General features: G+C 36.2%; 3 protein-coding genes and 1 non-coding gene across 4 annotated transcripts; 1 reads left to right on the top strand and 3 right to left on the bottom strand.

Moving 5' to 3' along the window:
* The first annotated feature begins 724 nt into the window (after positions 1-724).
* Positions 725-1,393, top strand: LOC115986150. Its single transcript, XM_031109006.1, has one exon. The coding sequence runs from the start codon at positions 725-727 to the stop codon at positions 1,391-1,393; it is 669 nt and encodes a 222-aa protein (XP_030964866.1).
* Positions 1,394-12,482: 11,089 nt separating this feature from the next.
* Positions 12,483-21,263, bottom strand: LOC115988067 (putative cyclin-B3-1). Its single transcript, XM_031111699.1, has 25 exons — positions 21,178-21,263; positions 20,920-20,974; positions 20,776-20,833; positions 20,609-20,672; positions 20,070-20,121; positions 19,896-19,941; positions 19,712-19,805; positions 19,458-19,490; positions 19,114-19,171; positions 17,904-17,961; positions 17,739-17,796; positions 17,539-17,571; positions 17,394-17,448; positions 17,165-17,213; positions 16,784-16,871; positions 16,005-16,053; positions 15,447-15,791; positions 15,239-15,361; positions 14,351-14,440; positions 14,061-14,222; positions 13,891-13,950; positions 13,520-13,618; positions 13,198-13,376; positions 12,915-13,120; positions 12,483-12,824 (listed from the first exon to the last, which is right to left on the bottom strand). Exons 1-24 carry the CDS (start codon positions 21,216-21,218, stop codon positions 12,985-12,987), a joined length of 2,085 nt encoding a protein of 694 aa, XP_030967559.1. The 5' UTR covers positions 21,219-21,263; the 3' UTR covers positions 12,483-12,824; positions 12,915-12,984.
* A 347-nt stretch (positions 21,264-21,610) lies between these two features.
* TRNAI-AAU lies at positions 21,611-21,684 on the bottom strand. The gene has a single exon. It is a non-coding gene; the product is annotated as a tRNA-Ile (tRNA).
* Positions 21,685-35,908: 14,224 nt separating this feature from the next.
* On the bottom strand, positions 35,909-48,566 carry LOC115987202 (2-dehydro-3-deoxyphosphooctonate aldolase-like). Its single transcript, XM_031110706.1, has 15 exons — positions 47,963-48,566; positions 47,802-47,862; positions 47,574-47,671; positions 46,609-46,705; positions 45,565-45,630; positions 45,122-45,181; positions 44,923-44,997; positions 44,727-44,811; positions 44,315-44,373; positions 42,857-42,901; positions 42,158-42,256; positions 41,773-41,820; positions 41,598-41,645; positions 36,513-36,590; positions 35,909-36,305 (listed from the first exon to the last, which is right to left on the bottom strand). Exons 2-14 carry the CDS (start codon positions 47,835-47,837, stop codon positions 36,534-36,536), a joined length of 873 nt encoding a protein of 290 aa, XP_030966566.1. The 5' UTR covers positions 47,838-47,862; positions 47,963-48,566; the 3' UTR covers positions 35,909-36,305; positions 36,513-36,533.
* Between the last annotated feature and the right edge of the window lie 23,523 nt (positions 48,567-72,089).

A 72,089-nucleotide genomic window follows, 5' to 3' on the forward strand; every position in this document is an offset into this window, starting at 1 on the left:
CGACCTCGTCAACTGGACTGACTAGCCATTTACCACCACCGTCAACTCCTTCCCCCTGCCAAGTAAGTTCCGCATGCCACATATGGATAGTTATGACGGGGTCAAGGACCCTCTAAATCACCTAGAGACCTTCAAGACCCTGATGCACCTTTAGGGAGTGGCAAACGCAATTATGTGCAGGGCCTTTCCTATAACCCTAAAGGGCGCGGCAAGGATTTGGTTCAGCCGACTAACACCCAACTCAATCAGCACCTTCAAGGAGCTAAGTGCTCAATTTACTACGCACTTCATCGGAGGACATTGGTATAAGAAGTCCATAACTTGCTTAATGAATATCAAGCAGCGAGAGGAGGAAACGTTAAGGGCCTACATATCCCGCTTCAATAAAGAGGCGCTCTCGATCGACGAAGCCAACGACAAGATACTTGTGGCGGCATTCACGAATGGGCTGAAGGGGGGTAAGTTTTTGTTCTCCCTATACAAAAACGACCCAAAGACCATGCCAGAGGTGCTTTACAGGGCCACCAAATATATGAACACTGAAGATGCGTTGTTGGCCCGAGGAGAGAGGCCCAAGAAAAGAGAGAGGCAAGAAGACACCCAACAGGACCAGGGGCGGAAGAGAGGAAGGGTAGGAAACCAAAGGGAGGAGAGACGCCCTAAACCCATGGGGGGGAGATTCACAAGTTTCACCCCATTAACCGCCCCGATAGACTAAGTCCTAATGAAAATTAAGGACGAAGGGGCCCTGACGTTCCCTGGAAAGCTGAAGAGTGATCCCAACAAACGATCTAGGGACAAATATTGCCGCTTCCACCGTGACCATGGTCACGACACAGGCGATTGCTACGATTTGAAGCAGCAGATTGAAACCCTTATCCGACAAGGAAAGCTGCAAAAGTTCATCAGCAAGGAGAGAACAGATCCACCCCCACAAGAACAGTACCCCCGGCGAGAGAACGAGCGACCAAGAGCCCCAATAGGGGACATAAGGATGATAGTCGGAGGAACAGTTATAATCGGGTCTTCAAAAAAGGCTCGTAAAACGTACCTTCGGATGGTACAGAGCATTCAGCGAACGGGCACCGTGTCGAAGATAGCAAAAAGAGAAGGCCCCATTATCAGGTTCTCAGAAGAAGATGCACGACGCCTACACCATCCACATGACGATGCTCTCGTCATCAGCATGCGGGTAGGAGACTACAACATGCACTGGGTGTTGGTCGACAACGGCAGCTCAACCGATATCTTGTATTATCCGGCGTTCCAGCAAATGAGGATTGACAATGAGCGATTAGTACCGACGAACGCCCCACTCATTGGTTTCGGAGGAAGCCGGTTATTCCCTTTAGGCGCGGTCACGTTATCCATGACGGTAGGCGATTACCCCTAGCAAATCACCAATGACGTAACATTCCTAGTGGTCGATTGCTCGTCTGCCTACAACGCTATCCTCGGACAACCCACGCTCAACTCATGGAAGGCGGTAACCTCAACTTACCACCTGATGATCGAATTCCCTACGGATTATAGAGTAGGAGAGCTGCGTGGATGTCAAATGGCTGCACGGGAATGCTATGTGGCCATGATGGAGATGGAAGACCAAGTCCAGGCCTTGAACATAGAAGAGCACCGAACGGTGACGGAACCAACAGAGAAACTAGAGGAGATAACTCTTGACAGCTCCAATCCGGATCGAACAACCAAGATCGGAACGCTCGTTAACCCTACAATCCGTCAAGAGCTCATAACTTTCTTGAGGAACAATCAAGACGTGTTCGCCTAGAGTCATGACGACATGCCAGGAATAGATCCCTCGGTCATAGTACACAAATTGAATGTGTTGCCCTCCTTTTCACCCGTCCGACAGAAGAAGAGAGTATTCGCCCCAGAACGAGACCAAGCAATAGCGGAAGAAGTCCGCAAACTACAAGAGGCAAGCTTCATTAGGGAAGTCTACTATCCCGATTGGCTGGCAAACGTAGTAATGGTTAAAAAAGCGAACGGCAAGTGGCGGATGTGCGTGGACTTCACCGATCTTAACAAAGCGTGTCCCAAAGATAGCTATGCCCTTCCAAGGGTAGATGTCCTAGTAGACTCGACGGCTCACCACCAGTTACTAAGCTTCATGGACGCTTTCTCAGGTTATAACCAGATCCGCATGCACGAAGCTGATCAGGAGAAGACTTCATTCGTTACCAATCAAGGCCTCTTCTGCTACAAAGTAATGCCATTCGGCCTAAAAAATGTGGGCGCAACGTACCAAAGGCTGATGAACAAGATGTTCGCACAGCAAATCGGGAGAAATGTCCAGGTCTATGTCAATGACATGCTAGTGAAAAGCCGAAAGGAAGAAGATCACCTGGAAGACCTAAGAGAAACATTCGGCACGCTTCAATCTTATAACATGAAGCTCAATCCGGGAAAGTGCGCCTTCGGTGTGACAGCAAGAAAATTCCTAGGATTCATGGTATCTCAAAGGCGGATTGAGGCCAACCCTGACAAGATCCGAGCCATAATAGAGATGGCTCCCCTGAGAAATGTGAAGAAAGTACAAAGTCTCAACGACAAGATAGCGGCATTAAATAGATTCGTGTCGAGAGCCACAGACAAGTGTCTGCCCTTCTTTCACACGTTAAAGAAGTCTTTTGAGTGGACGGACGAGTGTCAGCGAGCATTCGAAGAGTTAAAAGCCTATCTATCTTCCCTACCGCTACTGAGCCCCTCGCAACCAGGTGAAGAACTCTTCCTCTACCTGGCTGTTTCCCCTGTCGCAGTCAGCGCGGCCTTAATTAGAGAAGAGGACAGGGTACAGAAGCCCGTATACTACACCAGCCGGGCGCCTCACGGTGCCGAAGAAAGATACCCACCTATGGAGAAACTTGCCTTTGCATTAGTCACGGCAGCACGCAAGCTCAAGCCATACTTTCAAGCCCATACGGTGAACGTAATGACCGACAAGCCCTTGCGAAGGGCGACGAGCAATCCTGAAGCTGCAAGTCGACTGACGTTGTGGGCTATAGAGTTGAGCGAATTTGATATCAAGTACCGCCCATGCACAGCCATTAAAGTACAGATCGTAGCCGACTTCATAGCAGAGTTTACTCATGATGAAGACAAGGGGGCAGAAGAGTTCCCTCAGTGAAGCATATATACTGACGGATCATCCAATAGACAAGCCGAAGGAGCCGGCATCGTATTGCTATCACCTGAAGGAGACAGGATTGAATGTATGGTATGTCTTGACTTCCCCACCACCAACAAATGAAGCAGAATACGAAGCAGTAGTAGCAGGCCTCGACCTCGCCAAAGTCGCAGGAGCCGCGAGCGTAGTCATTTACTGCGACTCTCAGGTCGTGACCAATCAAGTGAACGGAGATTATGAATGCAAGGGTGAAAGGATGAAGAGATACCTTGATCAAGTAAGGGCAAGAATCGACGACCTAGAAGCCAAGATCATCCAAATCCCTAGGGGAGAAAATGAGCTCGCCGACCGCCTAGCCAAAATTGCTTCAACAGAGCATATGATAACCCCGGGTAATGTACTCTCTTTTGTTCAACTTTCTCCACTAATAGATCCCGGCAACATGCAAGAGATATGCTCCGAAAGCACCTGGACCACACCGATAGTTTCATACTTAAAGAACGGAGTATTGCCAGACGGAAAGGAGGCAGCAAGAAAACTGAAGGTTTAGGCGGCAAGGTTCGTCTTGATAAAAGACATCCTGTACAAAAGAGGTTTCTCCCATCCATATCTAAGATGCCTGGGTGCCGAAGAGGCAGACTACGTGATGAGGGAGGTACACGAAGGAATCTGCGGGAACCATTCTGGGTGGAGGTCATTGGTGCACAAGTTGGTGCAAGCTGGGTATTACTGGCCGACCATGCAAAAGGATGCCGAGGCTTATGTTAAAAGCTGTGAAAAATGCCAAAAATTCAGCAATATTATCAGGCAACCAACCGAAAAACTGACCCCGATGATGGCTCCATGGCCGTTCGCTCAGTGGGGACTAGACATTATGGGACCTTTCCCAACAGTGGTACGACAGCTGAAGTTCCTGGTAGTGGGTATTGACTACTTTACAAAATGGGTAGAAGCGAAAGTTTTGGCCACCATTACGGAGGAGAACATAAGAAGTTTTGTCTAGAGGTGCATCATATGCAGGTTTGGTATTCCTAGAGTCCTTGTCTCGGATAACGGGAGGCAGTTCGATAACGACTACTTCCGGGATTTTTGCTCACAGCTAGGGATAAAGAACCACTACTCATCCCCCGCCTATCCTCAGGCTAATGGCCAGGTTGAAGTCACGAACCGATCCTTGCTTAAAATTATCAAGACTCAGCTCGAGGGGGCAAAGGGCATATGGTCTGAAGAATTTCCAAGCATATTATGGGCATACAGGATGACGGCAAGGACCCCAACAGGAGAGACACCATTCCGACTTACGTACGGGAGCGAGGCAGTCATCCCGGCAAAAGTTGGGCTCACAAGTTACAGGGTTCACAACCATGACGAGAGCAAGAATGACGAAGCAATGCGGCTACAGCTAGACCTAGTAGACGAGATTAGGTCGGCGGCGGAACAAAGGCTCGCCAAATACCAGGATCGCATGGCCAGACACTACAACACTCGGGTCCGACACAGAGACTTCCAAATTAGAGACCTCGTACTCAGAAAAGTCATGGGTGCCACTAGAGACCCTACACAGGGAAAGCTCGGCCCCAATTGGGAAGGACCTTACCGAGTTACGTCATGGCAAAGGAAAGGCACCTGCCACCTGGAAACAATAAACGGAGAGAAGCTGCACATCCATGGAATGCCGAGCACTTGAGAAAGTACTACCAGTAGTAGTAACACGGCGAACAGCAACGATCCCCCAATTGACCAGTTAATTTAAGCTTTTTAATTATTAGTTTTTCTTCAACTATTTTTGCTACAATCATTTTTGTGCCTTTTTAAGCCCAAGGGGGCAAGTACTTTTCCCTACGCATTTCTTTTAAGAATAATCAGATACATTTTTGATTTTCTACATGGATTTTTTATTAGTGTCCACAAAGTGGACGGATCATCCTACGAGGATGGTGATTTGAAGTCCGAAATAGATGGATACAAAACAAGTCCACAAAGTGGACGGATCATCCTACGAGGATAACGATTTGAAGTCCAAAATGGACGGATACAAAACATGTCCACAAAGTGGACGGATCATCCCAAGAGGATGAAAAATTAAAGTCCAAAGTGGACAGATAAAAAGCAAGTTCACAAAGTGGACGGATAAAAAGCAAGTCCACAAAGTGGACGGATCATCCCAAGAGGATGAAAAATTAAAGTCCAACGTGGACGGATACAAAACATGTCCACAAAGTGGACGGATCATCCCAAGAGGATGAAAAATTAAAGTCCAACGTGGACGGATACAAAACAAGTCCACAAAGTGGACGGATCATCTGAGGAGGATGAAAAATTAAAGTCCAACGTGGACGGATACAAAATAAGTCCACAAAGTGGACGGATCATCCTACAAGGATAACAATTTGAAGTCCAAAATGGACGGATACAAAACATGTCCACAAAGTGGATGGGATCATCCCAAGAGGATGAAAAATTAAAGTCCAAAGTGGACGGATAAAAAGCAAGTTCACAAAGTGGACAGATAAAAAGCAAGTCCACAAAGTGGACGGATCATCCCAAGAGGATGAAAAATTAAAGTCCAATGTGGACGGATACAAAACATGTCCACAAAGTGGACGGATCATCCCAAGAGGATGAAAAATTAAAGTCCAACATGGACGGATACAAAACAAGTCCGCAAAGTGGACGGAACGGATCATCCCAAGAGGATGAAAAATTAAAGTCCAACGTGGACGGATACAAAACAAGTCCACAAAAGTGGACGGATCATCCAAGGAGGATGAAAAATTAAAGTCCAACGTGGACGGATACAAAACAAGTCCACAAAAGTGGACAGATCATCCCAGGAGAATGAAAATTTAAAGTCCAAAGTGGACGTGTACAAAAACATGTCCACAAAGTGGACGGATCATCCCAGGAGGATGAAAATTTAAAATCTAACATGGGCGGATACGAAACATGCCCACAAACTGGACGGATTATCCCAAGAACATGCCCAAAAGGTGGACGGATCGTCCCAAGAGGATGGAAATTTCATGTCCGGAATAGACGAACTTGAAACTATTCCATAAGGGGGACGGGTCTCCCAAAAGTAAATTCTTCTGACGGAGACCATCTCCAATCATGACGGATCCAATAGAAACAATAAGGAGACGGGTGTAAGTAGGTTCAACGATAGCAGAATTTAAGTGCAAAATTAAAAAGTTTGAAAAATTAAAACATTCAGCATATAAAACAGAGTGAACGGATGCATTCGACAAAAAATAAGCCCTTAAAACTCAATGTTTACATATCGTCAGCAACGGATGAAAATTGTTCACCAAGTACATTAATTTAAAAAAAAAAAAAAAAAAAAAAAAAAACCTAGCTACTAAACTTGGTCCTCATTAACGACGGACTGAGGGACCGTCTCCGTATTAGGCTGAACTTGTCCAACTTTTGCTGGTGCTGACTCCCCGTCACCAAGGGCATCGTCATCAACAAAGAGGTCATCTGTGTTATCTGAAGCCGCAGGCATGACGGATGTCTGAACTGGGTCTTCAACCTTGAACTTTGAAATGTCCAAGTCCGGATAAGCTTGCTTGACTTGACGGATGGCATCCTCGAAGCCCTGAAGGAAAGAGTCACCTAGTTCAGAAATCAGGGCGTCAGAGTCACGATACTCACGAACCGCGACGTCCTTAGCCTGACGAACCTCATTTTTCAGGACTTGTATCTCCTTGTCCTTGTTCTCAAGAGTCTTCTTTGCCTCTTCCGTCACCTGTTCAAGATTTTTCCTTGCCTTCTCTGAAAGTTCAAGCTTCCTCTCCATCTTGGGTTTCCAATTCCGCAACTGATTAAGCTCGTCCTCCGTCTGCTCCGCTTTCGCCCGTACACGATCCAAGGCCGTCTTATGACTGAGGCACCATCCCATCAACCCCTTCATCATGACCATTGCCTAAAAAAAATGATAATAGTGGTAGTTATGAAATGAAGTGGGACAAAAAAGAAAGGTAATTAAGTAGACGGACTGTCTTACCTATGTAATCGCAAAAAGACCCGTCTCACCCATGGCCTCTGTCGAATGGTTGTCAAGGTCTTCATAATCCTCCGCCGACATAGTGGAGGAAATCTGTTCTAAGGCATGCTTAGAATCCTCCCGAAGAAGGACAGGTGGCTTCTCTTGATCCTTCGACGGCCCTTTCATGAGGCCCTTGCCGACCCCATGCTTAATTGGAGTGGTCGTCTTCGCTGGCTCGGCCATAAGTCCCACGACGGGTTCCAAGGACACTTTGGCCTTCTTGGCCTGACGATCCCCTTTGGGCTGCAGTTTCCTCTTGATGGACAGATTGCTTGGGCCCGTCCCAGCTGGAGCAACATCGCCGATATTCTTTGCAGCTTTGGATCTTATCAAGGCTCTCCTCTTTGGCGTCGTCCATTTTTGAAAAGTGGTTGGCACTGTTAGCTATCAAAATATAATACGGAACTTATCAAGAATAGGATGACGGACTTACGCCTCCTAATCTGTTCCTTGTACTTGACGGCGGCTGCTGTTGGTTCTGGTCCGTCACAATACCAATGGATGGTTTTAAGTGACACCAATTTCGCCCAAGTCCTTTCCTCCGGCTGGGTCTTTGAGAAAAATTTTTCGAGGAAGGCGAACTCTTTAATGTCCACTTGGGGGCATCGTCTAACTGCAAAGGAGGAAGGACGGTTAAATTGGCTAAAAACAGATACTAAAATGAAGTTAAATTTTTAGGACGGTCCATACTAAACGGGTGTAATATGCCCCAAGTCGTGTCGACGAGCATGTAATCCCTGTCCCCTAGACGACACATCCAACCGTCACCCTCTAGAAAGAAGTAATGGCTCTTCCAATCCCTATTCGAGTCCGGCTTGTCATAGATGACCTTCAGTAGCGGACTCCTGGGGACGAAGCTATATATTCCCCTGGACCTATCAATTTCGTCCGGACGGTAGCAATGAAGGAACTCCCTAACCGTCAGCCTTTTAGCACTGTCGGACATTGCGCCGTACAGAATCTCCATCGCTATGAAGACCCTCCAGGCGTTAGGGGAGATCTGGTTCACGGATAGTTCCGAATATCGGAGGAGCTCATGGCGAAGCGAACTTAATGGGAACCTGAGTCCAGCCTTTAACATTTGCTCATACACCCCGACACCCTCTACCCCTTCATAATATCATCTCTCTGATTTATGTGGTAGACGGATGGAAATATTGTCTGGAATTTGATAGTTATCTCTAAATGTTTTGAAGTGCTTTTCTTTGATGACAGATGTGAAGTAATTCACCGTCCACTCTGGTAACATGACGAACTCCCTGAGCCCATCAGCACCGACGACTGATCTAACAATCTGTTCCTCACCGTCATCAACGCCCTCTTCTTGTTCAACCACCTCCGTGTCCTCATATGTTGAGGACGAGGAGGAGGAAGACGGATTCCTATCATCATCTGGACTCTCTTGTTCTTTGTGACCGGACGGATATACTTGCTTGTAATCTAGCCCGTCACGAACAACCGACTGATTACTGGACGCACTAGACATTTCCTACATGAAACGACAAAAACCTAAGACTCTGACGGGTCTATATATTCATGACGGATGTGGATAGTAAGGTGAATTAAAACAAAATTGGTCTTGGGAAAAAGAGCACTTACCAAGTTTGTGAGCGAATGGAGGAAGTAAGATGCCGACGATCGAAGCAACTAGATGATTCTGCCTCTTACAGTATGACAGATGGGTTCTGACAGGTGTGACGAGTGAGCTCTGACAGGTGAATTTTTGCTGAAAGTGGAGAAATGAGAAGGAAGAATCTCTTATTTATAAGGAAGATGCACGGAAGCCGAAGCGACGCTTCGATCCGAGATAAAACCCAATCGAATTACGACACGTGTCATCCCCATTAATGACTTTCTTACAGCCTGTCAGTAATTGGTATGGTCGACGGTTTCCTCGCTTGCACCGTCATCTTAACTTGCATGAGTCCGTCAACTCGTTGTGGCTGTAACTTTAAATCCTTCGCTTTAGTACTCGTTTGTCTCATTCCGTCATGAAAAATATTCGTCACGCCCTTAACTTAGGATCGTCACCCCATGGTTCCTTTGTTCCAAACTGACGGACCCTTGGGGTGAAGGGGGCAACTGAAGAGGATAAAATATGAGCCTGATGGGCCTATGAAAATGGGCCTGACGGATTGGAATTGTTGGGCCAATATAGAGGTGGTCCAACGCCCGTTAAAGCCCATCGCTGAAAGATACAGTAAGGGCCCTTGATCTAAGGTCTCTATCACTCATCGCATAATCACCCTAGAGTCCCAAAATGGAAATCCTAGCATGAGGGGGATTCTAGAAGATACGCACGCTAAAAGTAGATCTCCTCTATAAGGAAAAACTTTGCTCACCACGCTCGGAAATATTCAAGTAGAGTTCTATAAGGAAAAGACTTCCAGACCAAGGAGGAGTAGCTGATCACCTACTACTATAAAATCCCCAATACCCTCACAAGAGAAGGTACGCATAATTTACCCTCTCTAGCACTCTAGAGTTGTGAGAATAATTCTAACTTGACCTTCGGAGGGTATTTGGCCGGCACCACACCGGTGCTCTCTAAGGTCTTCAGTTATTTTGTTGTGCAGGTTCACGTTGAGTCGCGAGTACTGTGTGACCTATTGGTGATATTTTCGGCATCATCAAAAGCCAATGTGTATTTGTTAGAATCAAGCATTATTTAGTAGCCACACTTTCAAGCAATATCATTATTTTTTAATTAAATCTCCCATGTTTAGTTATTTCTTTAAGTACTATAATGAATATTATATTTTGAATCTCAACTAACTATATATTGAAAAACAATTTAAAACTTAAAAAAGAAAACCTAGTTCCAAATATTTTCTACTTTTATATTTACACATCTATAACTCAAATTTATTGATCACTGTTAAAATTAAAGGTGCAAGAGGAAGAAACTAAAAAGAACTTATTCTAACATTACTCTTTAATTTATTTAGTTTCGCTATGTTAGATTTGAGAAGCTTATGAATGTTGAATAAGAAATAGTAGTGCCGTACGAGTATAGCATTTTTTTTTTTTTGGAGGAACAGCATAAATGAGCTTATGCAGTTTTAACTCCATCATCGACAAATTTAAGGGCAGACATAATATTCCACCATATTTTGGTTGAAGTAGCTTTATGTGTCCTAGAGGCATTCGTTGCAAGTAATGTGTACACAGCACATCAGTCCATTAAAAGAAGGTATAAAATTCAATTCTACAATTACAGTTTAAAACAGCATTTCCCTACAATATCACCACTTTCAAAGTAGAACCTACAGTAGGATGGTACAGAATTCAACACTAAAAGGATCTATAAAGCCATTGTTGCCACTTGCCCAGCCATGAAGACATGCCAGTTAAAAGGGGTGGTATGGTGGTTCATGATTGAGCAATGGTCACATAAAAGTGATAAAACCCAGAGAAAGTCAGGCAGTAAATGAAACTTGTACAACAACAGTTTGGCTCATGTCTGATGGCATAATTTGGGACTTTCGAAAAACTGAAAGATAAAACCATGTATGTTTTGAACACACATCCAGCACAATTATCATTATATTACATGACTAGTCAAGAATTTACTGATACTAAAATTGGAGTGCATGCGAATTTGTAAAATAATAAGTTAGTCAAATTCTAACATGATACAGCAACATTAGCAAGTTTTGAAAATTATAACATGATCGGCATATAGGATATAGTTACGACACGGGGACAGCATCCCAAATAAAGTGTTTGTGCAACCTAGATCATTATATTACATGAATAGCTACGAATTTACTAATACTAAAATTAGAGCGCATTTACGTATCCATCTCAATTGAATGAGACTGCTCCGACTTCCAACCCTCCTGCCATTTACAAAATGAAGCTGAAGTGCTATTGAAATTGATATTTAATCACGGTAAATACCATTTATACCCCTCTTTATTACAGTTTTTAAGTTTTATATGAAATTTTGTATTCTATAATTTTTTACAAGAAATAAAAGAAAGAATAAAGTGAAAAGCTTGACAAGTATTTTCTTTATATAACATAAAATAAAATGGATAATTTGCTTTAGGTTTTGTTTGGTTTGTGTTGGTATTGAGTGGAACTTGATATTAACAATTTAACGTGTCAATTATGCTCACAAAGTTTAAGTAAGGAGTATCGTTCATTCAACTCTCGGCGAAGGGGAATGTCATTTCATTATCATTAATAATTTAGGTAAAAATATTTTATTAAAAATAAAGTATTTCATTAGTAAAATTGAGATTCAAGGGCATTAACTTAATTTATGCAATTTATTATGAGTTTTTTTTTTATAATATTTTGAGACATTTTAATAAATAACTAAATCAATGAATAAACTAATTTAAGAGAACCTTTTTCTTCTTTTTTTTTCCTTTTTTTCTTTTGAAAATCTAAGGGCACTTGAAGACTAGTTTTGCTCTCATAGTTTAAATGACAAGTCTCAAACCCATTACTTCTCAACCGTTCTTTTTAATTATTATTTTATCCTGTAGGCTATACATTGGGGCTTCTTGGCAAAAATAACATTATTTTATTAACAATTAATAAAGATATTGTTGCAAACAAATTATTTGGGAGAATAACCTATTCACAAAACCATGTTTTAAAAGCACCATTTCTAATGGTGAAATCATGTTTTAAAAACAAAATTTTACAAATATATATGAATTGAATTCAAGTTACACCTAATGAAAATCCCACCGTTGAATTACATGTTTTATATGTACTTAACATTCATACCAATTTTTATGTCAATTGGATGTTATTTACCATTCAATCTGTAAACTCATTTTTTATGCATTATTTTAAACTACAAAAACTTGAATTTAAACAAGTGATTGATGACATTGAGAATATACAAAAATAATGTAATCTAACGGTAAATTTGTCAAAATTTACATCCAATTAAAAAATATTGAGTGGTTTAATATTACTTAGAGTTACACTAGGTGTAACTTAAACCTAACCCTATATATATATTTGTTTAGTCAAAAGTTGATGGGACTTAACGTACAATTGAAAATACAATTTTAGTATTATCACATTTTGCACTAAAATTGCATTCTGAACACAATTTCTTTAAGTGCTACGTCCACAATATTTTCACAATAAATTTTAAATGATAGGTTGGTATTGACTATTATGAGTAGGAAAAAATTAATTGAAGTGATAAATTCAAATTAAAACTAATAACAACTTACCACATATGATTTTTTGTAAAAAATGTTGTGTAGGCAGAACTTTTAAAAGGAATTCATTAAAAAAAATGGCAGTACTAAAAAGGAACTGAAATGCATAACGCATCATTGATTAGCAATGGTGATAATGCTAGAGTACAACATGCAAAGTTACAAGTAACTTGGCTAGAGCACAAGATGCAAACTTACAACAAGTATCTTGATATGTGAACTATAATGAAAATCAACACCAATTTTACCATGAACACAAAATAGAAATATCAACCACAATACATGGGCGGCGGCAGCTGGCAAATCAAGGCGCTTCCAAGAAATAATTTGGAGAATGTCCAAGATTAACAACCAGCGGAGGTCTATTTCCTCAATTTTGTAAAATTGCTATGAGATAATACTTCAAGGATGAAATTAAGTAGATCTTCCTGCATAACTTTCAGAACAAAAACACTTTTTGAGATGTGCGGAAGTGATAAAAAGAGGTATGTCATGCAAAAGATTCAAATTGAGCCGAAAATCTCACCTGCATATTTTCCAGTATCATTAGGTTTTGCTGATCTAATTACAGAGAGAAGCTATCCACACAAGTCAAATCAAAGAGGAAGCCTATCTAAAGGTTTTATTGCTGCAGCACCACTGAGATCAGGCCTCATGTACTTCTCATATGAGACTCTCAACTGTCCTTTTCCAGCAGCTTTATGGGATCTTATGATCATCTGTGCGCAATCCCTGCAGCAATCAAATAAACATAATTGAGATTCTAAGGAGAGTCAAAAGTGAAGAAGGTGCTGAATCTTACAAAGTACCTGAGTTGGGACTCTTCATAGCGTGCATGTTTGCAAATCAGAGGGGTCCAAGCTGGAGTCATGTGCAGGGTACACCTTGCAACATAGAGAGCTGATGCACATAGCAATGAGGGCTTAAACTTAAGAGATTCATGTTCAACTAAGCAGAGCTCAATGAGGTAGAATGCCAGGTGTTCAAGCTGTGAGCAATTTCCACAAGGAGTAACAAACAATCAGCAAACAAATTGAGGATTGCAATCATATCTAGTCCACATATTAAACAAAATCTGAGCATTTACTAACTACAATTAGTAGAGTGGACTTTTAAATGCTACTAAAATACCTTTGAGTCTGACTGAGCAGCCTTAAGAAACCTTAACATGAACACATAAGGAGTAGCCACATTAAGACGAAACTTCAATTGCTTAAGAATGAGCCTCTCCTGGAGAGCAAAGTCAAGGTGCTTAGTTAGAATCAATAAAAAGTGCTACTATAAATGGCTTTTTGACAAATCATCCATATCAATGGTTTGTATACAAAAAGTAAAAAATCAGCAAAGTAACCAGCAACATTTTATATATATTCCCAGAAAAGCAGGATCATTTGGACATATGAACTCTGTAAACATATTCATCCTCGTTGTATACTCCACAATCTAAAGAAAAGAGGAAAAAGAACTTGAAAAAGAATGCTCATGAGTGGACGCTAACATACCATTGCAAGCATTTGATCTCTTGTGTACGACTCGGCTGAGATGCTGATTAAATCCTTGACCTGTATTGAAAGGAGCACACAAATCAGGTAAGCATGTAAATTGGAAAAAACTCATGACATTAAAACAAGTTGTGATAAGAAGCACGTGAGTTGTACTCATTAATACTTACCCTTGGATGCCAAAAGTCTTCATATTTTGATGCTAGCAAGAGTGCAGTAAGACCAACCAACTGCATTTCATTCTTCTTTACTGAAGCTTGTGAGAGATATCTGTCTAACAATGTCACCATGAGATATAGAGTTTCTTGCATCAAATCAAATTTGAAGTGTACCTATAACAAGAGTGATAAAAATTTCAGTGAAGAATTGGGCAAATCATCAGAATGCATTGATAACCACTATGGGAAAAGCAAAAAGGAAAAACATGTAATCAGAATGCTTTGGAAGAAAAGATATGTACCTCAATTAACCAATTGATCAATATGCCCCGCATATGAGCTGTAATGTCTGTCTGAATTGACATGTAATTTTCCATTGATGGATTCTGTGCCTGCAGTCAAGCCAATTTAGCATATAGGCAGATCATCAAGCTGAACCGGTTTGGACAGTAGTGCTAGAATGCCAAACTCAGACAATAACATAGAGCTAAGAATTTCAGGTCCCATATGTCTTGACAGAAAATACAACTTAACAATCATTAACTAAACATAAACAAAGTGAATAATGTCATGTCAGTCAAGCACATTACTCCTGTTTGAGGCAACCATGAAAGTGTAAAGCTTCTCTTGATAAGATCTAGCAAAAGAAATTGTTTGAAAAGTCAACTCCTTTTCCATTTGTTTATTTTAGTTTATAATAAGAAGCATTATTTAGAAAATTGATAAATCTTTTAATTTTAGAGAAAATGTATTAAAAGCTGTCTCCTGAAATAGTTGGAATTTCTAAGGTGGACAAAACAAAATGCGACAGAGGGAGTACCAGTTACCATCTATTTTCTTCATAACTTTAAAAATATGAGTGATAAATCAAGTAATCTCTTATCAGACTGTCTTGTCATAAGATACAGATAATTAAAAACTAAAACTGAGAATATATGCCACCGGCATACTTAAAAAAAAAAAAAAAGGATTTGCTCTAGATACCCACAGATCCCTGGTAGATTGGGATCCCATTCCTTTGATTTCATTCCTCTTTCTACTTTATCAGTTCCCAAGCTATTGCATTACAACACTTGAGAAATATAATGTAAAAAGTTTGTTAAGCATACTATCCTGACCAGAATAAAAAATAAAAAAGTAAAAAATTGGTAGAAGAATAAAGTAATAGATAGGAAGACATTATACATCACCTCTGTAACCCAATAGTACTGATAGATCTCATCAACATATTCAGCAACTTCTAGTTGATTGCAATTGTCATCAATATTTGGTAGCTTTTCCAGCTTCATAACTTCACCGCAGTCCTCCAGTAACTGCAAGATAAGACCAATTGTAATTGAAATTTGCAAAAAAAAGGGTAAATACATTACATTAAAATATAATATAGTATGCCTCAACCTTTGATCCTGCCATCAATAAAGATGTATAAGATCTCCTCCGTTTCGATTTCTTGGGAATGACATCCGATACAGTACTTGGGTTGGCATTGCCATCAGATGGAAGCTGTCCTTGAGTAACTTCCTGTGGAACCACAACTGCAGCACCAGCAGATGGAAGCTTTCCTTGAGTAGCTTCATATGGAACCACAACTGCAGCATTCTCAGAAATAGAAGATGTCACTGCTTCCTCCTTGTTCTTAGAGGAGATTGCAGCAACAGATGTTGACTTGTTAATATTTAATATGTTCTTGGATTTTAAAGTCCTTTGAGCTAGGGTAGCCTGGAGTGTGGTCTTCACAGTTGGCTGTATCATTAATAATATTAGAAGGGAATCAAATTGCTGATACTAATAAAACATATTGACACATCTAGTAATGATAAACTGATTAATCTTGATACTATTGGTTTTTAAGAAACAAAAATTGGATTCTCTGGTAATTATTGATAAAGTTAATGTAAGCCCAATATCAAAACAACACGGAGCATCATTAAAATTTATAAAAAAAATGTCACATACCCTCACAGATTTTCTTGTCAATGCGTGAGCCTCTACATTAGTTTTGCCCCTGGCATCATACATGCAAATTAAATTAGTATGTAGAAATCTCAACCTTATCCAGTTAACCATCCTTGGAAACTGAAAAAGAAAAGGTGATATTAAATATCTTTGCTTACAATTACAAGTACAAAGTAGTAAAATGAGTTATTAAAGTTGAAAAGGCATGTAAAGTTTCTGCGTTCCTGTTTCTGAGAAAGGAAAAAGAAAACCAGAATCCAAACTCTACATAACAGCCTGACATTTCCTTTTCTCTAAAAATTTGGAAAGACACAAATTGCTTAAAGTCATATGTGACATCTACAAGAAAAAGAAAAAAAAATGATTCTGAGCACACGTCCATCAGTATAGGCAAAGAAAGAGAACAGTAGTCATTTAAGGTGAAATATTCACGGTGTAAAAATGCTCTATGCATATATTAACGCTATGCAGAATAGTTTTAGCTAAAGAGTATGACTGGGGAATCCAAAGTCAAGCTAGAATCACATTTTCTGCTTGTGTAAGGTCAAATATATAATTGCAGTAGATTTAAAGACTTTAATTAGCAGTATTAACATATAAATACACTCACATGCCATGTGCAAGCCTTACTGACTAGAACACTGAGGGCAAGTATACTGCCATTTCATTTATGCAGAAGCAGAATTGAATGAACAACTAGCAAGATTATTGGAAAGATTTTCAAGTACATCTAAACAGGCTGTGAGATAATAATGCTTGTATGTATCATTGTTACTCACATTATTAGGAAGCCATCACTCATTCGATTCTGCCAAAGATGGCTCCTATTGTTTATCCGGGATGCTACTTTCTTGCCAGCTTTAGGAACTGAACCCAGCAATAAAATTATTAACGACAAAAAAAAGAAAAAAGAAAAATCAATGCAGATTTAGTTGAGCATAAATGCATAAAATGATTACAGCAGGCCCATTTATGAACAATTTTCTAAAATTTAACATTTTAATTAATTTAAGAGAAGATATACATATGATGCACAGTAGACTGCATCATGTCTACAAGTTCTGGCCAACTAAAGGATTAACTAAAGCCAACAACACATTCTGATCAGTATAGCTCTTTGCCATTGCACGTAAAGAACTAGGCAAATCACCATAGCTAACCTGGATATCCACTTCTTTCTTTGCCCTTGTCAGAACTTTCAGCATTTTCCTGCAAGCAAAATAGATTAAATATAAAAAAGAAAAGGAAAAAATATTTAGCAACAAGAACCTAACTGGAAAAAGAAACAAATCATTAGGAAAAGCAGAAGAAAACTCTGCAATCCAGATCTTTAATTAAAATAGGAAAAGAAAAGAGAGAGAGAGAGAGAGAGAGGAGAATCACAACTACCTTTTGGATATTTGCCTGTGCCTGGGTCACCCTCTTTAGCACCGGTAAAGACTTCCTTCAAGCAGAGAGTGATAATAAAAATTGTGTCAACAGCAAATACAAGATTTATTCATGTCACATAGAACATAGAATATTTGAAGGATACCTATTTGATATAAGAGAAGTTCTTATGGTCCTCCTGATAAATAAAAGAAAGTGTCATGAAGAGAATGTCCACAAATATAAGTTCTAAAAGACATGAGCCACATACAAGTTTAAAAACACTCATCAGCAAAGAGCCTCCAAATGAGAGCGCCTATTCTAACAATATAAAGGGGGGAAAAGAAAAACCAGGGTTACAAATACCTGTCGTTGGTAACAACAGAATCACGGCTTTGACCCATGGTCTTGTTCCTGAAAGAATCTGAAGAGGGCTTCTAATGTTTAAAACTTAATATTTTTTAAACCAAGTAACTACCTATTGTAATACAAATCATAGAAATAACAATAGTAAAAAGGATAACAAATCACCTCTCTTGGAAGTGTGTACATCACCAACACCTTGACTTACATTTTCCTGCATTTTGCCCTCAATTAGAATAAAAAAAAAAAAAAAAAAAAAACAGCATCTCTTGCAGAAAAAAAAAAAAAAAGAATTCAAAAAAAAGTAATGTGAAGGGAGGAGAGATAAATATTTTTCTTAATATGTAAGTTTTGGCCCCAAGTGAAGGGAGGAGAGATTTGCACTAGTGACCTCTGCTTTATAAGGCATGGTCACTAGTTGATTGTGCTATCCCTTCGGGTTATTTACTAATATATACTAAGAAATGCTTATAACCAAGGCAGAAAAAGGAGTTTTTTGTAAACTTAGAAACATTATTCTTAAATAAGTCAACAAGTTGTGTTAGAAACAGAAAAACAACTGACTTTACCAAGCTATCATATTGACTTTAATTTCATGGGCATCCTTACAAATAATAGATTTTTGAAACTAAGTCCAAACCCATTATCTGGAAATTCCAAAGATTAAGAGAAATCATTCTTTTACTTTGCCCTTCCCAATTATGATATGCATTTTTTTTTTTTTTTGTAAGAGATACTTCCTACCCTCTTTGTTTCAAGATCATCACTTCTCATTATTTAATATGTGTGTGTGTGTACATGTGTGTGTGAGCGCCCACGCACGCTTCTAGCAATAGAAGAATTAACTAAAATCAGAATATGCTCCAATGTTAGTTTCATATATCAATTACCTTCTCTAAGTTTATCATTTCGAGATACTTGCAATTTTTTAAGAAGGGGACCTGATGCAGTTTTAAAACCATTTTTTCACCATTTAGAAATGAAGCAGTAATTAAGCAAGTTTTTTAATCGGATATTTTGTTCATCATTTTTTATTAGTACATTACACATGCACCAATGGGCTTTGAACCCGCACCCTCATACTTGGCCATTCTTGTGTGCAGCATAAGTTCCATTTGAGCTAGAACTCATTGGCCTATTCCATTCTTCATTTATTGAAATGGTATAGTAGCAACAAATCTTGATACTTTTTAGCAACATTTATTAAGTACAAATGCCATTAGAATAAATGAGTCAGCATCATCGATTAGAATGTTTTATACCTTTCTAACAAATATATTATAAAAGGAGACAAAAAATCAGAAGATCAATGCAATGAAACTGTAAAGGAAGCTAAGAATCAGTACAAAATTATTTCAATCGGTTTTGGTTTCTATACCGTAAAGGATTTCCTTGAGGATACATTTATAGTCCTTCCACCTGGACCCATGGAAACCCTAGAAAGAAACAAAACAAATGTTGTACTTGATCAAAAAAAAAAAAAAAAATTACTAGCATGGAGAAACTTAAAAAATAAACAAATAAATAAAATACGAAAGAAGATACAGAAAGACCCATCAAAACAAACTAAAGAATAGTACTAATATTTTCTTTTACTAAACCATTTTCATAGTCAAGACTGCTATGATACATAAATCCTGAATTACGAACACATTATTTTGACATGCATGTAGATGAAAAAGAATGATTACAAGCCTGCTAATCAAGGTTTAGAGTACATACCGTTGCAAAGATGTTCTTTCACTTTTACTTTTCCTGCAATGCAATAAATCATGTAGCTTTAGAACTCTACTAGTTTCAGGACCAAAAAGGCTAAAAACCTATAATAGCATTCTGTTCCCTATTCTTTGAATTTTTTTTTTTTTCAAAAAAAAAGGGCACTCTCTCCCCCCAACAACCCCTCTTCTCCCCCAAAAAAGGAAAGAACAATAATGGTAAATTAGAAGGTAATTTTTTCAAAATGAAAAGATACTCACGTAAGCTTAAGGCCAACCGGCATTGCCTTCCTTGAAGAGTTTCCCTGGGCATTGCTGACATCAGCAAGCGCTTTTCTTCTGACATTTGTACTTGCTGAAAAAGCCAGTCTAAAACTGTTGAAAATAGTTCTCAGAGTATAACTTGAGCTCCATTGACAAATATACTCTACTTAAGGAGCCTTACCAGAGCTAATTAGTTTGCCTTTGCTCTTCTCCATATTATTCACACCCTTCAGATAAGAAATAAGAATGAATGTTGAACTCCATACTCATAAAAGCATCAACATTGTCAATATTCTCTATATACTGCTGCTAAGAGCAACCAAAACTACCAAGGAAAGGACTGAAGAAGTATTACCCGCACACTAGTCAGATTAGCCCTTTTACTAGCAATTACAGATTTCCCCTCGCTGAAAAAACAACAAGAGTAGATAAATAAAAACGAAGTAAAGAAAATATAAGTTCCCCTTACCCCCAGGTTGGTCGCCAAGAAAACCAAACTAAGAGCAACTGAGTTTCATGCTACAAAACAAGAATAAGTAACTTTTATGCTTTATGCTGTTTTCTTATTCTAAAAGTGTGAAACTAACCTCATCTAAGAATGTACAACAAAACTATTAAAGTTTGATAAACCAAATTATGTCAGCAACAGCAGCCAATATGCATAGAAATGATAAATCTTACATTGTTGCCAACAGTGTCCACTCAAACAAAAACAAAGTACTGAACAGCTGCTAGACTTTCATAGTTTAATTAACCCTCTTGTTTTGTTGAATGGAAACCGCAGTAACATAAAACATAAAAATATTAAAAACCCATATTTTTTTTCTTTTATCTCCTCCCTTTCCTCAAATTACTAATAATCTAATAACAAATAGCATGCATACATAAACTTACTTGCCATCAGCATCAGCTTTAGCTGCTTCACTTTCCACATAAACCTTCAAATTTCTAACACCCACTACATTCAAAAAAATAGATTTAAAATTAAAATTCAAAGCAACTTAACATATCGCTAAGTTGAAGCGCGCCACACACAAAAGAGAATGTAATGAAAAATGTACCACTTTTGGAAGCGCGACTATCATCGCCAACACGGTTCAAACCGGCAGCGAATTTTCCCTAACATTGTCAAGAAAACAAGTCTTGTAAAAAAAAACATGAATGAGCAAAATAAGAATCCGATTACAGGGTTTAGTGTGCCGTACCTTCGCAGTCACCATTGCGATACTTCTTTTCTTGATTCCTTCAAATTCTCTAAACCTGATCGAAAATTTTTGAGTGAAATTTGCAAAAAATAAAAAATAAATAAAACAAAATTAAATAAATTAATAAAATTCGCTAAAACCTAAAATTACTATAAAAGTTCATAATTCGCTAAAATGAAAAAAAAAGATTAATGAAATTAGGGTTTGTACGAAAAAGAAATTAAAAAATAAAAATCGGGCAAAAAAGAAAATCTATACATGATTGTTATCCCAAACCCTAGATCTTTCAGTATTTTCATAAAGAAAGTGATTGAGTGAGAAGATACGAAAAATTAGGGTTTTTGGATTGTACCTAAAAAACTTGAGGAGATCTAATATTTTCTTCAGCCACAGAGAGAGAGAGAGCGAGAGAGAGAGAGAGAGCGAGAGAGAGAGAGAGACCGTTGAGTTTGAATCTGAAGTGAATTTTCAGAGAGCGCTTTGTTTGTTTTTTGAAAATAGTGTGATTTTACGTTAATACCCCGTCCTTGTTGGGGAATTATTTGAAAAATAATGTGATTTTGGGGAATTGCATGAAAATAATGTGGTTTTACATTAATGCCCCTAATATTGTTGCGGAATTAAAAAAGTAATGTGATTTTACGTTAATACCCTTGACGTTGATGGGGAACTAGGGAAAAATAAATTTTATTGGCCCATGCAGGTCTCGAACCTGCGACCTTCGCGTTATTAGCACGACGCTCTAACCAGCTGAGCTAATAGGCCAATTGTTGGAATTCGTTTTGTATATTAATATAATTATATGTTCTGTTTTGGATTTAGTGTGTCTAAATACTTTAATACTAAATTTTCCATTTCAAAATTAAATAATAAGACAAAATTTTCCTCCAAATTGATTTACTTCCAAAAAAAAAAAACCAATAAATCACTCACATTGAACTTGTAATACACCAACAAAAATGGATTTTAGCTATAGTGCCCAAAATTACAGAGCATTGTAGTTTAGGGAACATATCTTCTTTGCTGCTTCTCTTTCCTAATCTCTCTTCCCAAATTTCTCACACACACACACACTCTCTCTCTCTCTCTCTCTCTCTCTCTCTCATACTCAAAAGCAAAAAAAAAAAAAAAAAAAAAAGACACTCAAATACAACAACAACCAAAACCTTAGTCCTAAATCATAAGTCCTCATTCTTGAATGTACAAAGTTAAAATGAAAATGAAAAAAAAAAAAAAAAAGATTCATGTAATTAGGGTTTGTACCAACAAAATTAACAATAAAAACTAGTCCAAAAAAAAAAACTATACAAGATTCTTATTCCTAACCCTAGACCTTTTGGTCCTTTCATTCACATTGGAAACACATGGAAATAAATTTTTTTTTTTAAGTGGTTGAGTGAGAAAATACAAAAAATTAGGGTTTTCTCAATTGTACCTAAAAAACTTAAGGAAAAACACTCAGATCTCTTCATTCTGATATTTTCTTTGGCCACTTGAAAGGCCACCGCTCACTTTGCCTTTGAAAACGTAATTTTAGATTAATATTTATAAAAAAATAAAAATAAAAACACTTTGCCTTCCGCTCGCTTTGCCTATTGAAAAAAAAAATGTGATTTTACATTAATATATTTTTTTTAAAACACTTTTCCCTTTGAAAAAGAAGGGGTAATTTTACATTAATACTCTTATACTTGTTGGCGAATTAAAAAACAAAAGTGATTTTACATTAATATTTTTAAAAAATAATGTTAAATTAAAAAAAATGATTTTACATTAATATATATATATATATATATATAAATTTTTAAAGAGAGAGAAAAAAAGTACTATTGGCCCATGCAGGTCTTAAGCCTACAACCTTTGCATTTATTAGCACAATGGTTTAACCAACTGAGCTAATAGGCCATTTGATATCTATAATTTGTATTTTTGTATTAGATTGTTTTTTATGTATACTACTTGTATTTTATTATTTGATTGTTTTTTCATTACTATTACTCAAGTTATGAATATTGTTTGAATGGCTTTTTAGTCTGTAAATATTCAATACTAATTAGTGTCTATTTGGAAATGACTTTTTTCCGATAGCTTATTTATATAGTATTTATCAAAAGATGTAACTTTTAATAATATTTTTGTTAAATATGTAACAAAAAGATAAAAAAATCGATTATTTCATTAAAAAAAAACTAAAAAAACTAAAATCTTTCACCTTTACCCAAAAGCTCCCTAAATGTACCATCATGATATTACACGGATGGAGGACATTCCAACACTTGTGGAAATGGGAATTAATGCTTATCAATGAGATGTTTTAAGAGCTATATATATGATGATGCACAATATTGTTAGTGAGTTGATCGTCCACACACACGTCAATTGAAGTGTTGGAAAATCTGGTTTTGCATCTCATACAAAACACATAGTGGAAGTAACAAATACGGATCTACTTCATGAGTGAGTGATAACATGTAACCTTGAATTCTAGAACAAAAAATAGAAAGCGTACCTTGATGCAGTGAAATTCAAAACTAAGACTTAAGAATACCTCTAATCAACATCCCAATTCCACATATTGCCCAAGAAGAGTGGTCTCTCAATCAGTCTTTATGTACGTTGATTCTCAAAGAAAGTTCTTCTTCTTCATTGTAGAGAAAAACTGTTTTCTTTTTTTTTTTATCATACGTACATTCTAACTACCTTGGTAGTTAATTTATTTAATAACTCTTATTAAATAAAAACTGATTATCTAATTGGATTAGCCTTTTGGGCTTGCCGAATTGGGTTTTAGTTTGTGACTTGAGATAGGACCAAAGGGAACAAATAAAACTCTAACTCCAATGGACCTTGGGCTTATCTGTCAACTCTTGACAAGTCTAAAGTTACCATTAATAATATTTAATACTACTATATAAATATAATTGCACTCTAAACCGTATTAATAAATTATATCCCAAGACTCTGATGATATCATTTGACCCCTCCTTGAAATATCCATAATGAACAAAGTCATAATGAATTGTCACTTTGTAAACAACTATTTTATCCTTGAGTAGCCGGTTTAATCTTTTACTAAAGTGGACGCCCTGAATAACCAATTCCCATTAAACTTATCTTAAGGAGATATTTCGTGTCTCTATAAAAAGAGATTATGGATTTCATCTTGAGAATATGTGTTCCCTCAACACTACGTGTGGTTACCCAACATATTGAGGTTTTGACCGTGAATATTAGATCTCACTCCTGATATATCAAAGTAACCTACATTTCATGATCAAGTTCACTATCCTCTCAAGATTAAGAGTCTATGAAATTAGAAGTCGTGAGATTAATTATTCAGGTGACAGTTGTTGATTGAATAATTAATCTCACAGTGGTCCAGTTCAATATGTCTTAACTCTTAAGACACATCAACACATCAACTAGAAGTCTCCACTTCCATGATCAAGATAAATCATCTTAGTTAATGTGTTATAGTCTTCACAGATGAAACGCCCAATTTCATCACCGACTACGAACTACATTTTGAGTTTACAAGAAACTTATGATTTATATCTTCTGTGACTAAATCACATAAATCACATATAATGCATCTCAAGGACTATGATAATGTCTCATTAGTTCATTTATAAATAGTCTCATATAATAAAATAATTAATTATTTATGACATGCCAAAAAATTGGATTTTAGGGCATAAACCCCAACATGAAGTACCTAAAGAAAAAAAAAAAAAAAAAAAAAAAAAAAAAAAAAAAAAAAAAAAAAAAAAACAAAGAACCTATAGAAAGCACTGGTGGGATGTTAGCCAAAGACCCTTTGAAAGCTAAGTTAATAATAAAAGAATCTCCAAGAACTCAGTAGTGTGAAAGTTACGGATTTTCACGTACCTTAAGGAAAAGGGGGCTTGGTGTTTATATAGTGGTGTAGAGTTGGCCCAAGATCCCTTAAAGGTAGGGGTTTTCCTTGTAAAGAAGATCCGCAGTTATGGCTTCGAGATCTCAGGGCTCCTCTTTCCATACTAGGAAGATATGAACATGTAGTAGGGTTTTTAGGTGTGGTATGCAAGCTATTTTCATATAGGGATACATGAGTGGAGTGCACGAGAATGTTGGTGGGACCCAGCGTGCTTAACCGTTTGTATGTGATTTATCCATCAATATGGAGATGGAGGATAAGATGCAACTGTCCATTAGTACATATACTAACCATCTGTTAGGAGCAAACATGCAATACTTCACAGATCCTTGGAGACCGACGGGTGTTCTAGGAGAGTATGGTCATGAAGGGTGGTGCTCACATCGTCGGGTCTTGAGGAGGCGAGGTGTTCAATCCCAATAGATCACAGAATTAGAATTTCTCATGAGCAGAAAATAACCACATCAATATATATATATATAACAAAATTTTCCTCCAAATTGATTTACTTTAAAAATCTAATAAATCACTCACATTGAACTAGCAGCACGTTAACAAAAATGCATTTTACTACAGAGCTCATCCAAAATTACTTTGTTTAGGCAACATATCTTCTTGGTGGATTCTCATCAAAAAAAAAAAAAACACTCAAATATACACCAATAAATCACCAAATAATTGTTTTCTTTTTTAAGAAAAATAACAAAATTCAATTCAAATATCTTTTAGTATTGTTGATGGGTTGGTGATTTCAATTCTCAATTTCACAGTTACACCCACATTTAGATTTCTTCAATATACTCTTTGCTTTACTGGAATCTACACCACTGTTAAGATCGATAGCAAACCCTCATCTACGTTTTGGGGTATGGGAGGTTGTATGCATGGTTGTCAAATCCCAATCTGGATCCTACAATCCTATGATTTTACGATCCCACCCGCTCAAAACAATCCAAATCTTTCAAGGATCTTAGCAATTGTTCAAGATCATATGATTCTGACGATTCCAAATGATCCTACTTTCTTGTAATATTCTTTACCTTAACAGAAGACTCAGTTGAACCAAATGAAAAAAGGATAACGTTTAACTACGAAATTGGTTGTAGCTTAAGGTTACAAACGCACTTAATAAAATAAATATTACAATATATTTTGAATTGCATGTTCTTTATATTTATAATATACATATTAAATTTTGTGTTAATCAGATATTATTTACTATATGATCTATAAGCTTATATTTTGTGCATAGGTTTAAATTACAAAAACTTGTAATTTAAAATAGGATAAAATGCAAAATTAACCCTCAAAGTTTCTTCAGATTTCATTTCAATCTTCTAACTTTGCATTTGTTCATTTCAGTCCTCTAACTTTTAAGTTTATTCAATTAAGACTTTTTCATCAATTTTTGTTATATGTTGTGGTTAATTTCTCAATTTTATAAATTTTTCTTCAAATTTTTTCAATTAAAAAAATTCAATTAATGATTGAAAAATATTTTCCAGATTTTTTTTTCAAAAATTTTAACAAAAGTTAACGGAAATGCATTAATTAAATAAATCTGAAAATTAGAGGACTGAAATGAACGAAAGCAAAGTTAGAGGACTAAAATGAAATCTAAAGAAAGTTAGAGGATTAATTTGGCATTTTAGCCTTTAAAATATTTATTGATGACATAGCTATTAATTTTTAATTTTCTTGAAATTTTGCAAGCATAAAGAATATAAGAAGAAGATGTAATCCAATGGTGGATTTGTCAAAATTCATCTCTGATAAAAAGATATTAAGTAAGTTTGTAGTCTAAGACTACAACTAATTTCGTAACAAAACTTTATCCAATGAAAAATAACATCCCAATGGACCAAGTTTTGCTATTCTAATATAGAGAGATAGAGTGTTAGTTGAACCAAATGAAAAAAAGCATTCCAATAAAGTGTCACATTTTGATATTTTTGTCCTCTTTAAATGATGTTTACAAATGGATGTAATAATGTATGATAATTACATCAAATGGATGCAAATTTTTGGTTTTTTTATGAATGTATAATTTATGTGATTATTTAACATACCAATTTGTTTTTTTTTTTCCCCTCAAATAATGTAGGATCTTACGATTTACGATTCCACCTACCTCCCACAATCTTACGTAAAATCTCGATTTTGACAACCTTGGTTGTGTGGGTGATGGTGTGGGCAAATGCGCAACTAGTTATGCTTGGTAGTGTGGGTTGCGATGAAGGGCAATGCAATATGTATGAGAGAGAGAGAGAGAATAATATTTTAAGCAAATGGAGAAAGAAATAAAGGTTAAAAGTGGATTTTATTTGAAATTAAGTAGGTAAAATATAAAAGTAACTTCTTAAGTTAATAATTGGCACAAAGATTGGCTATGCTAATGTGAATACCCTTACATGACTATTCCTAAAACTATCCATGAATACTTATATAAAAATAAAATTTAAAAAAAAAAAAAAAAACTATCCACGTATATTAGATTATATGTCTCATTAAATCATTTAGGGTCAGAAAAAAAAAATTTGGTTCAGCTTTTTGAAACTGTGATTTTTGAAAAAAAAATGATGGTTTTAAAAAGTGCAATATGAAATTGGACTTAAATATATATATATATTTGGTAAAAGTTATTAAAATGTGTTTTTTAAAAAAAACTAAGGGTTTAACTAGCACTTGTAAAAGTGGTGTTTTGATATATAAATTACCAAAAAGAACAATATATATATATATATATATTTAAAGAAATTTATTTTATACTTTTGGTTTCACCTTCTTATTAAAATAAATAAATAGTAAATAATAATATTAATAATATATTATTGTTATTATTATTATTGTCTTTTTTCTTTTTCTTTTTTTTTCTTTTTCTTTTTTTTGAGGAGCGAGTTGTGTGGCAATGTGAGATGTGCTGAAATTAAATGGGTAAAGTTGGGTATTAAAGTTTGGTATTTTCCTTTTTCATCATAAGAAGTGTCACGGTTAAAAGGATATTTGGAGCCAACTCCTCAATTAAATATTCAAACTATGTGCTAAAAATTTGTTGAACTTTGCATTTTTCGGGCGGGGGGATTTTTTTTTTAGAGGAGCGAGTTGTGTGTCTGATGTGAGATGTGCTGAAATTTAAGGGGTAACGTTTGGGTTTTAAAGTTTGGTATTTTCCATTTTCATTGTAAGAAGTGTCACGGTTAAAAGGATATTTGGAGCCAATTCCTCAATTAAATATTCATATTTATACCCACATTCAGACCTCTTCAACATACTCTTTGCTTTCCTAGAGTCTACAACACTGTTAAGATTAATAGCAAACCCTCCTCTATGTTTTGTGGTATGGGGGGTTGTGTGGGTGATGGTGTCGGCAAATGTGCAGGTAGTTATGCTTGGTAGTGTGGGTTACGGTAAACATGGCAGTAAGGGAGTTGGGTTTTGTGAAAAGCGGTGAAGGGAGTGGGTTGCGATGAAGGGCAATGCAATGAGAGAGAGAGAGAGATTTTGAGAAAGACAGAACAAAATATTTTAAGAAAATGGAGAAAGAAATAAAGGTTAGAAGTTGATTTTATTTGAAATTGAGTAGGTAAGATATAAAAAGTAGCTTCTTAAGTTAATAATTGGCCTAAAGATTGGCTATGCTAATGTGAATATTCTTACATGACTATTCCAAAAACTATCCATGTATACTCATGTAAGATAAATCTAGAGTTGGAGCGAAAAATAAATAAACATAAAAATACCTCCAGCTATAGTTGTTTAAGTGTTTGGAGAAAAGAAAACTCACTATATGATGATAGTGTTTATAAAAGGTGTCTTCTAGTCTATGACTTTTACCTTATATATTTCATTTTGATTAAGACAAGCTATATATAGGCTAGACTAGAGACCCTTTTAAATTAAGATTTGTTTCATAACCCCCTTCCATCAAGGAGTTTAAAACTTGTAATTTCAAGGTGTTTATTAACCAAAAGGTTATACCAATTGAGAGTTACTAAGAATTTGTTATATACCATTTCACCATAACGTCTTTCACAAATAAAATTCTTAAGACATGAGTTTTATCTTCACTCAAATGTGGGCCACATAAAATTCTCTTTAAGGAGATATAAATTCCTACATTCTACCACTTGGCCCACATGAAATTTAAATAACTCAATAAGTGATAATTATCACTATGCTATAGTCACGATATTATCCATGTCACTAGTTGTGAAATGCTCCCACTCAAATAAAGAATCCAGTACATGAATCATGGCGGTAATGTCCTCAATTATTATGAGTACTTCCTTCCATGTATTATAATGTATGGTAATCCTTACATGAGTACTTTATGAATTCTAAGCCATTAATTCTTTAGGAATAGACTACCTATTAATCATTCGGGTCCTCTTTTGTACATCCCCACGGATATATCATCCTTATATATCTCTACAAATATATCTAACTTAATACATATACTTTATGTGAACAAATAAAAACCATATATTTTCTTCTCCAAAAATAACCAAATATATGTCCAAAACATAGAATAATTAGAGAGAAACTAAAAACCAAATGAGTTAACAAGTTCCATATGTCCAAAAGACTTTTATACTGCTTTGTCGGCAAACCTTTAGTTATGAAATTCACATATATTAGCTTAATAATTTTAACACAATGGACACTTTCAATTTCTTAAAATTCTCTCTTAGACTGAGTTATTTTATGTCGATATGTTTATTTCGGCTTTCACAATCATTGTTCTTAGAGAAGAAAATTATAGCTGAGTTATCTTTAAAATCTTTAAAGGTCTCATCATAAAATTGACAACCTTAAGACCTATCCATAATGCCTGTCTTATAGCTTCATAACATATAGGGTATCTTACATGACAAAATCAAATCACTACTTCCAAGTAGTATGTCATTCATATTTAGGCGTAAAAACAATACATTTACTCCCACTGATCTTAAGATTTCTAACACCCACTACATTCAAAAAAGACTTAAAATTAAAATTTAAAGCAACTTAACAAATTGCTAAGTTGAAGCGCGACACACACACACACACACACACATAAGAGAGAATATAATGAAAAATGTACCACTTTTGGAAGTGCCACTATCATCGCCAACACGGTTCAAACTGGCAGCGAATTTTCCCTAACATTGTCAAGAAAACAAGTCTTGTAAAAAACATGAATGAACGAATCAAGAATCTGATTATGAGGTTAGTGTGCCGTACCTTCGCAGTCACCATTGCGATTCTCCTTTCTTTGATTCCTTCAAATTCTCTGCACCTGATCGAAAATTTTCGAGCGAAATTTGCCCAAAAAAAAAAATTAAATAAATAAATAAAATTCGCTAAAACCTAAATTACTTAAAAAGTTCATAATTCGCTAAAATGAAAAAAAGATTCATGAAATTAGGGTTTGTAAGAAAAAAATTTAAAAATAAAAATAAAAATTAGGCGAAAAAGAAAATCTATGATCATTATCAGTATATATATATAATAAAATTTTCCACCAAATTGATTTACTTTAAAAATCTAATAAATCACTCACATTGAACTAGCTAACACGTTTGCAAAAATGCATTTTACTACAGAGCTCATCCAAAATTACTTTGTTTAAGCAACACGTCTTCTTGGTTGATTCTCAAAAAAAAAAAAAAACAAAAAACAAAAAAAAAAAATCTCAAATATACACCAATAAATCATCAAATAATTGTTTTCTATACCTTTATGAGGATTCCAGACATCTAGAGAATTGATCTTGACCTTAAACCTGCCAACATTCTATTAGATGTAGAAATGAATCCTAAAATTGCAGATTTTTGAGGGACAAGTAAGGATGTGCAGCCATCCCACCAATCTACCAAAATTGACCTACTCTAGCCTAACCTGCCGGGTTGGGTTGGCTTTTAGGGGTTAGTGGGTTGGGTTTGATTGCCAAATTTTATTTTACAGTGGGTTAGGTTGGGTGCGGGTCAGTAGATTTACAAATTCGCCTAACCTAACCCGACTCACATAGATTTGATATATATTTAAAATATATATTATATGATTTTATTATTTAATCGTTTGGTTTGAGGAACTACCAACATATTTATAAGATTATAAATCAACTTTTTATTTGTGTTGGTTTGATGCACTAATCAAATAGTTTTTATTAGTTTGGTACTATGCTCAGGTTTGATTAGTAAATTTGTTGCTATTTGTGTTGGTGATCTTATAAATTTATTGTTTTTATGCTTATATCTTTTTTTATTTTTATAAATGTCCAACCAATGGGCCAACCCAATTCACTTGGGTTGAGTGAGGTTAGACCCAAGGTTTTCAGAATCGAACCGGACCGGGAGGTTGGACCGTGAAAACCGGAAACCGAGATGAAAACCGGTTTTTTAAGCCTAAAGAACCGGATTTTTTGTTAATTCCATGAACCCCTAAAACCGGGGTTGGACCGCACGAACCGGTGAGAACCGTGCGGTCCAACCCCTTAGCATTTTTTTTTTTTTAAAACAACTTAACATAATTTTATTCTACTTAATTAAATTATCCATCTCTTACAAGGAATAAAAAAAATTATAATTAAAATCCTTCAAAGATATTCAACTTTACTTCAAAAATTAATCATAAATTTTAATGTTTTAATGGTTATTATTTTATTTTATTAACTTTCTTATTTAATTATTAAATATATGCTTGAAAATCATTAAATTTCCCTCACATATATATATAGTCAATTTTGCTAGTTTTATAAATTTAATATCTATATTTAGGCATTAATAAATTATTAAATTAATTATGACGTTATCATGGTTCGACCCCAGTTCGACCTCGGTTCTACCTCAAAAACCTTAAACCTCTCCCTTTTATGGTTCAACGAACGGTCCGGGTCTGAAAACCTTGGTTAGACCCTTGGGATAGGTTGGGTGGGGTTGAGTTTTTTTCAACCTAACCATGGTGGGTTGGATTGAAAAACACCCTTAATCTAACCCAACCTGACCTATGCACATCCCTCTTTGCAAGAATGGTGGTATTAGATGAAACTAAAGGCAACACAAACAGAATTGTAGGGTCTTCGTAAGTACCAACATGCTAGAGCTAATGTATAGAATTGTGCATGCCTTTTAAAGTGAAATAACACCAAAAATGTCATTAAAAAGTTGGAAATTAAAATTTTTTGAAATTAAGATTACCATTAAAATTAAGACTTGATTTATTATTGATGAAATGTAGTGGATATTTGGCTCCATAGTATGGAATGTTTGGACAATTTTCAATGAAATAAGATGTCTTTAGTTTTGGTATGTTAATTTTGAAGATTGTGAGCAGTAAAAAAAAAAAAAAATACTTATTTTCGTAATGGAAGGAATATGGAGTACATTCTAAACTATGTGAGTAGGAATATAAAAGGGTATATTTCCTTCTTTTTCTTCTTCTTTTTTTTCTTCATTTTTTTTAGAAAAGAAGAAAAGAAATAATTATGAGAATGTAATTTTTCTTCTTTAACATGGCATGTTCACATTGATATATTTCTACAAGCATGGAAAATTTGGCGTGAGGGAACAATTTCAAATCTCATAGATCCCACATTGAACGGTAGTCCAATATCTGAAATAATGAGATGTATCCACATGGAATTGTTATAAGTTCAAGAAAATGTAGCTGACCAAGTATGGCTTTAGTTGTTCTCATGACAAATAGCAATTCTATCGCTCTCACTGTACCTACACAACTTGCAATTTTCATGGGGAGCAATGTTTTATCAGCCACATCATTGCAACAAGATATTGGTTCCAACATAACTGTCGGTAAGGTTTTAATTACTGTAGTATCCAAACCACCAACCTAACAAAACTGACCCAATCCAATCCAATCCAACCTGATACCTTGAAATGGTTTTTGTGGGTTGGGTTGAAATTTTATTTTGAGTGGCATGTTGACTTGGTTTTAGGTTTATAGGTTTTTAACCCATCTAATACAACTTGACCCCTATATATATGAGAGAGAGAGAGAGAGAGAGAGAGAGTTTATTTTATTGCCTTTATTTTAATTTTTTGAGTTTGATTTATTTTGTATTTTAAAAATTAGTTCTAATAAATTTGAAAATTTGCAATACAATTTATGCATATTATGTGAATTTTAATCATTTATATAAAAGTAATTAAATAATTAATGAGATTCCATTTTTTTACAAGCAGGGGCGGCATTAAGTGTAGTTTAGGGTGGTCATGTAGTTCAAGGTGGTCACATGATCACCCTGACTTGAATTTTCTTTTTTTTAATATACCTTTAAAAAAATGAATTTTAAATTAATATGGGTCGTTGACCACCCTAGGAAAAAAAAAACTTGAGCACCCTAAAAAAAAACTTGAACACCTAAATAACAATTTGAGCCCATAAAAAATTAATTTCAACTTATCCAAAATTTTGGTCTGTTGAATGTTAAACTAAAAATTTGTGAAAAATGCTATGTTCACAATATTTTTGCAATAAATCCTATGTAGCAGGTTGTTACTAGTGGATGAAAAAATAATTTCAATGGTATGTACAAATTAGAACTAGTAAAAACTTACCACCTATACTTTATTGTGTAAATGTTGTAAAAATGTTGTAAATGTAGCATTTTTGAAAACTGCCCAAACAAAAAAATTAGCCTAAAAGTCCAAATCAAACGTTTAATTTGATTTTTTAAATTGTGTTTTCAAAGGGCATATTTTAAAATCACTTTTTTTTTTTTTTTTTTTTTTTATATATATATTAAAAAAATGCACACTTTTCAAATAGTTAGTCTATTTGTGCTTGCTTTAGTCTTTAACCGAATTTGTTGGATTTATGTGATACATTTTTTTTTTAAAATGTAATGCATTTTGTATATATTGTTACTTATTTAGGCAATATGTTGGTAATTGAAAAGGATATCAGTAGTTTAATGATCGCTTAATTGTGTATATTGAAAAAGAAGTACCTAATAATATTTACAATGAACTATCATATCATATAATGATTTCAAAATATGAATACTTGTGAAGGTAATTTTAAAAATTTATATATTTGTGCATGTATTTTTTTTTTTTTTTTTTTGCTGACATTAATATAGTCAAATTCTATTTTTATTAAATTTTTTAATGATTATCCTGAAAAAAATTCCTAGAGCCGCTCAGTTTATGAGGTATTAAACATGAAAGCACTATCTCAAAAGAAAATATTGTATGAACAGCCCATTGAAGCACGTGGGTTGGGTGGAGTTGGTTTTTACAAATGATATGTAGAGTTGAGTTGAGAATTTCTCAATTTGACAAGTTTAGGTTGGGTTGAAAAAGAAAAAAAAAAAAAAAAACTTTTCAACCCGATATATGTACGCCCTAATTCTTAGATAATGTTTTGCCCGTAAGGATTATAGTAAACTCGTTGACTAGAAATTTCACTAAACTGCAATTCATCCAACTATATAAAATTTTCCCAGGCATATCTAGAAAATTATAATTAGAATGCCATACAGATTGTCGTGCCCCAAAACCAGAATACTTGAATCCTTTCCAAATGCTAAGGTATAACAAGTTTGCTTTATCTATTATACTTATTTATGCATATAATCTAGAATCGTAATTTTGCCAATCCATATAATATATAATAATACATGATTGATCAGATCATGACTAATAAAAGAGACCAAGTCAGTTTTCCTCTACACATTTCTCCGAATTTGTTGAATGAGGTAATATCGGGTGCTCCTGATTAGACTATAGAAACATTTTCTTGGCTTTCTCAAGGTGTCTTGCGAACCACTTTGAGGAGTTGTGCACAAATGTAACCCTTTAAATATGGTTCCTGTTCTATAAATCTTACCACAACATCCTGTATCACCTATGGACTATAGCTAATAATATCAAAGATGGTGCCTTAAAAAATTCCCACCATTAGAATTTGTAATTGAAATTGGGACATCAAAAATAGCGGTTCGTACTCTGTAGGTACAAGGAAAGAGGTATATGCCTCGTTGTGTATCAGTGTATCACCATGAAAGAAACGATTTACCCTCACCATTGTACCTTGTCGTGATTGCGCCTCAAAGCGCTTTTGCATTGGCAAATTTGTGTCGGACTCTGGCCTAAGCTTGATGGTGGGCATGGATAGATATCAAATTGGGGTTAGAGATTGCAAGTTTGCATTGAAACACTAGTAGTAGATTAGGAGAAAGAATCCAAGACCCTTGTAGTAGGTCCTTCATATTTTTTTGACGACATGTCCAAGGTTTAAAATTTAAATCCCTCTCTCAGCACCAAAAAATAAAAAGACACGAATAAATAAAAATTAATTAAATCCCTCATTTTTTTAACTATTGATTTATTTATATATATATTTTTTTAAATGATAGTTTAGTAAACTTGTATGTGACGTAGTTTTGTCATTTAACTTTCTAATAATCACATGCAAAGCATGTGATTGCTAAACTTAACATCTAGATGGATTATGATTTGCAAATTGTTAGGGTTGTTCAATTTAGGTGATTATTATAGGTTTTTATAAGTGCGAAGTGTTTTGTAAGTACCCAATAATTTTGGGTAGATCTAAGCAATTAAACAACCCCAAAAGGGGGGGAAATTAGGCTATGTTTTTAACTGTTTTGAATTTTTTGTTTTTAAGAAAGAAAGAAAAAATAAATAAATAAAAAACCAATTTTCTTGTGTTTTAAAAGTGGGAAACGCATTTGATTAGTTCAAAAGAAAAAAAAAAAAAATTCCAAGAATAAAGCAGAAATTTTGTTTGGTAACTATTTTTGAGAAAGTTCAATTTTTTTTTTGTTGTTCAAGTATTCACAACATTTTGTCTAGTCACTCCTAATGTTAATCTTCTCTAATACATCTAGAGGAATTTTAAACTCAAATGCTTTAAAAATAGCATTCACAACCTAGAGGAATTTAAAATTCAAATGCTTTGTATATGGCAATCAACTGTATAGCATGAAACTTATAAATGAAAATTTCAATCTACCGTAAGAAAAATTGGCATTTAAATATTATAAGAGACAATCAATATCTAAGGTTTATAACAAGGCATCAATGATGCCTATAATTTGCAGAGCCAACATCAAACAAATCGATGATGCCTATTATTAGCCAACATTAATTCTGCATTTTGATAAATCTACTGCAAAGTACATATTGTAGATAATTGTGAGCATAATCAAATTTTGTATAATCAAAATTTGTATTTCATATCAAGAAGATTTTTCTTAGAAGGGACGACAAGCATAATTTAATTACTTCTCATATTGACTTTGGAAGTAAAAACCAAAACCAAAAGCAACAAGAAGCAAGCTTTAGTCCCAAAATTTTGGGGTTAGTTATGGATTCTCAACATACTAATTAGGGTCGGCCACATATATAGAGATGATTTCTCACAAGAAGCGGCCAAGAAACTCCATACTCCATATTTTCTAGTTCATGCTTGTTCTGGTTCTAAATTCCAAATCTAGAAGAGAGATCTGACAAATTGGAATGACTAAATCAAATTCAAATTACAACAGAATGGTTTTTATGAAGGTCTGTAAAGTATAAACATTTCTGTTTTGTAGTATCTTAAAGGTAAAGACATTATCCCAAACAAAGACATTTTCAGTCGATTACAGAAACCAAGCAACCTTATAAAAAAAAAAAAGAAAAAAAAGAAAGAAAAAGACCTGCTTGCTTACCCTTGAGAGAAGCCAATCTTCCTAATCACAGAATGGCGTGAGATCAATGTTCAAATGTTGCTTCCCCTTGCTTACTCTCTATGAGATATCAACATAGAACATCCAAGTCAATATAGAGTTTTGGCCTTTCAATCTAGTAAATAATTTTAATACACAATAAGTCAACCAAATTCTTGTTAATTTCATTTGGGATGTGAAGAATTCAATAAGATTGTATAAACCATCAATGTTACAAGAGACATCGGTTGGATCCTTTTCAATATTTGAGCTTGTACACTTCCTTGGTGCAATACAATGAAAAGCATTTAAATTTTCTATAAAAATTTTCATGTTGAAGACAGAAAATCAAACAAAAGTTTACATCCATTTTGAAGATCACTGGAAACATTCAAGTCACAAAACAAAACGCAGACAGCCACCAACTTAGACACACCCACCAACTCACACACACACAAATAACAAACATAAATGAAGACTATGCTTATGTAGCAACAATGCTGAGACAATTGAAGACCAACAAAACAAAATAATGAGGCCATTAATTTATAAGCTGGACCATGTATGGAAGTTATAAAAGAAAATTTTAAAATAACAAATAAGATTAATTTGACTCTTCTGGAAGTGATTGCTGGGCCACAAACTATCTGATGCTCAAGTGAAGAGTCCAGCAGAGAGAAGAAAGCATATATGGATTAATAAAGAACCATGGAAGATTCAATCACAACTTGTACAAATTGAGAACCTTAGGTATCAACCTACACAACACAACAATAATTGAAATTTTCAGTTGAAAGCTATTTATGTTTCCCCCTTTCCTTTCCAATGCTAACTTTGTTTCAAGGTGGTCAAAGGCAAAAGGCGACCTTAAGGAGCCAAGGCCTGATGCTGATATCGAGTGAGGTGTGAGGTGACAAAAAGGCGCTAGCCTGATTAAAGTGAGACACCTAACTCTAAATATAGTTATTATACATATAGAACTTAAAACATATGAACCTCATGTATTGAAATATTATAATCAAATTATTTTTGAAATAGACAAAAGACAAAAGGAATTTCTTTGATTTCAAAACAGGCTTAACATGGTTTAGGCTCTATTAGTTATTCTAACAATAGGTTTTACAACAAGCCTCTATGTATTAATTAATCTAGCAATAGGTTTTACAAAAAGTTTCTGCAAATTAATTAACCCTACAATCAGTCTTGAAACAAGATTAAATAAATAATCTAATTATAGGTTTTACAACAAGCTTCTATATATGTAATAATAAATTTTTTTATAAAACATTTCAGGTTCTCACCTTAGTGCCTTTCTCATGGCTTAAGGCAGTAGCCTTGCTCGCCTAGGCTCTAAAGGCAAGCACCCTTGCCTTTGAGCCTTAGAGACAACTTAGTTTAGAGCCTTTTTGGAGGTATGGAACTGTCCGGGGAGCAGGGCCAGCCTGTATTCTTTGGTGCATTTGGAGAGAAAGAAATCAACAGATATTTGAGGGGAAGGACATGTCTATACCGAATCTCAAGTTTCGTTTCTTGAAAACTCTCTTTGAATGGGCGAGACACTCTTCAACCATCTCAATCTTTTCTCTGATGAAGTTTTTAGACTCTTTGCACTTGTATTCCTAGTGGTTTGGATCAGCCTTTGATGTCTAGGATAGATATGGCCATGGTTTCTCATGATTGGGAGGATCACTATCCGGATGTGATTTAGCGGGTTTTACCTCGTCCTATTTGAGACCACTTCCCCATATTAGTGGAGGCAGGAGGGATATTGAGGGGAAAGAGTCATTTTAGGTTTGAGAACATGTGGTTAAAGACGGGTGGATTCACAGATAGGGTTCATTTTAGGTGGAATCGATATTCCTTGTCAGGTACCCCCTAGTTTTGTGCTTGCCAAGAAGCTGAAGGCTCTGAAAGAAGATATTATTCAGTGAAACCGCAGTGAGTTTGGAAATGTAGGTCATCAAAAGAAAGAATTGTTGGAGGCCTTGAAATTATTGGATGTTAAGGAAGGGGAGTATGGCCTTTCTGAAGTGGAGATGGGTGAGAGGGCTGTGGTGAGATCTCAAATACAGAACCTTCTCTCTTTGGAAGAAATCTCGTGGAGATAGAAATCGAGGATGCTATACATTAAGGAATGAGACAACAATACTAAATCCTTCCACAAGGTGGCTAATTCTCAAAGAAGGTATAATCATATTAGTATGTTGGAGGTGGATGGGGTTATGTATGAGGAAGAATCAGAAATGGCGGACCAAGTTGTACAATTTTATAAAAACTTGTACAAGGAGACAGCGGAGTGGAGGCCTTTTGTGTAAGGTTTGGAGTTTAATCAAATAGAGGATATAGAGAGGGATTAGCTTGAACAGAGGTTTGAAAAGGAGGAGATTCTTCAAATTGTCAAAGAGTTGGAAGGGGATAAAGCTCCAGGTCCAGATGGTTTCACAATGGCCTTCTATCACCATTGTTGGGGAGTTGTGGAAAGAGAAGGCTTAGCTATATTTGAAGAGTTTTATCAACACAGTAAGGCGAATCCGTACATGTATATCTATAGTCCAATTCTCTGTCTTGTTGAATGGGTCTCCAGCTGACTTTTTATCTACAGTCCAATTCTCTGTCTTGTTGAATGGGTCTCCAGCTGACTTTTTTGGGAGTTTGAGGGGGTTGAGACAAGGAGACCCGCTATCTCCTATGTTGTTCCTGGTTATGATGGAGGTCTTCAGTAAGATGATGAAAAGAGTTGAAGGGGTTGGTTTACTTTGAGGTTTTAAGGCTGATGGCAGTCGGGGTGGGGAGGTATGTGTCTCGCATCTATTGTTTGCGAATGATACGATTCTATTTTGCAATGCAAATGAGGAGCAGATTCTACATGTTCGGATGCTTCTTCTTTGTTTCCAGGCTGTGACAAGTTTAAAGGTTAATAACTTGAAGAGCAAGCCGGTTCCCATTGGGGAGGTTCCTAATGTCCATGTCTGGGCAGAGATTTTGGGTTGTTGGATTGGTTCTTTACTTATGACTTATCTTGGTATGCCATTGGGGGCGTTCCACAAGTCCTCCACTATTTGGAATCCTATCTTGGAGAAAATTGAGCAGAAGCTGGCTGGGTCAAAGAAGACGTATTTGTCAAAAGATGGAAGATTGACGTTGCTGAAGAGTACATTATCTAGTCTTCCTACTTACTTTTTTTCTCTTTTTACTATCCCTACGCAAGTGGCCAATAAAATTGAGAGGTTGCAAAGGGATTTCTTGTGGAGGGATTCCAAGACCCATTTGGTGGGATGGGACAAGGTGTGTGCATCTCTAGAAAATGGTGAGCTAGGAGTAAGGAAATAAACTACTCTTAATAAAGCCTTACGAGGGGAATGGCTATGGCGGTTTGGAGTTGAGGAGACAAGGCTTTGGAGAAGGGTAGTAGCTCTAAAATATGGGGAAGAATGGGGGTGATGGACCTCCAAGCTAGATAGAGGGGTACATGGATGTGGTTTGTGGAGAAATATCCGAATGGGTTGGGAGGTTTTTAGCAAAAATATTCGATTTGAGGTAGGGGTGGGGGATAGAGTGAAGTTTTGGACAGATCAATGGTGTGGGAAGTCTCCACTTCAATTAACCTTTCCAGGTGTGTATGGGATTGCTTCCAACAAAGAGGCATCAGTGGCTTCTTCTCTTGAACAGTTGGGTACAGAGGAACGAAAAAGCTGGGATGTTTGTTTCATTCGAAGACCAAATGATTGGGAAATGGGTGGTGTGAATGAATTTATCCATACTTTGGGTTCTAATTTACCTCATACTGAGAATGGAGATCGTATGCGATGGAAGTTGACGAAGAATGGGTATTTTGACATCCAATCATTTTATAATAAGTTAAGAAACCCCTTGCCCATTATCTTTCCTTGGAAAGGTGTTTGGAAATTTAAGGCCCTCGGTGAGTTTCTTTCTTTGTATGGACTGCTATATGGGATAAGATCCTTACAGGTGACAATTTGAGGGATAGAGGGATGGATTTTGTTGACTGGTGCATTATGTGTTGTTGTAATGGGGAGACGGTAGATCATTTGCTACTTCATTGTGGTAAGGCTTACCTATTGTGGAGTTTGGCTTTTAGATCTTTTGGGATTTCATGTGTCTTGCCAAGATCGGTTGCAGATACTCTCTTTGGTTGGTGGAATAGGCCTGGAAAGCATTCTTCTAGCATTTGGAATTTAGCTCCGTTGTGCTTAATGTGGTGTCTATGGAGGGAACGAAATTGGAGGACGTTTGAGGACATGGAAAGTTCTGGCGACCAACTATTGGCTTCTTTTAGTGGCTCACTTTTTGATTAGTCTAGGGCTTGGGGACCCACCACTAGTAATTCTCTCCCTATGTTCCTTAGCTCTCTTTTTTGTAATTAGCAGCTTTTCTTTTTTCTTTCTTCTCTTCTTTCTCTGTAATTTTTCTCAACCTTATGATTTTCTGCATAAGGTAGTGTTCTTGAATATACATCCTTATTACTTATCAAAAAAAAAATCTTTTAGCTTTCTTTTCTTTCTTTTCTTTCTTTCTATTTTTCAAATCTTTGTATACATCATGTATATGCTATTCATTTTTAATAAATTACAATCACTTATCAAAAAAAAAAAAAATTTAGAGCCTTAGAGATGCCTTAGTGGCACCTCATCTTGCCTGAGAGCACGGCTCGCATTTGACTACCATGCTTTATTTTGCATTCAATTTACTGTCCTGTACCAGCCAACATTAGTTCATATTGAAGTAGATATCAGAAAGGGAATAGGTTGAGAGGAATGGCTAAAATAAGAAGGAAGAAAGAAAAAAGAAGCTGAGTGTACAATTTATTGCACTATCAGGCTAAAATGACAACAACAACCAAAAAAAAAAAAAAAGCGACAATAAATACTTGTAGTTCAACAACCACATGCCAGTATTTTGATAATGGGATCTACTTCACATGAATCAGACACGTCTGCCATGTTGTAGATCCCATGAATCAGACATGTCTGCCATGTCCATGGTATTGCTCAAGAGATGTTTACTTCTATGACACAAGAATTAACAGATATGTGACCTCTCATATCAAGAAAGGGGAAACAAACTTACAGCAATTGCCACAAGCTCCTCCAGCAGTTCTTCCAAATTGCGCAGAGGCTATAGTTATAAATGAGCAGAAATGTTAAAGTTTCTCTATTACAAAGTAGCCTTAATAGGAATCAAACTCTAAGAAAATTGCCCAAAATTGCCCATGTATCTGGGAAAGCAAGATATAAAAACTCACCCATTGGGTGGGACCATCAACAGGTGCATTCAAAGGATCATCATGCACCTATGCACCCAAAAGAAGCTTTTAGAAACACACCATACGATCTAAGGAAAGATAATAACATAAAGGTTTTAAATATATAGACCTTGGAGCTCACAACATTATCGGATTACAATATTAAAAGCTAAAATGGATAAGATTCCCATTTGTACACTTGTAACTAATAATAAAAACCACCGAAAATTTTACAGATGACAAGTCCTATGTTCCATTGTACCTATGTAACTTATATTTATAATACTCATCTACTTTAATTTTCAGTAACCCCAAGCATGGTATAAGTATATTATTCCTAAAAAAGGCTGATACAAAAATGTTTGGATCCTGCAGATTACTGTACCTCCATGAAAATTCCATCAACTCCAACAGCAACTGCTGTCCTTGCAATGCATGGGATTAATTCACGAAGACCACCACTAGCAACACCTCCACCATCCAACTGAATGAAAAGGCAGAAGTTAAGCTCTTCACTAAGGTTAAAGGAATGATAAATTAAAATCTGCATGCTACAACAATTTGATAGTATTAAAACAAGTGGAAATCTCATGAAAGTAGAACAGGATAGAAACATGGCAACAAAAAAACATTATGGACAAGCACTCCAACTCAAGATTCTTTACAACAGGATACTCATTATCCAATACCACCTAATATATACTGCTAACAAATAATCGTTTTCATTTCAAAGGCAGGATGATATGAAGAGGAATGAATTTGACAAAGAAAAGACCCTAGAAACAAAGAGTGGAAGTGCAATAAACAAGATCAAGATAAAGATAAGCATAATGAACTGGTTCTTATTTTGTTATGTTGACAGTTGGAAGAAAACAATTTATGGATATTATGGGGGATTGTTGTTTGTAGCTGGTATTACTGATAATAGTTCAATTTTCATTGTTATCCTTTTGGCGCTCGTGAAGTAGCACTCCAAATAATGAAAATTTTATTTTCCCAAAACTATTTCATTTGTTTTTTACACAAACAAAAAACTGTAGAAAAACTTTCCAGATTTGAAACAAAAATTTTAAGACTATCGAACCTTTTTCCCAGCAGGCTGTTGTAACGCATGTGTGACATCAGCTACCTGCAGTGAAACATGAGAATCAGAAAATAGTATATAGATGAAGGCAGCATTAGCCTATATCACCTTGAGTATTGAGATTAAAAAGGATTAAGAAGTTACTAAGCATGCAATTGAAGCTTAATCAGAGGGAAAAAATGAAGAAAGAAAAAAAAAGTTCTTTGAAAAAATGTAGAGGTGGCAGTTAGAGGTCACTTTAAACCATTGCTTAAATGTCAACTTGTTAAATGCCTACCCTTGTGTCAAACCAGATTTTGTTTCTCATCACAAAACATATGCACTCACACATTCTATATTATCCACAGATTAACCTGTTTTGCCATAATTACCTCCGTATTCAGCTCATTTAGTCTGAATGCTACATGAAGAACATAAGCCAGATGAAGGAATAGGAAGACCTAGGATGAACAAGTTCAACATAATTTATTCTGCCTTTTCATAGGGACTGGACTTCAGAATTGATTGATTTCATTTAAAAGAGTTATTCAACAGATACTGGGTTGAATTAAGGTGTAGCTTTCAGTGTGTTTGGGTTAAAAGATTACCAGGAATGACTTAAATATCACAAAAAGAATAAATTTGTGCACATGTTGATTAAAACACCTTTGGTTGTTGAAAAATACCAAATTATATCCAAGAACAATGTAATGAATTGGTCTACTTGCGTGTGCTTTTGTGCTTGTTATCATGGGCCATACAAACCTTGAAGACCTCAGAAGACCATGATAATGAGATCAGAATCTAATGCTGTAAGACCTTGTAATTTCTACTTAACACTTCATCTAATTAATAATAACAAGCAATTATATAAATAAAGAATAGCTTGCTTACTTAGTTCTTGCATTAAAAATCTAATCAGAGATAAACATCAGATTTGGAGAAAAAGAGTTTAAAAGTTGAAAAAAGAAGAGCCCTTTCCTCGAAGTTCTTGAATGCCTGAAAGAAGAATATATCCAAGTTTTGGAGACCTATCTCATGTGCTTTTGGAAATAGTAGAAATGTGGCATTTTAAAATCTTTAAGAGCATATGCTAGTCAAAGATAGCACCCAGTGGTATTGTTTACAGTATGATTTCATGGTTTTCTTTGTTTAATGAGTTCCAAAAGGATTGTTTACCAATTTTTGTATTCATGAATGGACCAGCACATTTCATGAAATACCTAATTTTTTCTTTTCCTTTATGTTTTAAGCCTTTTGTTGTTTAGGGTTGTGCGCTGCTTAAGAATGCCACAACAGATTATTGTAACTTTGGGGGATGCTCTTGTTCCATAACATTTCCTGCTTTAATGAACTTATTCCCAAAAGAAAGTCACAATATATATTATCCTTTATTTAAAAAAAGAAGAAGAGATGATTACTTAAATTACATAACATCACAATAAGAGAAGCCTAAAGTAAAATGAACAGTAGACTTACAACAGGAGAATTGGCTTCTCTCATCCATTCGAAATTGCGTGGATCAACAATCAAATCATCTAGAAGCCAAAGCCCAAATACAGTGTCAATCGAACTAGAAAATATCAGCAATGCTACTATGTTTGTTATCCCAATACACTCAAATCAATGACTAAATAACGCAAAACTGGAGTCAATTCATGAAAATTTAAGGCAAGAAAGGGGGAGGGGACTTGTACAAAATGAGATTTTGCTTTTGAATTGAGCATCATAGGTAGTGGGACTGGCACAAAGGCATTACCAAATTCCAAAATGGATACATAGATGGCATTGTGGCTCAGCTATATCTTATACTAACTGAAAGGGGGCTTGTAAAGTTAAAGTCAAACAGAGATTATCAAAGAGAGACAAAAAATTGTGTTTTATAACTTACTATAGCCAAACATAGTGCCCCTCTCACAAACCATCACATTTGGATTTCCAGCCAATCTAATTTTCTCTGCAGAATTTACCATGACCTGCAAATGTGAACATTAATTACTTAGCAGAATTCCCATAACAATACATATCTAGCCTTCAGCTAAAATATGTCAACAGAGATTCTGACTTATTGGAAAAATATCACTCACAGAAGCAGCACAGAACTGGCCTTTCTTGATATTGACAATTTTCCCCGTCTTGGCTGCCGCAACTAGAAGATCTGTCTGTCAATGTAAGAGGTCACAAATGAACTAAAATGAGTGGCATGCCATATCATACAAGCTTAAGTCATCAAAATTCCTTATCATGGAAGGACAAGGTTCCAAATGAGAAAAATATTGACTTAACCTGACGACATAAAAATGCTGGAATCTGAATAATATCCGCTACTCTTCCAACTGCTTCACACTGGCAAAATAAGAGAAAAACAAATGTTGGAAATGATTCATCATATGTTGAACACCAATTCCAGACTTTCTTACCTTTTATATTAGCAGCAGCATTCATATATCAAAAACATTACAGATAACAAAACAAGAAGTACTAAAAATTAAAAAAGAACATTAAGCACATGAATCGGGCCAAATTGTAATTTAATATCTCATGTTATAAGAGTGCGTACAGAGGCAACAGGGCACCAGGCCACCAGCCACATGACAAGATCCATCTAGGAACAGGTAAACCAAGAACAGAAATGCCACAACAAAGAGTATTTCCTGACATATATCTATACACAAACACTTAAAAACAAGCACATGTACTTATCTTTTGAAAGATTAAACAGAAATTACCTGGATTGTTTCGTGCACATCAGTCACTATAGGGATGTCATACGCCAATTTAACCTTCTCAAGCATCTGCAATCAAAAAGGACATGCATATGCATCAGTAAACATTGCACATAGTCTATTAATGAGAGAGAACACTAAATAACTTCTTTTTATATAATTTTATTGACAAAAGGGAAAGCAATTGAACAAAGGATGTTTACACAAACTAACCCAAAGAATTACATGAACAGGAATCAACTTTGCATAAGGTATACAGATACATGTAATAAACAATTTACCATGATGCCAACAAATGCTCATCTGAGCTGAAATTGAAATCTTACCAAATAATACTATTATATCTAGTTTATTCCAAACTTTTTTATGAATTTTATACATACATATAATTATATGTATATCCACGTATATTTGAATATATCAAGTTACAACAACTGTGACCTTAAAGTATATGTTCAGCATCTTAATTGGATATCAATAATATCCGAACTATTTGAACATTAATGAGAAACTGCAAAACCTATAGCTGGCAATGCTGCATGTCTAAAATGATATAATTTTGATCCCATGCAAAATTTTATGACTTTGATGACTCTAATGTGATCTAAAGTTTTAAGTTACTGCAACATTCATGGGAAATACAAACCCAAAAAAAAAAAGGCATCCATGGATGACATGGTATAGGCTGCCACTTATAGTTTTCATTGCTATATGTAGATATAATTATTTTCTGGACTTCTTTTTTTTTTTTTTTTTGTCAACCCTAATTCAATACCATGAGAAATTTTGAACATTTACTTAAGGTCAAGCAAAATATCTTCCAACAACAGAACAAGCCTTTGCAAACTATATAAACATTATGGTACTTGATTAATGTTTATCTCTGGTTTGATTTAGACTTTAGTCTGTTCAAAGACACTTATTTTAACATTTACAAAACAAAAAATAAAGTTTGAACTTTACACTGAAAACTTTAGACATCTAGCATCACCAATATTCAAAATCTCAATTAAACAATGGATTAGACAAAATAACATGAGCTAGCACCTTTAAGCCTTCAACCATTCCAGGACCCCGAAATGATTTTGAAGATGTTCTGTTAGCTTTGTCAAAGCTTGACTTGAAAACCAATGGCAACCCAACTCTACAAGATTAGAAAGAACAATCACTAACATGGGAAAAATCTACAATAGAACATTTCTAAGTGCAAGAGATGAAGAATTGAAATCCTATTTCCCTTTTCTTCTGATGAACAAAATACAGGGGTCCATGACTCAGTCCTCTAGCTACAATAATCATAATGATGGAGACGATATAAAGCAAAACCCATCTTCTTCAACCTCCTCTTTTTTTCAATTCAAATGAAGAAACATAATTCTTAACCACATTTTGAACGAGAATATAAATAAACCCATATTCCTCAACCTCTTTATTATTTTCATATAAACAAAACAACCATCTTTCTTTCTTTCTTTCTTTTTTGTTCTTAATGCAAAATTTTGTAACCTCAATAAGAACTTCCAAATAAAAATCAATGTATAGCTGAGACCTCTATCTCAAACAGAACCTCCTTCCTTATACGAACAAGATGGATAGTAAGGTCTTATGTTCAAGGCCCACCGGGTGCATGAGTAACTTACCAATAAAAATATCTCACCCCTCACCTATAATCACCACCACTGCCTCATTGCTCGAATCCAACCCTTTGAAATAGAATCACACCTTCCCAATTCAATTTCCCCTTTTCATCTACTCTCTAACATCCATTAAATTTAGCAGAACCTTGAATTCTGCTAAATTCAGCAAAGAAGAAGCATTTAACCAAACCACACTTATCATCCGATTGTACAACCACAAACCCATTTGAGGTTATTGCCAGTACTGTATTTAATGTCATGAAAGGCATTGAAAAAACCCAATCCCAATTCAGCCTTGGCTGCCTCAGGTCATGTTTGATGTAAAAATTACAAAAGTATTACATAGATCCTAAGAGAGAGAGAGAGAGAACATACTTTGCTGCAATAGTCTTAATGTGCTTAGCCATTCGAAAAATATGCTCCTCGGATTCAATCACATTGGGACCAGCTAACAAGAAAAACGGGTCAGCTGCCTGTTGAGATTATTACACATTCACAAACAGACATTAGATCATATATTCATCCAAATCCCAAATGCATAACAGTCCATGAATGACACAAATAGTTAAAGAAAGAAGAAAACTTTTTGCAACAAATTCAAACCTTGAGCTGGTTAAAGAGCAGTGCTGATGATTCCATCTGGACCCAGATGACAATTTCAAATCTGCATGCAAGAATTTGGTTTCAAATTACATAATTTTGACACCCAACAAATAGAAAGAGGAAATGAATTAAGAAAAACCAAAAACAAAATTCCTACATACATTTTCTCAGCAACCAAACGAAAGATCTGACTGGAAAAATGCGTTGAGTGACTGAGTGGAAGTGTTTTATATTGCGAATGCTGTAAATGCTTTCAGAGTACCGACACAAAAACTGAAAAGACGATAAATCTTATACCCCCAAAGTTTGGGCTAATACCAACTAGATCCAAAATATTTCAAAATTGACCAATTTGGTCCCTAACACTGTCTGTTTATCACGTTACACATTTTCTCCAAATTTCTCTGACCTCTCTCTGTTCTCGAGTCTCTGCTCTCTCTCTCTCCAACCCAAACCACTCTCCTTTGACACACTCTTTAACTGTCAGTCTCTCCTCTCTCAGGCAGCGTGGTTGTGGGTCGCCGGTGGTGGAGTCTGGTTTGCTGTGGGTTTTCGGTGGTGGTGGATTTGCTTTGGGGGGTGATTGTGGGTTCTGATTAGTCGTGGGGTTTTTGGGTTGTGGCTGGTGGTGGTTTACGGTGCCTAAATTTCACAGGACGAGTTAGTTACAGCTGCCTCTGTTAAGAATTTTCAGCTTGTTCACCAAAATGTTTCGGTGGCAGAACAAGAAAAAGTAATACTACAATGAGTCATTATCAAGCTAGTCTTCCCATTGGATCAAAAAAAAAAAAAAAGCTAGTCTTCCCCTTTTTCTTTTTTTTCTTTCTCAAAAAAAAAATTTAGACTCCATTAATTGAGAATTATGATATACAGTGGAGAATAAAGAGAAGGACATTCTATTTACTAATAAGAGACTCTGTCATTCTCTTTTGCAACGCTAGCATACATTTGAGTAGCATGATTACATTGTAAAGAAAAAAAAAAAAAAATCTTCAAAATCCAAACAAATTAAAAAAAAAGTGAATCTTCACTTCAAAATCTCCGAATGCCCAAAAAACTAGAAAAAAGTGCCAAACGACACCTTCTTGATTTACAAGGACATCAAAATGATGAGTTTTTTTCTTTTTTTTTTTTCTTTTCTTTTTATGGTTTTTTTTTCCAACTTAGGAGCATTATTATGCTCGGCAAGGTTGCCCTGCTACCTCCGCCAATCCCATAGTTGATACAACACCTTGCTCATTCTCCACAGTTCTATGTTTCTTTTCTCCCTTAACATCCGTAGCCTCCTTATTCACGTTTTCTGCTTGCTTCCTTTTTTGCCTAGGTTCCACATCAACAATTGAAAAATTACTAAGAGTCTAAGGTCTTATGGTAAGCCTATTCCAACTCATAATTGTTTTTGAGCTTTCAATTGTAGACTTCTCCACGGACTCAACTACTTTTGGGCTATGCATTGCCACTTCTTTTGGGCCGGCTCCTACTAGTACCCTTGCTACCTTGCCCGTCACCACAGCCAACCTTAAAACGTATCTCTGATCCCTCAAAACCCACTTTGAGTCCCACTTCAAATGCTACCCCACTAGAATTAACATTATCCTTATCCACTTTTGTTTTCAAACTTTTCATTCATGGGATTATCTTCCTTGACTTCCACTTCTATCAAATCACATCCGTTATCATCTTGAAACCCTGTGGATCCGGATCCTCTCCATTTCTATTTGAAATGGACAGTGTCCATTTTATGGACAAGATTCGTTTAAGATAAATCTAAGGTCTGAAGCATGCCACGTCAATTAAAATCCAACTAACTTAACTCAGCAAGCTCAACCGGGGTTAGCTATAAAGTTTAACTCTTCTCTCTGCCTTTCAGCTACCCAAAAAAAAAAAAAAACTCTCTCTTTCTTCAGATCTTTCTCTACCCAAAATTCAAAAACTCTCTCACACCATTGCTCAATCTCCATGGCTACAGCTTGCAGTCACTGCGTCCCACACCTCCACTACTAGCGAAGTTCCGATACGTTCTTATCTCTCTCCTTCGGCTGCTGGAGGTGCTATCATTTGTGCCACCACCACTAGTGGCCGCCGGGTCCTCCTCTCTTTCTTTTTATTGTCGAATCTCTTTTATTTTTCTTTTTGTTTCTCTTTTTATTTGCCTTTTAGAAGTGACTGAATCCCTTAGAGTTTTGTTTAGTTACTGGGTTTCCTTTTGAGTATAAAGCTTGATGATCTGCTTTGGGTTTGAAAAATTGGGGCTTTTGGGTACAGTCGAATGTGTTTTGATTAAGTATCTACCTCTAGTTGTTGTGTGGTGTTGTCTTTGACATCAGTCCAAAAATTATGTTGCTTTGTCATGAACTCATGATGTATGCTAAAAATCATTATGAAATTTCTCTTCTTCTTTTTTTTCCTAATTTTTTTTAGGTATCTATTCCTTTTCTAAATTTGGATTGACTACACGATGGGTATTTTGCTAGTGGATAATATATTTTGAATCTTGTAGTTCATTTTAAAGATATAAACTGTGGCTCTTGATAGGTAATGAGGTATAGTGTTTGTGAGCTTAGAATAATGATTCTTGATTTGTTATGCACAATTGGTTTTCTAAGCTATATTGCTACTCACACTCTTATTTGCTATTTTTGGGCATGAGCTAATTTTTGGTCAGAGTTTATTTAACAGCTTATATGACATGACTGATGTTATGGCTGGATTGCTATGCTCTCACCATAATGTTGTTGCATTGATCCTGACAAGTATATTGACCTGCTATTTAGAAACTATTTAGGTTCATAGCTTGGACATTTGACAATTTATGCTTTATTTTGAACCATGCTAGGTCCAATTGCATATTATCTCCTAACTACCTATAGGCATTAGGAATCTACTTGAGGCTACACACACACACACACACACACACATTTTACTTCCTCTTTCTTGTGGAAAATATTTGCATTTTTGGTTTCTTGAATTGTTACCAATCATGCCTAACAAGTTTAGCCCAAATTTTTAAGTTTATATGTTAAGGCCTTCCAAAATATTCTGGTGATGCTATTTTGGTTCAAAAGAATGTTTGAAATTTTGGTGATGCTATTTTTCTTTTAATAAAAAATTGTCAAATATTTCTAGTTGAACTTTAATTCTTCTGGGGTGTTTCTATGTTATATAGATATGGTATTCATTTATTAACTTTAATTCTACTTGGACATTTCTATGTTATACAAATATGGTACTAATTTAAACAATAAAGCAAAAATTGCAATTGGATTTGGGCACAATTGAGCTTATGAACAAGAGTTTGTTTATGCACTTTTTTATTTTCCATTTATTGTCGAAAAAGGTTATATGGAGTAATAACTAATAACTATGTCTCTTGTTTTCTTATTAACAGGATAAAATATTAGCCTTTGCTGCAATGAAGTTCAATGTATCTTGCCAGAAAAATGTTTTGAAGCATTCCATGAAGCATTGAAGCCATGTATCTTGCTGTCAATAGGCTAATTTTTCAGTATCAATGAAACACTGAATGTATTCTTTAGTTTTGACACATACTAGTTTTCATGTTCATTTACAAAAATGTTTACATGGATTTAGAGTACAAACCAAGAAGAATGTAATAAAATATAGTTATTCTTTTATTGATATTGGTTTGAGAATGTAATAAAATGTAATTGATTGTGTGCCTTTTATTTATAATTTCTTGTAATGCTTCAAATTGAACAATTTTGATGATACCTACACAGTCACAAATTGATGGAAGAGTTTGATTCAAAAATAAACAAAGCTTTATTAAAATGTACACTTTGATTACAAGGCTATTATTTCACTCAGAAAGAACCTAAAAATATGCACATTCATGGAACCTAAAAATTACATTCACAAATTCTGCAGGGATGCAAGTTGAAGCCGAAGTGTAATGAATAAGATTATGCCTAAGCAAAATACTTCCATTCAAAACAATTTTTGAATCATACAAGTGGCTACTAAAGGTAGGTGTTGAAGATTGTTTAGAGCTTGACTACTGAAGAAAGTAATGGCAAGAATTGGAGAATGGAAAGAATGAGATGTTGGTTACTTCGAGGGTAACCACCTCCAACAGAGTAAGAACAAGAAAGATAGAGAAAGGAGAGTAACTGAAGTGATTCCAAACTTAATTATTATCATCCCAAAATTGGGGGTTATATACAATTACAATCTCAGTAATACCAAATGTAAAACTGGCTAACTAACTCTCACTATCTAATCACTTACTAAGCTTCATATCATGCACCTGCACTGCACATGCCTCAACATAGCCAAGAACACGCACCCTTTATCACCACAACTGGCACACATCATCACACTACTAGGCACCACCCACACGCTACTAAGCACAGCACACACACTACCTTAACAAAGTTTCTACATATATCCAAAACATATATTTTTCTACAAGATTTCACCAAAATGGTAGAACTTGTATAAAGAACTTATACAAGAGTGAGAACATGCGGTCTACACTAACAAAAAACAATCTAAAATTTAGCACTAATCCCCCTCCACCTCTAATAGCTGCCTTGTCTCGCTCTTGGCGGTAGAACAATTAACTCATAAGGACCACCATTGTATAACCATTCATCAACGGAAGCAGCTTCTCATATTGGGTATAGCATCCATTTAATCATGCCATTCAACCTAACAAAAAAAAAAGAGTGATTTCAATGATAAACATATATCAAAATTTCAAACTAACAGCAGGCACAGGTGAAGCTATAAGTTCACTATCACTACTAAATATGTAAATTTGTTGAGGGTTTAGCTTATGAACTTCCATATTAAGAACTTAGCTAAAAGACCAAAATTAAAAGTGAAACTGTGAAATACAAAGCAAATCATATAGTCTGAATGTTTAAGAGATACTTTTAATTTCTTCGTAATCAATGACAAAATATAATAACTGCATAGCCCAAATTTAATGGGGGCAATCAAACAATAACAAATGTATTTTGCATTAAGGAGAAGCAAAGATGAGATATTCACCTACTAAAAAAAAAAGGCGTCAAAGCAAAATTACACTCCAATAACTGAAAAGGGGACCAAGGCAAGCTCCAACGTATTTAGTGGCAAATGCAGGTGAAAATTTTTTTGCATGAATTTGATTTCAAGACTAGCCAATTAAATTCACAGTATGCTTAACTGTTTAAAGCTTCTATGTTGGACAAAAACAAGAAATCAAGGAAAGAAAAAAAATTCAAAAAAAGAAATTATTTATAGCAAAAAATGAAAAAAAAAAATTTTAAGGAGGAAATCTTTGACAAAGAAATCAAGAAAGGAGGGAAAAAACTTTTTGATAAGCAAATAAGAGTGTGAGTAGCAATATAGCTTTTAAAAACAGTTGTGCATAACAAATCAAAAATCATTATTCTAAGCTCACAAACATTGTACCTCATTACCTATCAAGAGCCACAATTTATATCTTTAAAATGAACTACAAGAAACAAAATATATTATCCACTAGCAAAATACCCTTCTGCATAGTCAATCCAAATTTAGAAAAGGAATAGATACCTAAAAAAAATTATGAAAAAAAAGAAGAGAAATTTCATAATGAACTTTAGCATACATCATGAGTTCATGACAAAGCAACATAACTTTTAGACTAATGTTAAAGACAACACCAAACAACAACTACAAGCAGATACTTAATCAAAACACATTCGACTGTACCCAAAAGCCCCAATTTTTCAAACCCAAAGCAGATCATCAAGCTTTGTACTCAAAAGGAAACCCAGTCACTAAACAAAAGTCTAAGGGATTCAGTCACTTCTAAAAGGCAAATAAAAAGAGAAACAAAAAGAAAAATAAAAGAGAAAAGATAATAAAGAGAAAGAGAGGAGGACCTGGCGGCCACTAGTGGTGGTGGCACCAACGATAGCACCTCCAGCAGCCAAAGAAGAGAGACAGGAACGTACCGGAACTCCACTGGTAGTGGAGGTGTGGGACGCAATGACTACAAGCTGTAGCCATGGAGATTGAGCAATGGTGTGAGAGAGTTTTTGAATTTTGGGTAGAGAAAGATCTGAAGAAAGAGAGAGTTTTTTTGTTTTTTTGGGTAGTTGAAAGGCAGAGAGAATAGTTAACCATTACAGCTAACCCCAATTGAACTTGCTGAGTTAAGTCAGTTGGATTTTAATTGACGTGGCATGCTTCAAACCTTAGATTTATTTCAAACGAATCCTGTCTATAAAATGGACACTCTCCATTTCAAATAGAAATGGAGAGGATCCGGATCCAAACCCTGTAGGATCAGTTTGGTTAGCTTTTGAATTTGAAACCACCAAATCCTTATTGATAGCTATATCAATATCCTGGATTAACTCCTTAAAAACCAGCATGTGCTTCCACGACACCTAATTCTCGGTTGTCATTCTCGTTTCACCACTCACCGCGTCTTCATCGTTTTTGATGTCCTCTGTGGCTAAACCTTCCATCGGCACTATTGCATTCATAGTTGACTCCTCTCGGTTCACATAATCCACCTCCCTACTTGTGACAGACTTGATAATCCTACTCGACATCACTCTTCTTGAGATTTCCATGGATGACTTTGGACGATTTGAATCAAAACCTTTAACCTCGACTATTGTTTTCCATGCTGGATTGAACTGAGGTGCTCTAATCCACGGACCAAATTGTTTTTCATCTACCGTCAGTGTTCCTCTGCTACTAAGCCATAATACACGGTCTTTGTCATTATGCGATACAAGCCCACACTAGTAACAAATATTCGGTAAACGCTCGTACTGAAACGCAACCCATCCCTCGCTATTTTGGTCCCATGAGATTTTTCGACCCTTACATAGCAGTTTAGAGATATCCATTTCTACCTGTACCCTTATGAAACTACCTCCTTTCATCTCACCAAAATCCTTCGGTTTGGTGACAGAAACTAAGTGCAGCATCTATTGTCAACAACGAGAAAGGGAGGTTCTGGAGTTGAATCCAAAAAACCGTCTTGTAAAAACAGAGATCTTGGATCGAAACAACACCATTTTATCTTTGAAAAACCACCAAGTGTCTATCGAAAGCCCACGGTGCTCCCTGCATGACCTTCTCTGCATCCATGTCCATTTCAAAAGCTAGCAACAGTATATTATTTCCTCCATCTGACACCTCAAAGTTAACCCAAGTACGCCATAGTGGTTGAAAAGTCTTTACCATCACCTCAACATTTAATGATCTACGAGTGAAGAACTTAGCAGCTAACACGAAATCTAATTTTTTCTTTCCCCTTGAGAGGTCCACCTTAGTATCTTCAACCTCCGACAGAGACAACGTTTTCCACTTTTAAGCCAAATCCTCCATGTCCATGTCATGACCTTGTGGATTACCACAGCCACAACCCAAGGAACAGAAAACCACACACAAACCCTACTAGTTCTACAACTAGAGGGTACACAACGTCCTTCTCAATGAGAAGGGAAACTCTATGCTATAGTGGAGAGAGCAGAGCTACCTCCTCCTGAGAACCATGAATGGTTTTTTTTTTTTTTTTACCACATTCTTCCCTGAACGTTAATTGTAAATATTGATTTTAATGGAAGAGTTGTAGGGGCTTTACCTTCATCTTGCAGGTACTACTGCAAAAATATTTACGGAAAGGCAGTTGTATGACTATTCCCAAATATGCAACGACAACACTTCTAGAGAATGTTATTTTTTGAAATTGATAGTATCTATTCATAAAAAAGTTACTTGTGCATTGATAGTATTTTTTTTTTTTTAAGGGTGAAAACTATCGACCATATTATCTATATATATATATAAAACCGAAGCCTCTGCTGGCACCACAATTTTCCACGTCAGCACAATATTTAAAAAATAAAAAACCACAATTTTCCACGTTAGCACAATATTTAAAAAATAAAAAATAAAAATAAAAACATTATAACATCTCAAAACCCTAGCAACCTTACCCCTCTTTCAAGTTAAGAAATATAAAACTACAGTTTCTGCAAATTCTCTCTCTCCAAATGTAAATATCAAATTCAACCCCTTTAATTTCTCTTTATATTTTTGAGGCTTCTATAGAGTTATAGTGAGTTATGCTAATTTTGTTTTGTGTGTGTGTGTGTATAGATGGTCATAATACTCCGGTATTCCAAGAGAAGTTTGTGTTTTCGTTAATTGAAGGCCTTAGAGAGATAAATGTTGCAGTTTAGAACAACAATACAAAAGACAATTTCATTGGCAGCGGAAAGTAATTACTTTGTCTCATATTTTTGTTTTTTGAATTGATTTTGTGTGCTTTTTAGACCCTTTTGGATCAATTTTGTTAATCGGGTGTTTTTTTTTTTTTTTTTTTTTTTTTTTTTTTATAGGGTCCAATTGGGGAAGGTTCTTTCAAAGGGTTACGACGACCGCACTTGGTGTTTGTATACTAATAGTGGGGGGTAAGTCCTATAAATTACTAACCCTTTTAAGTGTATAATCTGTTTTTAAAATTATCTATAATATTTTGTCCTCCGAAAATTTTATCTCTTTAATTTTACTATATTGTGTTTCTTAAGCTATAGACAGATTTTCTTTGTTTCTTATTTTCAATAATAAATCATTTTATTGCAATTCCGGTAATTGTTTGAGAAATCCAATATGTTCATATCTCTATAGAATAGAGAATAGTAGAAGCCAATTTTATTACAACTACTTAAATTGAGTTGACTTAATTCCGTACAATTACATAGTATAGCATGAAAGATAATGGAATTAATTGTTGTAATTTTTATTTTCTTTCCATGTTTTGAATTTCCATGTTTTTATTGTTGATGAGAAATTAAGGCTCAGTTGCACAATATGTGTAAATTCTTCAGAAGGTTACTTTAAATAGTAAGTCAATTTGTCTCTTACATTTGGGTATTAGTTAGAATTATTTTCAAATGATTGTACCAATAAAAGTAAATGTGTATAAATTTTGTTTAACTATCCCGTGCATCGCACGGGTTAGCGACTAGTTAAGAAAAACCAGCTAAGTCAGACTGAAAAATAACAAGAATATTTGGAGGAACGGACTCTATTCAAATAGTAAAGCTGGAGACATTAATCGCATACCTACTAAACTATGGGCTATTGCTAACTTATTTTATTCTCTCCCGGTATGAGAATAATATATAATTGAGTAAAAGACATAAAAAGTAACTTAACATCATCAATCAACGAACCATAAACGTTAGAAACTTTGTATAATTATCTGGGTTTGAATGAATTACTTGGTCATACTCAAAAAAAAAAAAAAAAAAGAAACAAACATACCCTCTAAACATGTAGGTCTTGTTAGCTTAAGGTTGTATTGATAGGTGTACACTTGTTGCCATTACACTATTAAATAAACAATTATTATTATTATTATTATTATATATCTTAGAAGATCATGACAAAAGAACCTGACAAAATTATTTTATTATTATTATTATTATTATTATTAATGCAATTGTTATTATTCTTAACCTATTTTCAAAATTATTATTATATATCTTAGAAGATGATAAAAGAACCTAAAAAAATAGTTATTATTAATATTATTATTAAAGCAATTGTTAATGTTCTTAACATAATTGGCTTTAAAAAAAACGTTGATTACATTAAAAAATGAAAAAAGACAGTGAAGTCCTTTTTGGGAATTTATACCCAAAACAACTACTTTATATTAATGTTATCCAAACGCTTATTGTGACTTAAAAAAAAAAAAAACACACTTTTTTACATTTTTACCAAAATTTTATTTGTGGTTTTAAAAAAACTATTTTTTAAAAACACATTCTTTAAAACAATTTATCCAAACAGGCCCAGAGTCACAGAGAGAAGAGAGAAAATAACGGAGTTTATTGGCCAAGTTGTCTTTAGAGGATTAAATTGATAAGTTTTGAAATATTTTGAATTTAGTTGGTATTAACTCAAACCTCTAAGTATGTTCATAGAATTTATCTTTATTCTTTTTCTTTTTCTTTTTTTCTTTTTTGGTGAGAAAATTGATAAATCTATTTAGTATATAGAAAGATGATAAATGAAAAAGCTCAAAGTGTCGACCTATTTTTAGAAATGTTATGTCAACAATATTTCACAACAATTTTATAATAAATTCTAAGTAGTAAGTTGTTAATGGTTATTATTGTTAATGGCTATTACTAAATAAAAAAGCCATTTCAGTGATGATTTGTTGTAAAATTGTTACGGACGTTGTAGTGACTTTGTTGGAAAATTTGAGAGATGTCAAGTGTGAACTAGTTGAGCTACAATACTCCTGGCAAAAAAATAAAAATAAAAATGGTCTCATATTTAGGGGCTAGTTCCAATTTGATTCATAATTTTTTTTCCCAATTATTTTGGTCCATGTAGTTAGGGTTGTGTTTGGAACAAGTTAGAAGGTTTTTTTCAACCCAACTTGATCATGTTGGGTCGAGCAATGAAAATTCTCAACCCGATCCAACACGTTATAGATGTAATAATCAACCCAACCAAATCCACATAGGTTGGGTTGGGTTGAATATCTTATATCTTGTAAAAAAAATTGGGTTTCATAAATTATTTATACACCATTTTTAATTAAATTATTACAATTCATATGATGTGCTTAAATAATATTACAATTTTCTAAATTCACCAAACTAATTCTCAAAAGGTAAAACAAATCAAACTAGAAAATTAGAATAATGATAATAAAATAAACAATTTATGTTGGGTTGGGGTTCAAATGGATTAACAAATATATTCAACTGAACCCTATTCTTCCCAAGGCTTAAAACAAAACTCAAACCCAACCTAAGTCATGAAAACCAACCAGGTGCATTAGATTTGATGGGATTGGGTCAGTTTCCTTGGATTGGTGGGTTTGATACACACTCCTACTTGTTATTTAAGTGACGTAAAATGATGACGTGTTGATAGGATGCTCACTTGGCATACAGGTGACTAATAAAATAATAAAGAAACTAATCCAAGTAAAAGGCAAAAAAAGAATTATAAAAATAAACTCAAAGTTCTCTTTTTATTTCTGTTAACTTCTTGAGAATCAAACACAGCTCTAATTGACTATCAGGGATGGGTGCTGACATGTAAGTATTAGACATACACTACAGAGGGCAATTCTCTACAAATGCAAGGTATTGTGGTGGTCAAATTGCTTTTTATCATTGCATGGTCCATACGGCGATTATCTATTATTCTTTCAAAAGGAGTATATATTAAGGGGGTATATTCATGGAAAAGGTGATCTACTCTTTTATGTTGAACTGATATTTAGTCTTGATAATGGCATAATGCTCTGCACTTAATAACTATTAACTAGTGATGCAGTTCTTCTAAAAAAAAAAAACATTTTTTTAAATAAAGTTTTAACATGTGGCATTCGCTCTTAATGATACTTTTTATCATTAGACTAAGACATCAATTGGTCTTTGATGTAAATGGAAATGGAATCTTAGATTTTTATTCGACAACAAGAAACTTTGCTGGTTGAGTTAATTGGAACCCACCAAAATAAAAATAAAAGCTAGAGATGCAATAGGTAGAGAATATGACATTAATTGATTGTAATTTTATTTTGCTAATCATTGTGTAATATTCATCTCTTGCTCATTTTCTTTTGTTACATTTCATGTGTTGTTGGAGATCATATATAGCAACTATACTCCACGAAAAATGTGATATTTTACATAGAGGGTTTTTTTTTTTTTTTTTTTTTCCTTTTGTTGAGGTCCAAAATATTGCAAGGAACTAAGCCTTTAAAATCAAGAAAGACCCAGCCCGTGAGCAAAGGCCTGACCCCTTGAAGAATGAGCAAGAGGAAGTCCGACCCACAAAAGAATAAGCCTTGGGCCTTAGGTAAAGGAACGGACAAGAGAAGCTGGGGCCAACAACATGTGAAGGGAGTGATCCTTGAAGGAGCCCAGAAAGAGAGTGAATAGGAGCTAGGCCAGGTTGCACAGGATCCACCAAATTCAGGGGGGATCCTCGGGAAAAGCTAAAGAAAATTAACTAGGATGTGGATAGCTCAGGGCTGCATGCTCATGGGCACAAGGAATGAAGGAGGTCATGTCCCATCAGCCGCCTAAAATTTAGAAAAGATCTATAGGAACAGATGGTGGCTTAAGAATCAACACCTGATGAAGGAGCCTAGGACCTCAAGTAGAGCAGGAAATGTGAACAAAGAAGGAAGGTGGTTGGGAGCCTTTATGCCTTCATCATTAGCAAGGAGGAATCTGCCCATTTAAAGGAAAGAGACAAAGTGTGAAGTAGTTAGAGCTCTGAGATGTCTTTTTTTTTTAGACATTGGGGAAAGAATAAGAAGCCTTGACTTGGGAAAAGCATTTGGACTTACTCAAATAGGATCTCCCATAAGAGGAAAGTCAGCTGGGGGCTTTTGGCTACCAAACCTTAAAAGGGGAAATAATGAAAGGAAGAGGAAAGGACCAGCCACCAATGTTTCAGACATAACATTGGTTCTAGTACCCAAAGCACCAAAAGAATGGATTGGTGGCATGAAAAAAACCTAGAAGCGACACTATAAAAGGGGCTAAAGCTCTAGCCAAAGGCGCATTCAGTAACCAGCATTCAAAGCATAAGAAAGCACTAGAAAGAGATTTGTGAGCCTTAAAAAATAGAGTGAAGAGTGAGGTATTGTGAAGAATCTTGAAGTAAATTCTTAAGGGTACGCTTGGATTCAAAAGGATTCAAATTTCACAAGAGTACACTTGGATTCTTAAGGGTACACTTGGATTCAAGGATTCTTAAGGGTACACTTAGATTCAAAAGGATTCAAACTTCACAAGTTTTGGAAGCCTAGAAAGAGCTATCTAATTCTATGATTTTTTAACTTTATTGAACCTTGTGATATATCCCAGCAAGGAAGGATTCAATGTGCTCAAAACTTAACATAATAAAGCATAATCTCACTCTATTTTAAGGATCTTTGACATTTTATTTGCACTCTCCCCTTTTATTTCATTTGCTATTCCTTAGTTATTTATTCAACCGACATGTGTGTGTGTGTGTGTGTGTTTGTGTTGTGGAGCTCATGCCTTGTGCATAGATTGGCTCGTAATCGGCCCAATAAAGCCGTGGTGAGTCAAGCCCAATCCAACCAACTATAAAAAAACCATTATTTGGAGGACCAAGATCCTCCATTATCATTGGGCCTAGGTACTATCCAAAACAAGAACCCACACCTTGTGAGTGCTAGTGTTGTAAGTCTTGTCTTTCCACTCCCTCCTTCCCCATTCCCTATGTCTTATGTCTATATTATCTCAAAAAAAAAAAAAAAAAAAAAAAAAAGAAGAAGAAGAAGAAGAAGAAGATAAGTGGTCTAAATGATCACATCGGTCAATTAGTGAGTGAGTCTTCAGTTTATAAGTCTCGCTAGTACTTACAAAGGTTAGACCCTTTTTTAAGTGCTAGTATTATAATTCATGTCTTCCCACTCTCACGTTCCCCATTCCTTGTGCCTTCTGTCTATATTGTCTATAATATATATATATATATATATATATATATATATATAATATTTTGCTTGACATGACTGGTTTTATGTATTTTGGGGCCTAAGGCGAAGATTAAAAAAAAATTTCCAGAGATATTAATAAAAAAAATGGTTTGAGCTTTTGTTTTTTATGATTTTTATGCATTGTTGAGAGAGAAAGAGAAAGAGAGAAAGATTTGAGTTTCTAGGTCACAAAGAATTTATCTTTTTTGTTTTTAATATTTCTGGTATAATTCATTGGCCTCCTTTCCCCACCCTTGTCCTTTTTGTTTTTTCTCTAACATGTTTTTTTCCCTTACTTTTTGGTTATATTTTTGGCCTCCTCTTCCCAATTTTTTTTCTACATTTGTTTTCCTTATTTTTTGGATATAAGTTGGGGTTCAAATTATTCACTTTATATAATTAACATTTTTTTTTGGAAATTAAAGAACTAATTAAATTGGATAAAATGTGGGGGCTTAGGCAGTTATCTAACTTGCCTAAGACAAGAGTTAGCATTGTTGCTTGAATTGTAACGTCCATGGTTGCTATGAACTTTGAACATTTTCTTAATGTGATGTGTCCTATATGAAACTTGGCTGTAAAATTATCAAACAATCCATTTATTTAATTCTTTTTCTCTTGTTTCAATAAAGGGTAGTTTAACTGGCGCAATAGGATAGCTAGAACTTCAAAAGAAAAAATTATAGATATAATTTTTCAAAGTCTATCACATTATATGAAATAAAGGTTAGTTTATTCTCTATGAACTTCAAAAGAATAGATGACAAATTTTGATTGGTATAGTATAAAGAAAAACACAAAAAGTAGTATAAAAATGAATTCACAACAATCTGTAAGGAATTCAAATTATAGTTTTCTAAATTTACTTGAAAAATCAATATAATTAGATAAGTTGTATGAAGTTAGTGAAATTTCTAGACAACGTGCAGGCAAAAATTGTTGAATAGACTATTTCCAGCAAAATATTAGGCACATGAAATGCGTTCAAACTTATTTAGGTAATTAGACTCTTTTTGAAAGTCGAGTTTGGCAAACTCGACTTTGGGCTAGAAAGCAAACACTATAGTGGCGTTTTTTTTAGTGGCGTTTTCTATAAAAGCTGCTATAGGCACTAAAAAAACGCCACTATAGTATTTGCTTTCCTACCCAAAGTCGAGTTTGCCAAACTCGACTTTCAAAAAAAGTCCAACTAACTACATAAGTTTGAACGCATTCCATGCGCCTAATATTTTGCTGGAAATAGTCTATTTAGCAATTTTTTTCCCAACGTGCATATTACAACCCTTATTGGCAAAATATTATCTAGGATATAACTCAGTAATTGAAACCTTGTTGTCAGTTATGTTGGAACCATTGTCTTGTTGCAATAATGTGGTTGGTATGTCCGCATGAAACTTGCAAGTAGTGTCAGTAGAGGGAGAGCAATAGAATTGCTATTCATCATGAGACCAACTGAAGTCATGTTCGGTCTGTCACCAACATTTTTTTGTACACATAGTAGGGAAATTATTATGTATTCTCGGAGTACCATAAATGCGTATTCTCTCCTCTCACATGAATGATGGATCCTACTAATTAAATTCATGGTGGGACCCACTATTCATGTGAGATGGTGGACTATGCATTTATGGTACTCCGAGAGTACCTAATAATTTTCCAAAAAGTATATTGGAATTTATTTATTTATTTATTTTTTTTTTGGAACATGGTTTGTGAGCTCACATTGATGTATTTCTACAGGCATGGAAAAATTGGAGAGCGGGAACAATTTCTAATCTCATAGATCCCACATTGAGCAATAGTCCAATAAGTGAAATATTAAGAATTATTAGGTACTCTCGGAGTACCATAAATGCATACTCTCCCCTCTTACATGAATAGTGGGTCCCACCATAAATTTAATTAGTAAGACCCATTTTTTTTCTACATTTGTTTTTGTTATTTTTTGGATATAAGTTGGGGTTTAAATTATTCACTTTTCATAATTAACATTTTTTTGGAAATTAAAGAACTAATTTAATTGAATAAAATTTGGGGGCCTTAGGCAATTGTCTAACTTGCCTAGGACAAGAGTTGGCATTTTTGCTTGAATAGTAACTTCTAGGGTTGCTATGAACATTGAACATGTTCTTAATGTGGTGTCTCCTTTATGAAACTTGGCTGTAAAATCATCAAACAATCCATTAATTCAAAAAAATTTCTTGTTTTAATAAAGGGTATTTTAACTGGCGCAATAGGATAGCTAGAACTTCAAAAGAAAAAATTTTAGATATAATTTTTCAAAGTCTATCACATTATTTGAAATAAAGGTTAATTTTTTCTTTATGATCTTCAAAAGAATAGATGGCAATTTTTGATTGGTATAGTATAAAGCAAAACACAAAAAAACACAAAAAGTAGTATAAAAATGAATTCACAACAATCTGTAAGGAATTTAAATAATATTTTTCTAAATTTACTTGAAAAATCAATATAATTAGATAAATTGTATGTAGTTAGTGAAATTTCTAGACAACGTGCATATTACAACCCTTATTGGTAAAATATTATCTAGGATATAACTCAGTAATTGAAACCTTGTTGTTAGTTATGTTTGAACCATTGTCTTGTTGCAATAATGTGGCTGATATAACATTTGTCCGCATGAAACTTGTGGGTTGTGTCGGGTGAGGGAGAGCAATAGAATTGCTATTCATCATGAGACCAATTGAAGCCATGTTTGGTCTATCATCTGCATTTTCTTGCACACATAGTAGCCCAATGTGTATACATCTCAATATTTCAGTTATTGGACTATCGGTCAATGTGGGATCTATATTAGAAATTGTTCCCTCTCTCCAATTTTTCCATGCCTGGAGAAATACATCAATGTGAGCAAACCATGTTACCAAAAAAAAAAAAAAAAAATCCAATTTATCTTTTACCCTTTATAAGCGTACTCACATAATTAAGAAGGTATTTTACATTCTTTCCATTACGAAAAGAAATAATTTTTTGGCCACTCACAATCTCCAAAATCAACACACCAAAACTAAAGACATCTGACTTGATTGAGAATTGTCCAAACATTGCATATTCTAGAGCCATATATCCACTGCATATCAATATTAATAAACCAATAATTAATTTAAATGTTAATCTTAATTTTTCTGTTCAAATTATTTAATTTCCAACATCTTTATGGCTTTCTTGGTGTTACTTCAACATAAATAGCATATTAAAATGAACTTTATCAAGTAGGCACAATTATATTCATTAACTAGAGCTTGTTCTTGTACTTACTAAGTCCCCACAATTTTCTTTGTATTGCCTTCAGTTTCGTCTTATACAAACATTCTTGCCATTCCAAAATATGCAATTTTAGGATTCATCTTGGCATCTAGTAGGATGTTACCCAGCTTTAAGGTACAATGAATTATCCGAAGTTGAGAATCCTCATGAAGGTATAAAATCCCTCAAGCAATGCCTCTTATGATTTTGTAATGCATTTCCCAATCTAAATTTGCACGCTTCTTTGGATCTATAGATTCAATAAATCAAATTACTCATCAAATATTTTAAAAATTACCTTCTTAAGAAAAAGAACAAGATTCTAATTGAATAAAATTATTTTGAGTATAATGTAGAAATAAAAATGAAATGAAAAAGTACCAAATATGTAATGATCAAGGCTTGTATTAGGTACAAACTCATAAATAAGAAGTCTTTCACTTCCTTCTAAGCAAAATCCAAGAAACTTAACTAAATTTCGGTGTTGGAGCTTGGCTACTAATAGGACTTCATTCTTAAATTCTAGATTGCCTTGTCCAGAATTCCTTGAACGTACAACTATTTCTTGTCCATCAAATAGCCTACATACACACATATGTATGAGAATAATGTAGATTGTAGAAATAAAATAATTTAACTAAACCCTAAGGAATTAAATAATTCATTTCATATCATAATGTTTTCCTAGCCTATGAACTTCCCCAAATCCACCTTTCCCAAGTTTATTTGCATCTGAAAAGTTGTCTGTTGCTGCTTTGATAGTGCTGAAATCGAATTGCAAGGATTCCACACTTGTTATTTGATTCACTGGTTCACAAGAGGAACATGTTTATACATATTCAATTGATAAAGTTACACTCTTTAAATTAGAGTAACAGATCTACAAAGGAACCTGTTAATACATATCCAATTGATTCAATTGCATTTTTTAAATCAGAGTAAAACTGTCATTCAACCAAAAAAAAACCCTGTCACATGGAGGTGCTTTTTTTTTTTTTTTGGGAACTATGCAGGAGATTGAAATGGTTGAATGGTTACTCTGTGGAGATTGATCAAAATTTATAAAGATATTTGCAATTAATAGCCAATAATTTATTCATTTCAAATGCAAATTTCTAATATATATATATATATATTAGAAATTTGCTTATATATTTCTGAATATTTACTTGACGTGAAAGCCAAAAACAATATGGGAGTTCTAACTTTTATGCCTTTTTCTAACTGAGAGCATAAATATATATCTTGGTATCTTTTGTCGAAGGCAAGAGAGTGCATCACCAGCTGCTACATCAGTGCAGCTCAGCTTGCCACACAGTGCAGCAGTTAGTGCACTAGGTGATGCAGCATCAGCTGCCACACTAGTGCAGCCCAGCATGCCACACAATGCAGTAACTCGTGCATCAGAGCTGTCCAGACAAGCACTTGACCAAGCAAGACAAGTAAATTAGTTACTAGCTGATGTAGGAATAGATGAAACTCATATTGAAGCTTCAAGTAGAAATCCAGAGATCTTACCTTGTGTTCCAAAGTTGAAGAAATTGAAGAAATGTGCAATTTCATCTAAACGACAATGTAACTTATCTGATATATGTACAAAAACAATGTATAGTTTTGTTTGTTAGTGAAGATAGTAAAATTTAGTCTGATGGGCCTATCTTAATGGGCCTGACGGATGGGTACTGTTTGGTCTTTGTAAAGATGGGCCCACGCGCTCTGAAGGCCCATCGCAGACAGACATGGTAAGGGCCCATGATCCGAAATCTCTATTTGCCTAGAAAAGCCCTAAGATCCAATAAGGGAAATTGTATCAAAGTCCCATATTGGAAAGATCTGGAGGTTAAGAAGAAAAGCAACTCTCTACCACTATAAAAGGAGTAATATTCACGCAAATCAAGGTAAGATGATTTGACCCTCTCTAACGCCTCAAAATAACTCAAGGGACGAATTCTAACTTGACCTTCGGAGGGCTTTTGGCCGGCACCACACCGGTGCTCTCTAAGGATTTTTCTTCCGTTCGTTCTTGTTGTGCAGGTTCGTTGACTCGCGAGTACGGTGTGACTTATTGGTGACAATTCTCAACGTCATCAGTTGGCGCCGTCTGTGGGAAAGAGAGACGTATAGTACTTCGTAGATTCCCAGACAAAAGAGTTACATGGTACTCACTCGCTCAATGGCAACCACGAATGACGTTCAGGAAGAAGCCCCTACGACGGCCCTTGAGAGACAGGTCAGGACGCTCGCCGCAGCCGTGGAGCGCCTCACCAAGCAAAACCACGACCTATAAGAGCAGCTGAACCAAAAGAATGCCGCGGTCAATAACCAAGGAGCGGATCAAGAGGGGAACAGCGCCGAAAGGAGAAATCAGGACGGACCACAGGGGAGTAACACCCCGAGCAAACCAGTAAGACGGGACATAAGCATCCCTTCCCCGACGGACACTGCTCCACAATCCATCATCGCAGAGATGCAGGCGATGAAGGAGCAGATGGATGTGATGATGAGCGCTCTCAAGGGGCGAGTGTCAAGTGATCTTGACGACCTTGTCAACCGGACTGACTCGCCATTCACGGCAGCCGTCAACTCCTTCCCCCTGCCAAATAAGTTCCGTATGCCAAGTATGGATAGTTACGACGGAGTCAAGGACCCTCTAGATCACCTAGAGACCTTCAAGACCCTGATGCACCTTCAGGGAGTGGCAGACGCGATTATGTGCAGGGCCTTTCCTACAACCCTGAAGGGCGCAGCGAGGATTTGGTTCAGCCGGATAGCGCCCAACTCCATCAGCACCTTCAAGGAGCTAAGCGCTCAATTTACTACGCATTTCATCGGAGGACATCGGTATAAGAAATCAACGGCTTGTTTAATGAATATCAAGCAACGGGAAGAGGAGACGTTAAGGGCCTACATATCACGCTTCAACAAAGAAGCACTTTCGATCGACGAAGCCGACGACAAGATATTGGTAGCAGCATTCACAAACGGGCTGAAGGGGGGTAAGTTTTTGTCCTCCCTATACAAAAACGACCCCAAGACCATGTCGGAGGTCCTTTACGGGGCCACCAAATATATGAACGCTGAAGACGCACTACTATCGCGAGAAGATAGACCCAAGAAAAGAGATAGACAGGAGGATTCCCGACAGGACCAAGGGCGCAAGAAAGGAAGGATGGGAGACCGAAGGGAGGACAGACGTCCAAAATCCATTGGCGGAAGGTTCGCAAATTTCACCCCGCTAAACGCGCCAATTGACCAAGTCCTAATGCAGATTAAGGACGAAAGGTCCCTGATGTTCCCAGGAAAGCTGAAGAGTGACCCCAGCAAAAGGTCCAGAGACAAATATTGCCGCTTTCATCGTGACCACGGCCACGACACGGCCGATTGCTACGACTTGAAGCAGCAAATCGAAGCACTTATCCGACAAGAGAAGCTGCAGAAGTTCGTCAACAAGGGGAGAACGGATCAACCCCCACAGGAACAACACCTCCGCCGAGAAAACGAGCGACCAAGACCCCCAATTGGAGACATAAGAATGATAGTCGGAGGGACTGCTGCGGCCGGATCATCAAAGAAGGCTCGCAAAACATACCTTCGGATGGTACAGAATGTACAGTTGACGAGCGGAGTGCCAAGGATAACAAACGGAGAAGAACCTATTGTTGGGTTCACGGAAAAGGATGCACGGCGCCTACACCATCCACACGATGATGCCCTCGTCGTCAGCATGCGGACAGGAGACTACAACGTGCACCGAGTGTTGATCGACAACGGCAGCTCGGCCGACATATTGTACTATCCGGCATTCCAGCAGATGAGGATTGACAGGGACCTGCTAATACCGACAGACGCCCCGCTCGTTGGTTTCGGAGGAAGTAAGGTATTCCCTCTGGGCTCGGTAACGTTACGGGTGACAGTAGGAGATTACCCCCAACAAATCACCAGGAACGTGACATTCTTGGTGGTCGATTGCTCGTCCGCCTACAATGCTATTCTTGGACGACCTACGCTCAACTCGTGGAAGGCGCAACATCAACTTACGCCCTAATGGTCAGGTTCCCAACGGAGTATGGGATAGGAGAGCTACGCGGAAGCCAAGTTGCCGCACGAGAATGCTACGTCGCTATGATGGAGATGCAAGACCAAATCCAGGCCTTGAACATAGAAGAGCACCGAACGGTGGCGGAACCAACAGAGAAGCTGGAGGAGATAACTCTTGACAGTTCCAATCCGGACAGAACTACCAAGATCGGAACGCTTGCCAAACCAGAAATCCGTCAAGAGCTCGTAGCTTTTCTGAGGAGCAATAAAGATGTGTTCGCCTGGAGTCATGACGATATGCCGGGAATCGATCCCTCCGTCATGGTACACAAATTGAATGTACTACCCTCATTTCCACCCGTCCGACAAAAGAAGAGAGTGTTCGCGACGGAACGAGACCAAGCCATAGCGGAGGAGGTCCGTAAACTCCAAGAGGCAAGCTTCATCAGGGAAGTCTACTATCCCGATTGGCTGGCGAATGTGGTAATGGTAAAGAAAGCGAGCGGCAAGTGGCGTATGTGCGTGGATTTCACCGATCTTAACAAAGCGTGCCCTAAAGATAGCTATCCCCTTCCAAGAGTCGACGTCCTAGTAGACTCGACGGCTCAACACCAGTTATTAAGCTTCATGGACGCTTTCTCGGGTTATAATCAGATCCGCATGCACGAGGCCGATCAGGAAAAGACTTCGTTCGTAACCAGCCAAGGACTATTCTGCTACAAAGTAATGCCATTCGGCCTGAAGAATGCGGGGGCAACATACCAAAGGCTAATGAACAAGATGTTCGCGCAGCAGATCGGGAGGAATGTTCAAGTCTATGTCGACGACATGCTGGTGAAGAGCCGGAAGGAGGAAGACCACCTCGAAGATCTTAAGGAGACGTTCGGTACGCTACGATCCTACAATATGAAACTCAATCCGGGAAAATGCGCATTCGGCGTAACGGCAGGCAAATTCCTAGGCTTCATGGTATCCCAGAGAGGGATTGAGGCTAACCCGGACAAAATCCGAGCCATAGTAGAGATGGCCCCCCCGCGAAATGTGAAGGAGATACAAAGCCTTAACGGCAAGATAGCGGCATTAAATAGATTCGTGTCGAGAGCCACAGACAAGTGTTTGCCCTTTTTTCGCACATTAAAGAAATCCTTCGAGTGGACGGACGAGTGTCAGCGAGCGTTCGAGGAGTTAAAGGCATACCTATCTTCACCACCCCTATTGAGTCCATCGCAACCTGGCGAAGAACTTTTCCTCTACTTGGCTGTCTCATCTGTCGCCGTCAGCGCTGCTTTAATTAGAGAAGAGGATAATGCACAAAAGCCTGTATACTACGCCAGCCGGGCGCTCCGCGGCGCCGAAGAAAGATACCAACCTATGGAGAAACTCGCTTTCGCATTGATAACGGCGGCTCGCAAGCTGAAACCTTACTTTCAAGCCCATACCGTGAACGTAATGACCGACAAGCCCTTGCGAAGGGCACTGAGTAATCCCGAAGCCGCGGGTCGACTGACGTTGTGGGCAATAGAATTGAGTGAGTTTGATATCAAGTACCGTCCGCGTGTAGCAATCAAAGGACAAGCTGTAGCCGACTTCATAGCAGAGTTTACGCGAGACGAGGACAAGGGGGCAGAAGAACCCCCCAAATGGAGCATCTACACCGACGGGTCCTCCAATCGGCGAATTGGAGGGGCCGGCATAGTGTTGCTGTCACCAGAAGGAGACAAGATCGAATGTATGGTCCGTCTCGACTTTCCCATTACCAACAATGAAGCAGAGTACGAAGCAGTGGCGGCAGGACTCGACCTGGCCAAAGCCGCCGGAGCGGAAAGTGTAGCCGTTCATTGCGACTCTCAGGTCGTGACCAATCAAGTAAACGGAGAGTATGAATGTAAGGGGGAAAGGCTGAAGAGATATCTTGATCAAGTGAAGGCGAGAATCAACGGGCTAAAAGCGACGGTCGTCCAAATCCCCAGAGGAGAGAATGAGCTCGCCGATCGCCTAGCCAAAGCCGCTTCAGCAGAACATGTGACGACACCGGGTAATATACTTTCCTTTGTTCAAGTCTTCCCACTAATAGACCCCGACAATATGCAGGAGATACGCTCCGAAAGAAACTGGACTACACAGATAACTTCATACTTGAAGGACGGGTTACTGCCCCAAGAGAAGGAGGCAGCGAGGAAATTAAAAGTCCAAGCGGCGAGATTCGTCTTGATAAAAGACATTCTTTACAAAAGGGGTTTCTCCCGTCCTTACCTAAGATGCCTCGGGGTTGAAGAAGCAGACTACGTAATGAGGGAAGTACACGAAGGGATATGCGGGAACCATTCTGGGTCGCGGTCGTTAGTGCACAAACTGGTACGAGCTGGGTACTACTGGCCAACCATGCAGAAGGATGCCGAGTCTTACGTTAAAAGCTGCGACAAATGCCAGAGGTTCAGCAATTTTATCGGACAGCCGGCTGAGGAGCTGACACCCATGACGGCTCCATGGCCATTCGCTCAATGGGGACTGGATATCATGGGGCCTTTCCCAACGGCGGTAAGGCAGCTCAAGTTCTTGGTAGTGGGTATTGACTACTTCACAAAATGGGTAGAAGCGGAAGCCTTGGCCACCATCACAGAAAAGAACATTAGAAGTTTTGTCTGGCGGTCCATCGTATGCAGGTTTGGTATTCCTAGAGTCCTTGTCTCGGACAACGGGAGGCAGTTCGACAACGGCCACTTCAGGGATTTCTGCACACAGCTAGGAATAAAAAACCACTACTCATCACCCGCCCATCCTCAGGCCAATGGCCAGGTTGAAGTCACGAACCGATCCCTGCTAAAGATTATCAAGACTCGGCTCGAGGGGGCAAAGGGGATATGGCCCGAAGAATTACCGAGCATACTTTGGGCGTACAGGACGACGGCTAGGACTCCGACAGGAGAGACGCCATTCCGACTGACATACGGGAATGAGGCGGTCATCCCCGCAGAAGTTGGCCTCACAAGTTACAGGGTTCATAACCATGATGAAGGCAGGAACGACGAATCAATGAGGCTACAGCTGGACCTGATAGATGAGGTAAGGTCGGCCGCGGAGCAAAGGATCGCAAGATACCAGGAACGCATGGCCAGACATTACAACTCCAGGGTCCGACACAGAGACTTCCAAGTAGGAGACCTGGTACTCAGAAGGGTCATGGGTGCAGCTAGAGACCCTACACAGGGAAAGCTCGGCCCCAACTGGGAAGGACCTTACCGAGTCGCGGCATGGAAAAGGAAAGGAACATACCACCTGGAGACTACAGAGGGGGAGAAGCTACCGCATCCATGGAATGCGGAGCATTTGAGGAAATACTACCAGTGATAGTAACACTGCGAACGGCAACCAATTTTCCATTTGGCCTTTTTATTAACTATTTATTAGTTTTTTCTTTAACATGTGTTTCTCTTGCTACAATCCTGTCGTGCCTTTTTTAAGCCCAAGGG

The sequence above is a fragment of the Quercus lobata genome, chromosome 4 (genome assembly GCF_001633185.2).
Source record: "Quercus lobata isolate SW786 chromosome 4, ValleyOak3.0 Primary Assembly, whole genome shotgun sequence".
Classification (NCBI taxonomy): Eukaryota; Viridiplantae; Streptophyta; class Magnoliopsida; order Fagales; family Fagaceae; genus Quercus; species Quercus lobata.

Coding starts and splice junctions, on each gene's coding strand:
- LOC115986150 (XM_031109006.1), top strand. CDS start 725: ATGAAAATTAAGGACGAAGGGGCCCTGACGTTCCCTGGAAAGCTGAAG.
- LOC115988067 (XM_031111699.1), bottom strand. CDS start 21,218: ATGAAAATACTGAAAGATCTAGGGTTTGGGATAACAATCAT. Junction 19,491..19,711: donor CCGGTTGGCCTTAAGCTTAC/GTGAGTATCTTT, acceptor ATTGCATTGCAG/GAAAAGTAAAAGTGAAAGAA. Junction 14,223..14,350: donor TGATCAATTGGTTAATTGAG/GTACATATCTTT, acceptor CTCTTGTTATAG/GTACACTTCAAATTTGATTT.
- LOC115987202 (XM_031110706.1), bottom strand. CDS start 47,837: ATGGAATCATCAGCACTGCTCTTTAACCAGCTCAAG. Junction 46,706..47,573: donor ATTAAGACTATTGCAGCAAA/GTATGTTCTCTC, acceptor CTAATCTTGTAG/AGTTGGGTTGCCATTGGTTT. Junction 41,821..42,157: donor TTGATGGAATTTTCATGGAG/GTACAGTAATCT, acceptor TTGGGTGCATAG/GTGCATGATGATCCTTTGAA.